At 40.0% G+C, this 71,640-nt stretch overlaps 4 protein-coding genes and 3 pseudogenes across 7 annotated transcripts; 2 read left to right on the top strand and 5 right to left on the bottom strand.

Annotated features, from left to right (window-relative positions):
- Positions 1-3,257: 3,257 nt before the first annotated feature.
- Positions 3,258-4,531, bottom strand: LOC149108935 (5-hydroxytryptamine receptor 1B-like; annotated as a pseudogene).
- A 9,588-nt stretch (positions 4,532-14,119) lies between these two features.
- Positions 14,120-15,406, bottom strand: LOC149108934 (trace amine-associated receptor 5-like; annotated as a pseudogene).
- Positions 15,407-21,411: 6,005 nt separating this feature from the next.
- LOC149108933 (uncharacterized) lies at positions 21,412-22,703 on the top strand (annotated as a pseudogene).
- Positions 22,704-23,426: 723 nt separating this feature from the next.
- Positions 23,427-25,315, bottom strand: LOC110059455 (uncharacterized). The gene has a single exon (XM_020766147.2). The coding sequence runs from the start codon at positions 25,208-25,210 to the stop codon at positions 24,083-24,085; it is 1,128 nt and encodes a 375-aa protein (XP_020621806.2). The 5' UTR covers positions 25,211-25,315; the 3' UTR covers positions 23,427-24,082.
- A 4,243-nt stretch (positions 25,316-29,558) lies between these two features.
- On the top strand, positions 29,559-31,651 carry LOC149108932 (uncharacterized). The gene has a single exon (XM_089293246.1). It carries the CDS (start codon positions 29,623-29,625, stop codon positions 31,252-31,254), a length of 1,632 nt encoding a protein of 543 aa, XP_089149372.1. The 5' UTR covers positions 29,559-29,622; the 3' UTR covers positions 31,255-31,651.
- A 236-nt stretch (positions 31,652-31,887) lies between these two features.
- LOC110059450 (uncharacterized) lies at positions 31,888-44,355 on the bottom strand. Of its 2 annotated transcripts, XM_089293244.1 has the most exons (15): positions 44,209-44,355; positions 43,397-43,488; positions 42,870-42,903; positions 41,020-41,082; positions 40,578-40,686; positions 40,103-40,189; positions 38,183-38,224; positions 37,482-37,550; positions 36,581-36,636; positions 35,547-35,667; positions 34,971-35,063; positions 34,517-34,572; positions 34,299-34,408; positions 33,480-33,909; positions 31,888-33,004 (listed from the first exon to the last, which is right to left on the bottom strand). In XM_089293244.1, the coding sequence occupies exons 1-15, from the start codon at positions 44,268-44,270 to the stop codon at positions 32,758-32,760; spliced, it is 1,671 nt and encodes a 556-aa protein (XP_089149370.1). In that variant the 5' UTR covers positions 44,271-44,355; the 3' UTR covers positions 31,888-32,757. The 2 variants fall into 2 exon arrangements, with proteins under 2 accessions (XP_089149370.1, XP_089149371.1); XM_089293245.1 differs by lacking the exons at positions 42,870-42,903; positions 43,397-43,488; positions 44,209-44,355 and adding an exon at positions 38,787-38,859 and having other exon boundaries at positions 38,183-38,253; positions 40,059-40,189; positions 41,020-41,053.
- Positions 44,356-45,152: 797 nt separating this feature from the next.
- LOC110059434 (uncharacterized) lies at positions 45,153-68,595 on the bottom strand. 3 transcript variants are annotated; one of them, XM_020766127.2, is made up of 13 exons: positions 68,387-68,595; positions 58,832-61,993; positions 52,601-52,774; positions 52,169-52,342; positions 51,678-51,857; positions 51,327-51,431; positions 50,614-50,709; positions 49,947-50,108; positions 49,672-49,797; positions 48,583-48,667; positions 47,957-48,115; positions 47,394-47,471; positions 45,153-46,834 (listed from the first exon to the last, which is right to left on the bottom strand). In XM_020766127.2, exons 2-13 carry the CDS (start codon positions 61,919-61,921, stop codon positions 46,614-46,616), a joined length of 4,650 nt encoding a protein of 1,549 aa, XP_020621786.2. In that variant the 5' UTR covers positions 61,922-61,993; positions 68,387-68,595; the 3' UTR covers positions 45,153-46,613. The 3 variants fall into 3 exon arrangements, with proteins under 3 accessions (XP_020621786.2, XP_089149369.1, XP_020621787.2); XM_089293243.1 differs by lacking the exon at positions 68,387-68,595 and adding an exon at positions 62,732-63,250; XM_020766128.2 differs by lacking the exon at positions 68,387-68,595 and adding an exon at positions 62,107-62,572.
- Between the last annotated feature and the right edge of the window lie 3,045 nt (positions 68,596-71,640).

Here is a 71,640-nt window from a genome sequence, read left to right as displayed (position 1 = left end):
TTGTTACCGTTAGGATTGTCAAACCTAGCTTCACTTTCTACGATTACACTAGCTTCACTAGCTTCACTTCACTTCTACGATTACGTATTCCGAGGTAAACATTTCGATGAAAGAATGCAACAAGAAATAGGCAAATTGAGAACCGAAAAAACACAAATACACGGCTGGGTGGCAAGATGTGACACTGTTACCTTACTGTTACCTTTGATTTCTACGATTTTAATTCCCCGTATTCTCCTTAGTTTTAGTTTCGATTGAGTAGATATATCAAACACTCAAGACAGTGTTTGATCACATTTCCAAACACCTCGAAGTTCGTCAAAAATACTTCGTTAGGCGTCGTATTTGCAACTCTCTTCTCAGTGTTTGGAAATGTGGTCAAACACTGTCTTTCCTGTTTAGCATATTACGTAAAGGCAACTCTGAAATGGCTTATTAAATGCTGGCTGAACCCTACAAGTAATAGCAACTACTTACATCGTCAACAGTTGTTGCCGCTTTCAGCCACGGGTAAATGAAAAGTAGTGAAGCTCTTAGAAAGGGAAGATTCTATTCCCGGAAGCCATTCCGAAGTCCCATTTTCCTGGCATCTGAGCTTTTATTCAGCTAGACGACAACTTTGACAGACACAAATTAAACAAAAAGATGCAATATCTTAACAGTTATATGAAATCGTTCGTAAGGATGCAACACGTGCACTAATTTTCATCATTTCTCCAAAGATCCGTGGCACGGTGTAATTAATTGGCGCGAGACAACAATAGGTTGTAACTAGTTTATTTACACTTTCAGCTCTGTTTAAGATTAGGCAATTTGTAACACCTTTTCAAAAGCTTTTGTTATACCTGTAAATTCTTTAATTAACTCCATTTAATAAATTGCGGTCTTAATATTAATAGTTCAAGCGAACAAACAGCTGCGGACTACAGCGAATTGATATTGCATTGTCTTTTCTGAAATGAATAAATTTTCCACGTCTTTGCTTGTTGGAAAAGCATTGTCATTTGACATGGTAATTAATTAATTTTCGACCAAGAGAGAACCCAAAATCCAGAAGGATAATTTATCTTTCTAATTAAGAAAAATGAGTTGCTAAGTGACCAGATGTGACATTTTCATCTTTCTTACGATTTAGGGTGTTAATATTTTATTACTTAGAGCGATAATAGAAGAGCTCAAGCAATGACGATGAAGGCCCCGAGGACAACGGCTAGTGAAAAATGACTTTATATTTTACCTTCGAAACGCGCAATTGTCTAGCTCTGTTCTGTGCACCTATTGCGGGCCTCAGAACTTGTTCAAGCTAAATATGTAACGCTAGAGTTTATTTCCGAATGAAAATACGAAAAATTAGCCAACGTGGCTTGCGTTCTCAAAATTACGCGGAACTTAGTCATTTCGCGTTGTTGCTGTGTAGAGGACGGCAAAATATGTACAAAGATTTATAACGCACGTGCAGAGCTATTGTTCTTCTCAGTAAACTTTTTGTTTGGTGGAGTTCTCTTTGCCGTTGAAATAGTGGTTTGCTTAAGCTATCTAATATTTTTTTAAGTGCTCTGGCTTTTTACCAGGAACCCTTCTGACCCAATTCTGTTATTCCTTTAACACAATTAACATTTTGCAAAGAGAAAATTGGAACATTAAATTATTAATTTTGCTTACCTCAGATTCATAAAAATTAAGTAATCGTCCCTATTCTTGAAAGAAATTGTCAATTAAGCCCGAAAAAATAACGTGGAAGTAGCCATCACCAAAAAATGAATCTTTTGCATAGTTAGTGAAAGACAACATTTATACCTGAATTATTTGATATGGAAATTAGGGCAAATAAATGGGTTAAAAGATTCAAGTAGTCCATTATTGTTTGCAATTGAAGGGTCGCTGAATCCTTCAAGTAATGTCAACTACCTATAGCCGGTCTACAATAGATGGCAACAAGTGTGTAAATGGAGAGCAGTAAAGCTGTTTGTAAATAAAGATCCTCCGACATATCTTGCAAATTGTCTGCTTCTGTAAAAGGTTCTTGGCGAAAAATTTACAGTCCAAACCATTTTTCTTGAAACTGGTTAATTGTGTATATCTTATATAGAGACCAAAGTAATTGCCTGATTACTTTCGACACTTATTTAACAAAAAAAAACCCGCTGTAAATACTATTTAGAACTAAAAGAATAAATAACATTCTTAACTTTATTGCTATATGTGCAAATCAGGCATAGCGGCGCGTATTTTTAATTGAGAGGGTGGGGGGGGGGGGGCGGAAGGGGCTTACAAGCGAGCGACAGAGGCGCTAGCTTGTAGGGGGGTCTGGAGATACAGACATACAATGCTGGATCAATGATTAATCTCACGCAATGGACGGAATTTTTCCGTACACAACGCATACAAAAGAGCCTTCGGAAAAGTGAATCTCATAGTTTTGCAAGGAAATTCTAAAGTTGTTTTCATTATATCCGTTAGCCATTCTATTTCAAACCCATCTACCCAAATCACAGTCGTGACAAACGCCGAGAGACAATTCTTTAGCTTAGGTTTCGCACGGGGTTTAACTGATAGCTGAGAAGTGATTAAAGTTTTAACTTTCAGCCGAGAGATGATTGGTTTTCAACTGATAGCTGAGATGTGAGATCAGTAGGATTGTTGATAGCTACGAAATGGGCTGCAATCTGAACTGATAGCAGAAATCGCCAAAAAAATAAACTAATACCTGAGATTTCTGCACCGCAGGCTAGACCTTGTTACTTTTTAAAATACAACCCTTATATAATATATGTGTACTACCTGATTATTAATAAGTAGTACAGGCTCCTTTTCAAGACATTGGGTAATGCTATAGTATTGGAAGGACCCTTACAATTTTTGCCCCGTTAATGATCAAGCTTTGCATTTTTCTTCCTTTACCTAGACGGAGTTAAGCTATTTCTTACTGCAACCTGAGTGCGGGAATTTGTCCAAATCATTCAGGTGCGAAATTCGTTTCTCACCCGACTATTTACGAGGTCAGTAAATAATTGCTCACAGTCTGTACATGTTTAAGAATCCGAAGAAATGTTTGTTCTGCCGTCTAGCCCGATGTTACTTGCAGTTCTCAAAATCCTCTCTCAAGTCATGCTTCATATGGGGCCGTGATATTCGATGTGATCGTTTCTGGTCTTCGAAGCATTTCATGCTACTTGGTGGTTGGCAATTTTTTTCACGGAGACTTCTCGGAATCCCAGGATTTCGATATTAATTTCAGCGTTTAATTTCAGGGCTGGTTACATCTCCGTTACCTTCACGATTGTCTTACCTCGCTTCACACTTTCACCATGGATTATTGCCCTTGTTTCAGCGATGAATGAAGGCTGCTGCAGATCTAACCATCTAGGGAGCTGCTGCATGTATCAAGCGTGGGAGCAGACAAAGCCTTTTTTAACATAACCACACTGGGTGTTCCATGATAAAAATGAAACACATTAGTTGAATTGCAAGATACTGATCTTGTCAAGCGTTGGGTATGTTTTCCTACTATGTGCTGCTCTGGCGACCTAAATGTGTCCTTTTGCCTGATAAACTGAACGGCACCAACTGCTGACTGTACTGCTCGACGTTTTTTCATCCCTAACAGCTCGCGAAAAGCGTTCCTAAAACGGTTGTCTCTATAACAGTAAAGCAGTGGATTAAATAAAGAGTTCAACTGCAAAACCAACTGTGTAAGCCGGATAGAGACATTTGTACGAAAGAGTGGCACTACATTTCCTAATATAGCAAAAACAAATATTGGGATAAACGAGGATATTATCGCAGCGGTTAGCAAACCAGTTGTCTTGGCAACTTTAGACTCCAGTTTTGCTTTCATTAGAACGTCAATTTGAGAGATTTCATTTAGTTTACGATTTCGCATTACAAGGTAAACCTTACGATAAAAGAATGCAATAAGAAAAAGACAAACAGCTTCTACAGCTACCCAACCGGCGAAAACGCTGTTCAAAATTGTACTATCCCCAGAGACCACTGTTACAGAAACGTATTGAGCCGTTGGGAATAGCGAGGATAGCCAGGTAGCTATCGCAATCTTTTTCAGGCGGCCGTTTGTGATGATAAGCTTGTAGTCCATCCATTTTTGTACCGCCACGTACCTCTCCCAGGCAATGATAGTCAAGTGATGCAAAGTAGTTGAGAAGAGTAAAGGGAAGAAGATGTTATTCGCCGCAAATAACACACAGGTATACTCAGACAAAACTTGACGTAATGTAAAGAAATAAATAGTGGCAGTGAGCGGCATAACTATTGCGCCAACTAGAAGATCTGTAACGGCGAGGCTTGATAACATAATGCTTGAGGGTTTTTGCAGCTCTCTTCTTTGCTTTATAGCTAGGATTATGAATGCGTTCAATAGAACGGTGGGGAGTGAAAGCATGACCGTAATGATGCCTAAAATCAAGTCGAAACCAGAGCCACACGTTTCGAATGATACGCCGTGGGGTGCAAACAGGCAATTAAACGTTGAGCTGGAAGAATTGATGTTTCTTTCGTTGTTGCTCATATTCATGCTGAACTTTCATGAAGAATCTCTCTCGTTGGGATGTATACAGCGCCGTGAAATAACCAGTCACCTTTGTCACTCACACGTGGTCTTCAGCTTTAGCTCTTATGCCTGTCGATCTACAATGGTGTCAAAAACTCCAATTAATGACGTAAGATTTAAACAGGAACTAGGGTATCTAAAATATAGTATTGCGGCGGCACATTCTGTTGATAGTGACATAATATACGAAGTGATTCATCTACTTGCGCGTTCCGAAACTTACATTAACCATTATCTCTTAAGGTAGTGTCAAGTCGTGGGAAATCTGTCCTTGTATGCATCAACTTCATACATGATAATGCATCGATGGCGAGGTGTGACAAGGGATGGTGACAAAAAAGCACATAGTGATCTGAACTATGTTTGGACATGAAACGATGCACATCAACCTCCTCTTTACCAGATCGCGAAAATCGGAAGATGTGGAAATTGTAGGAATAGAAATCTAACTTAATATAAATTCTGTGCTGGTAGGTATTATATGTCTCTGTCTTAATGTTTACGGGCTGTGTCGAGGACGCGTCCATCGCGATGTGTGAAAATACTACTGCTTTAGCTTAAATTCAGGTTTGGATGAAAAGGAATAGATCACAGCATATATGAAACTGGCGTGTTCTACGGTTTTCGTTTGTTTTAATTATTCTACAAGCTTTAGTAACGACGAGACTGCTCGAAAATGATATACTAAGTTTAAAATTAAGATGTCACAATTAAAAAACTTTCATATACTACTCCTGTACTGCATTAAGAACAAAAGCTAGAGTTGTGAAAGTCAAGCACGATCTCCTTCACATCGGTTTACGGGTAAATCAGAGTAAAACGTAACCATTAAACCTTTCTCATTGGAATCCATGAGCAAGGACGGTGTGACATCCTTGAGTTGTTCGTGGCGCAATGCACTCTGGTAAAAAGTGGTGCAGTGCACTTTGGTTAAATGCAGTGCATTCTGGTAAAAAGTGATAAATTCGAGAATTCGTACCCCTTTCTATAAAGTCTTCTTAGATCCTGATTATGTTGCTTCTCGGTCGCTACGCTCGCTCCGCAGTAATAATTACCTCTAAAATAAGCTTATGTTTCCTGACTCCTGTTCAATCTCATTAACCTGTATTTCGTACTTGAAAGCAAACCATATTCCAAAGGTACTAATGACCAATTTTCGATAAATCGACTCAAGAGAAAAGTAAACAAAAGTACAGATGCTGCGTTTTTTGACACCGGTTTTCTTAGGAACCGAAAAGAAAACAGGCAGTATGTCTGATATAAGGATATTTAATGACACTCGCAAGCAGGGCGCGTAAAATTTTGTTGCGGCTAGCTAGGGCTGACTGCTTGCAGTAGTTTTTTTTTGTTGTTGTTGTTGTTGTTGTTGTTCGGTTTCTTTAAATAAAGGTATGATAAGCATTGGCCCTTCAAAAAGGAGATTGTCTTCCTGGATTCCATTGCCATTGCAGTTTTGTGTTAGTTAAGTTTATACTCAAATGTATTGTTCGGGAAAGCAGCTCACCATTCTCTTTTGAACCAGACACAAGAGAACGGAAGAAATCGAGCGTGTATGCAAAAGAACACTTCACTCACTGAAATTTTCGTTTCGAGATACGGAGGGAATATACTTTGGGGAGTTTTTTCCGGTGTAATGAGATAATACGCAAAACCACCGCTCGTGCGCTCAGGTTAGTAAGAAAATAATTTTCGCTTCTGTTTCTTCCCTTCGATTTTTCAAACGCCTTAGCCACGGGATATACCGCTTCGAACGGCGAAAGCGCCAAGGAAGTAATATTTAGAGAATGTCAAACGTCTTCCTGGTCCAATGTAAGCAACTCGAAGCAGGAACCTTCTTCGCTTAGCAACGCATCAGCCCAATTCTCATCGAATGTTTTTGAAACGTTTTCCACCGACGTTTTCCTCTGTGGTTCTTTCTTCGCACTTGCAAATGGACACGAACTTTTGCATTTCTTCAACGAAATATTTAAGCTTAAATCAACAATCTACAAACGGAGAACACCCAGACCAGCTCGTCTACCATACCAAACATCATTCATATGAGGCAATCTGTCACGCAATTAACTTTTAATGCAAGTTTGCTTCTCGTGACAATCCGTCGACCGCTATCAATATAGACAGAATTTTATAACACTTTGATTAGCGTTCATGCAAAGCGTCTTCTACAACCCACAAATATGAAATCATGAACCTAAAAAACAATGACTTTACTATCTCTGGGGAAAATATCAAAGGATTTGGCGCACTATAGCTAGCGGTCAGCTTTTTGACCTGTTACATTGGGGTTATTTTAGACTTTTCGTTCTAAAGGAAAACGTGTATCTAATTATTCCGGCCCAAATTGGTTCATGATGAACTGCAGATTAAAATGAAAACATATATTGACTGAGGAAGGACCACTGTATGCCGAGTCGTCGAGATAATTAGGAAAAACTACACGTTTCTTATTTAGTCACTTAATTAACAATAAAATGTGTACTTTGCTAAATCATTTTAACATGAAAACTCCGAAATTCCAAGAAGTCCATTATTTGAAGGGTCGCTGTGTGCTTCAATTAAAACTTTATAGAACCTAGTCATATCGTTTTGAACTAAGTGCACACGCAATAAAACAACAACAGAAAACATTTTGCTTCACATGGTTCACTCAATATCGTTTTAATAACAACTGACAAGAAATTTTATATAAATGGTATAAATGACAATCTTTATTTATCTTTATGTTTTGTTCAGACAATCAAATAACGACTATAAAAAAATAAAATTGTCGCCGTTAATTATGATTAAAATGGGAGAAAAGCAACCAAGCGTATGAAAATACAAGAGTTAAAATACAGGCATTGAAATAATATCTGCCCTTCAAAATTGCACTTACCGGTACCTCAGATTCGCGAAATCAAGATAAAACGATTGGCCTCTTATAATTGTCCGCTATCTTGTTAGGGCTCAATGATTTCGCCAGAAATTCACATTTGTTCTTATATAGTCATACAACAAGACCATTTGTCGCTGTATCATTTGACGTGGAAATTAGTAAAAGTAAAAATACTCGAATATTCCAAGCTGTGCATTACTGGAAGCTTAGCTGAATCCTGCTATTAACACATCAGACAGGCCAAAAAGTGCCGCTTTCAATTAAGTAGAGAATTGGAAAGTACTAAAGGCTTTGAGTAGGAACGTCGTCAAGACAAATGACAAAAACGACTTCTGTTTGTTGGAAATGGACTTTGGCCGCTAATATATGGTTTGAACTTTTGGCCTCCTTAAATTGAGAAATTTAGCGGCTTTCGTAAACAGTCTGCAACTATAAATAAATAAAATATGTATTTTTTAAGATTGTACTCGCATTACGCGCTCGAACAGTTTCGTGAGCCGTTTAAAGATTTACTCATGAGACATTTATTACAAATATGATTAATTGTTGTCAAAATCATGCGATTACCTATACAAATTACATTCGTGGCATATATAAGATTAAAGTGTTCAAGCAACCAATTACCAATCTAAGATCGGATGAACTCGAGAAGCGTTTGAGAAATAGAAAAAAATAAGCACGAACAACATGAATATATATATATATTAAAGAGAAGGGGTTTCCTTCACTAACTTATATGTGCAAATTTCGAAATTCTATGGTGGCATCGTCACATACATACAGCTTTTCCATCTTATTCTTACGATCGATTTTTCTTTTTCTGTTACGTGATTTACATTCAAAATTATTTTATTACGCATGTCCATCCTGATTCATTTAATCTCACTTCTTATTGAATAAACCTTTTCACATTTATAGTTCAGGCAACCAAACAGAGGCGACATGGAATCTTGAATGTAAAGGTAGATTATGTTTAAAATTTTCATAAACGGAATAGACTATGTTGTAAAAGGGTAAAAATAATGGTGGTGATGTTTGCAATAACAATTTAAAAGCGGTTTCACTCTGTACGGAAAAGAAGAGAAGGGAATTTTATCCTTGTATTCGTATACATTTGAACCTTCCTTCTTTCCGCCCAAAATGGCTGGTATAGGAGGTTGCTGACGGGAGGGGGTCACTTACGGGAGCTTAGACCATATTAGGTCAAAATTTTGCCCCATATGGTTACTGCAGTGACTTACCCCAAGTTTTAAATCTTTTATTCCTGTGAAAAGTCAATTTCGAGAAAAAAATGTGGTACTTCCCATTGAGAAATTTCCATCCCTTGTACTTACCAGGAATATAGTGCGTCAATATTACAACGCCTTACTATCCAATATCCGCGCTAAATATATAGCTATGCGACCACCTCTCGTACGCGACCGCAACCATTTTTATAGCTAAAAGTCTGAAATTTTCTTTTGTTTTTAACATCCTGTTAGCGACCATTTGACAGATAAGTATATGTGATAGGAATATACATGCTGTCCAATTTGGAACTAATTGGATGAGAAAAATCCCAAGGACTGCCAAATTGGACGAGGCCTACGGCCTCGTCCAATTTAATTATATACCTTTCAAAACAGATCAACATGGCGAACTTGCGGTCTCGTAGTATGCTGTAACTCTTTCCGTCATTCTTTAGATGGTATTCATCTCCGTTTTGCTTTCTTATCTCAGCATAAAATCGGCAAAGAATGTCGTCAAGCTAGTCTTCGGGAATCTCTTCAAGCTTTCTCACCTCCCTTCCCTCAGCAAGCCACAGGTCAAACACTTTAACCCAGGTTTTTGTGCTCCTTTGCGTGTTCATGTACTGATTATTCTCCCCCATCCTGAGTAAATCAGTAGCATCTATCTCTGGAAACCTAGCTGAAGACTCCATTTGAAAGTTTGAGACGTCAAAAAGGTGGAGAGAAAAGTCGGGAAAAATTCCGCCATTATCAAAACATAATAAAACTTAGCGAGCGGCAATCGCTCGCAGACGTTTGATGGCAGTGATAATAGCTGCAACCTAATTGGCCAACGCTCGGTTCTTTTATTTATCTTGACATTTGATTGCTTGATGGAAAGTATCCAGATTTTTTTCAAATTAGACAGTTTGTTCAAAGCTAAACTAAACGTTCGAGCAAAAACTATACAATTTATTTTAAATTTGGACAGTTCGCAAAAATTAATAAAAAATACATTTGCTGGCAATATTGGATTTTGATGCAAGAGGTTCCAAATACAGTGAATTGAATTGGAAACTGCTGGTATTTTGGAAAACTGGTCACAGAAGAGACGTGGTCGCTTACGAGAGGTGGTCGCAGCCGGAGTTTCGACTGCATTTAGAACAGTATTCTCAATGTTTACCAAATTAGCGTTATCGTAATTTTAGGGTCTGTACATCTAATATATCTATCCACTCTAAGGTATTCCGAAACTAATTATTTGCGCGTTGGTCACTTTTTCCCATCGCTGGTCTCTTTCATGCTGCTTCGTTTGTGTCGGCTGGGAGCTAGGAGGCGGGGAGAGGGAATAAAGGAACGCTTGAGCGTGTAATTGGGCAGTTTATTTTTACACATTGTCTCTGCAGACCGCAGGAAGGCCATGGAATCAGTGTAAGCATCCACTCGAGCATCATTAACGAGATATTTTGCAGCCTGAAGGATATTGACAAAAGCACGATCGAGCCTCTTTGACTACAACTGGAAGATGTCGCATCTCTGCCGTAAATTAACCATAAAATATGGATGTCCAATATCAAAGATGTAGCTACGGTAATGGTGCCACTGTTATTTTTCAAGGTATGGGCTTGGCGTACGGACGTACGGACGTACGAACGTGCGGACAGTCAGCATGTGGAAATCAGTGTATTTTTTAGATCGATTGGCTACAAAATTTTCTAAGGTGTGGAGCTCCGCTTCCGCGCCTTCGGTTGTAATGTAGAATTTATTGTTGCTTATGATTCAAATCTAAAATCTTTTATCGCATTTCTCTCCAGCCAGAAAACCCTCTGGATCCCTAAAAAGGACATATTTTGCTAAGGGCTTCGCTGAGCGTTCGGGAACTAAAAGTGCAGAAGACGTCGCTGAGACAGCGACGCTTTGGGGTTTTCCCCTTCCAATCACACCAAAAACCTGACATAATATAGCGCACAGCTTTCTTTGCACAGAAGTAAAACGTTTTTTGACGCTTTAGATTACCCTAAGAGAATCAGAAATAATAGCCTAAAGCCAAGCAAACCTGAAGTTTCCCGTCCAGGGACAGAGCAATATTATACAATCCCTTCAAGGAAGCTTTGCCAAAAACACCACCCCGAGAAAACAAAAAGAACTTTAATAAACCTTCCAATAAGTTTAATAACATATATGTATTGTGCAGTCTAGGCACGAACAGGCCCAACTGAGTACACCAACGTTCATTTAAATCTGCGCATTTCCAAATAAAGTGCCCTTCCTTTCTACGGTGAAAGCATTTGCCCTGTTTGCGAGGGTGGCGCCTCCCGCCATCAAAAATCCTGAGAGCTCGAAGAAAACGTCCCTAATGAAGCGGAGTTCGCGCGCGAGAACTTCCCGGACTAAGTATAAGGGCCTTAAAACGACGCCGGAATAAAACTGGATTTTAAGAGCTTATGGATTTGGGCAGCAAACTGTTCCTCTATTTTGAGTACTTGAGTACACTCCTTCTTGTTCTTTTTTTTATAAGAATATATTTTATAAGAATAGCGAAAGAAATAAGAAAAATAAGAATATTCAGTCTTGGCCGCAAAAACAATATTCTTATATAAAAAAAAGAGCACTGTTAAATAATAACATTTGCTCGTCTCGCTTCTCTAACTACGCTTTAGGAGCCTGCTTTTCTTGCTTGAGGATGCCTCAAATCTCTTGCACTCCGGATATTGATGGTTGGTGTCCCGGGATACATCCTCCAATTGCTCTATGGCAGCGAGTAGGGCATATGGGACAAGCAAAGAACCGACAAGACTCGCCAGCAGTTGACGGATCATATCGAGAACTGAGTAAGCTGTATTCTTTGTGACAACTGATTGCAAAGTCTCAATCTTCTTTCGCAAGGCTACAAAATCCTGAAAAATAAAGAAGATTGAAACGAAAGCCATAAATTAAACTTACAATCAAGTAGTGTCTGAAAAAGCTCAAAACAAACAACAACGGCAAAACAAATGATCAATGATCATAAACTGCTCGGTAAGACGACTCATTACGGGAGCTAAACTCCACACCGGATCTCTTGAAATAAATCTAGAGAAGCACCTTGCAAACTAACAGGAGCAGGAAACTTGCCAAAGACGAAACCACAATAACAATAAATGCAAAGGTAACAATATATCGAAAATACTTACGGAAACAAAAAAGGTAGACGGGATAAGTTATAACTTAAGCTACCAACAGCTGGATTCACGCGTTCAACATCCCTACGAAGGCCGAAACACACATATAGAAAAGAAAACGCAATACGGCGGGAGAACCCGCCGGCATGATTATACGGTCCGTATAACGACAAATTTATCGAGAGGGTCAAACTGGTTCTCACAACTTAAAGATCCGGCGAGAGAGATACAAAATAGTAAAATACAAATTGCGCAAGTTAAATTACAGGACAGAATGGCTTAGTAATCGAGTGAGACTAACTCACAAAAAGACGAAAGCAACTCACAGCGAGACAAAACCCGTAATCTACGAAAGCAGTATGACTCAAAAAAAAAAAAAAAAAAAAAAAGAGTAGGCACGAACGGCCTCCTCAGAACTATATCTTTCCTATGGCCAATTTACACGGTACAACTTTATCGCATGCGACAAACTTACGGCAGGTCTCTAGCTAAGTACGACATGAATTGTTTCGTGTAAATCAAACTTACAACTCGCTTACGACTGTTGTGCACGTCAAAAAAGTGTATTAGGATTTTAAAACATGTTTTAATACGCTGCGAGAATTGTAGCCGAACTGGCGATAGAAAATGACTTCTTTGGGACAAATTTCTACTGAGTAGGGGACGAAGTAGGTGAAGTTTTCTTGAGTCAAAATGGCGGACGAAATTATTATTTTACGATTCACATGAAGTCGTCTCGAGAAGTATGGATTAAAGCGAAAAACATCCTTTAAAAAGTTTCTTTTTTTAAAGCGCAGGACAGCTTAAATATTTGTTTACCGTTTTTTTAGAACTTTCGCTTCGAAAATCCCGGTGCAAACATTAGAATATTAATTTTGTAAGTGAAAATGACGTGTGCATGTAAATGTTCCAAAGTCATGTTTTAGGCCTGTCCTTTACCATGTAAATCGACCCTAAGAAAGATTGCGCTGCTGAGTGACAAGATATGTTACTTTCTATTATTATATGGCTAGTGTGTGTAGCTGATATAACGAGCGCCATCATTGGCTAGGTGTAAGGCATTAACATCCCGTAATGCCCATTGACCGATTAGAGGCCTACAAGGCCATAGCAAAAAGCCATAAAATAGATAACTTATTAACCTCAACTTGCTAATCTCCCAGTTGTCGTTAAGACCTTACATTGCTTACAGCGTCCCTATCTTTTAACGCAGGCGATGGCAAAATCGAACGAACCGAGCGTGAGTGCGAAAGCAAGATGGAGTGCATGGGGACACTGAAGCGAGCAAAGGGAGCCCAACGAAGAATAGAGACTATAGACATATTTGGATCGGAAAAAAAGTAGACTTATTATGCTCCTCCCCCTGTTAACACCTTCTTGCTGACAGCTTCGCCCCTTGACCAATTACTTAAATCGGAACAATAAAATTTGAGCGGTAAATTGCTTGTCTAATTGATTGCAAACAGCAACATGTGCGCGTGTTCGGTATTGAGGATGTCGTCGCAGACGACGACTTCTTGAACTCCAAGAATACTTGTCAAAAGATGGAAAAAGCCGATATCAAGCAGTCCTTTTCCATTTTGGCAGGATATTCGCTTGTTCCTTTGCTAATCGTTTGAGAAAATTTTCGGAAGACGTCTTCATATATCCAGGGGAAATTTATTTGTCGAGCCTAAACCCGAAGGTGTTACGTGGAGAAATTGGCGGACAATGAGCGTGACACAATTGAGCAGCGGAGAATATTTGTTCTTTAACATGTTTTGGAATTTTGCATCCATCATCCGCTGCACCGAAAACAAGCATGTATTTCGCTTCTCCTGTCGGCAACTACTTATAGCGTCAACAATACTTGCCACTTTCAAGTTTGTTAATGGAAAGTAGCCAAAAACGTTTGTGTAAACTTGAGAAATCGCTTGTTCGTGTGAAAGGTCTTTGGCATTTTTACCGAGAGCCCAAATGTCAATATTCTTCTGTAATAGACGTATATATGCCATAGTATTAAAGTGCCACTAACCCCAAAAATTGATTTTCACTAATATATTCCTGTTCTCCCCTGGGAAAAAAAAACATTGTACCATTCGCCCATGGAAATAAAGGTCCGGAAAATTCACACCGAAATTTGTGGTCGAATGGAAAGCGCCCCCTGTCTCAAGTCGAGTATGCTTCATATAGGGCGGTCATATTGGATGTCACCGTTTGAGGCCTACAAACAATTTCATGATACTTGGCGATTGGCAATTTTTTTTTACGGAGATTAGTTGGAATCACATGATTTCCATCTTGATATATTTATTTGAGCGTTTCTCCGTTACTGTCAGGATTGTCTTAACTCACCTCACACGCGCGCCACTTTCGCCATGGATCATTGCCCCTTGTTTCCGTGATGTATGTATAGGCTGCTGTGGATCTAAGCTATCTTAAGAGCTGCTGCATGCATCAAGCGTGGGAGCAGACAATGACCTTTTCAACATAGCCACACTGAGTTTGTCATGAATAGAATCAAAAGCATCAGTTACATTGCAAGATACTGATCTTGTCAAGCGTTGGGTATGTTTTCCTACTATGTGCAGCTCTGACGACTTAAATGTGTCCTTTTGCCTGATAAATTGAGCGGCACCAACTGCTGACTGTATTGCGTGAGATTTTTTTATCCCTAACAGCTCGCGAAAAGCATTCCTAAAACGGCGGTCTCTATAACAGTAAAGCAGTGGATTAAATGAAGAGTTCAACTGCGTAGCCAGTTGTGTAAACCGGATAGCAGCATTTGTGCGAAGGAGTGACACTACATTTCCTAATATAGCAAAAACAAATATTGGGATAAACGAGGATATTATCGCAGCGGTTAGCAAGCCAGTTGTCTTGGCAACTTTAGACTCCAGTTTTGCTTTCATTAGAACGTCGATTTGATAGGTTTCGTTTAGTTTACAATTGCTTATTCCAAGGTAAACCTTTCGATAAAAGAAGGCAACAAGAAATAAACAAACAGTTTCTACAGCAGCCCACCCGGTTAAAACGTTTCGCAATAGTGTAGGATCCCCAGAGACAGCTGCCATAGCAAAGTATGCAGCCGCTGGGAAGAACGCACAGAGCCAGGTACCTATCGCAATCTTTTTCAGGCGGCCTTTGTGATGATACGCTTGTAGTCCTTCCATTTTTGTACCGCCACGTACCTCTCCCAAGAGATGATAGTCAAGTGATGCAAAGTAGCTGTGAAGAGTAATGGGGTGAAGAAGATATTCGCTCCATATAACATACAGGAATGCTCAAACGAAACTTGACTTAATGTGAAGAAATCAATAGTGGCGGTTGCCGGCATAACTATAATCCCAACTAGAAGATCTGTAACAGCTAGGCTTGACAGCATCACGTTTGAGGGTTTTTGTAGCTCTCTTCTTTGCTTGATCGCTAGGATTATGAATGCGTTTAAAACAATGGTCGGGAATGAAGCCATGACTGTCGTGAGACCTGTAATCAAGTGAACAGCTGAGCCTCTGACTTCCCATGATACTTGCGGTGCGTACCGGCAATAAAACGCTGAGCTGGATGAAACGATGCTTGTTTCGTTGTTGTTCATATCCATGGTGAAATTTCATAAAGAGAAGAATGTCTCTAGTTTGAATGCAGGAGCCGCTAAATAACCAACCACCCTTGTCAATCACACGTGGTCTTCCGCATTAGCTCTTACGACTGTCTGCAATGGTATCAATGAGTCCAGTTAATTCTGTGATATTTAAACAGGAATAAATATCTCTAAAATAAACTTATATTTCTTGACTCCTCTTCAATCCCACTAGCCTGTCTTTCCCACTGGAAAACAAACCAAATTTCAAAGGGACTGATGACCAATTTTCGATGAAGGGACCCAAGAGAAAAGTAAACACAAGTACTACACATGCTGCATTTTGTAATACCGATTTTCTTGGGAACCGAATAGAAAATAGTCAATATGTCTGATGAGTATAGGATATTTAATTGCAATTGAAAGCAGCGTAAAGTTTTGTTTCGCGTAGCGTGGACTGTTTGCCTAAAGCTTTTGATCGTTCAGTTTCTTTTAATAAAGGTATAGTAAGCGTTGGTTCACGCCTAGTACCTCCCAGGCCCTCGGGGTCAATTGATTTCGGTGACGTATCCCAGACGAACAGCCCGGAGTCATTCTCGTCCCGAGGCCGCACCCCTTTTGGTCAGCACCAAGAATCGCGACCTCTGGCCGGGTCCGATTTTCTGAACATGCGCAGAGAATTCGTTTCGTACTCTCAGCCAGTCAGATTTGTCAAACTTGACTCTGAGCATGCGTAGAGTGACGGGAAGTCCGTGAATCGCGGACTTCCGGTGTTGAACCTTCCCAGAGGTTGCGATTTTGGTGCTAACCAAAAGGAAAGCGGCCTCTGGGGACGAAAATGGGCCCGGAGTAGGCTAGAAAATAACAGAATGCGCATGTGTTTAGATCAGCAGTAAAATGCTTGTTGTTGATGTTGATTATGCTGAGGGATTTCAATTCATGCTCTTTCGTAAATATTTACGTACAGTAGAAAACCGAAGGGGCTCATTTACTCGATTGACTTTGCTACCCGGACACCTTCAATCACTCTCACCAAACAACCCAGTCGGAGAAGATGCTGATTGCTGCAACTCCTAGGAAACTGTATCTTCACTCTTTCAGCACGTTTTAATTTCTACAGTTTGGTACAGAAGAGGCACTTCCCTAGAACTTACGTTTTAAACTTTTATGATGCTCGTCACACAATTTTTTTTTTCTTTATTTGACATGCATGAAGCCTAAGCGACGAATTGTATCAAGATTCGAATGCTAGCAGGTTGTGATTTATTAACTCTGTTCAACTTCGGAGTGTTTTAGTTCCGACTATTTAATGTTAACCCGACAACTGGAGAGAGATTTCGCTTCGTTACGAATATGTCATAACAAATTTTTAAATCTCTGTATAATGAAGAGAATTGTAGAAAAGATTGTATAGTCTCTGTTTGGTAAATAAGCCTGTGATTATTCGTTATGTGGTTCGTACAGAAATGTAGGTATTTAAATTGCATACAAGTTTAAGTTTAATTTCGCAAGGTAATTACGTAGCATAAAAATTGTCGGTTACAAGACAGCACTGTCAGCGAATTTTTGCTTACACAGCAGTCAAACCATAGTTAATTAATTAACTTACAAAATACTCTTGAACCGAAATTTAACAAAGTTTGTAATATTTTCTGTACTGTGATCGAGCGCGACGGTTACGTTTAAAAGAACCCTTCAAAGGTATAAGTATTTTTAGTGTAATCAGTATTTGCCTGTGGTTTGAAAGCGCGGATGCTTCTGACAAGATTATGTCCGTTTGGATCCAAATGAGCCGTTGAACTTGACCAGTTAACATTTAACCGAAAGGGAGGAGGTTAAATTGCTTTTCTCTAGCGGTCACTCCACAGGCAAACCACTCTATGTGTTTAAACGAACAAAATCTATGAGAGTTCTGAATAAAGCTCTGAAAATTTCATATCTAAATTACATGTAGGTCTGAATATCCCAATAAAGTTAAAGGAAACTTTAATAGACTCATGTGTGGTGTTGTTTCGCTTTCCTGGGCCGTCTGAAGCGTCTTTTTACGAAATTACTTTTGTCTTACCGGTCTCCGGCCAGAAAATGACATGTATTGTGATTCAATTCTACCCTGATTACAATTTATTTGCTTTTTTTTTTTCTGGTGTATGGAAATAAATCATAATGGATACGAAAGAGAGGAAAATACTAGATTGTACCAAGGGTAATATTGAACCACGAATTGTGTATTCGGGGCATGAGAAAAAAGACCTGTTGTTATGTAGTCACACAACTAGAAAGGTTTTCCGCCTTATTATATTGAGGTAAAAGGCTCGAAAACTCCAAGTAGTCGATTATTTTAGTCGTCGAGATGAATATATAGGAAACACTAATTGTTTGTGAAAAGGGATTTTAGCGGCTACCATAGGTAACATAACAGAGTTTTTAATTTGGGAAAGGAAATTTAGAAATTCTGGTAGCAGTCGACATCTATGAATGTTCACAGTCACAATTAGTCACTTTTTGAAATTCTAGTGGCAGTCGACATCTATAAATATAGTATTTCTAAGTATCACGTATTCTTAATAATTTACTCATTCGTTCCATGTTACATAAAATTCAGTTGAAGTTAGCATATGAATCAACAATGGAAAGATGAACATAGCTGGTTTGGGTGGCCGTATGAACGGGATAAAACTCTAAAGAATTGTATAGGTTGGGATTTCAGACTATATGGTCGCTGGCCGTATTAACGGGGTGGCCACATCAACGGGGTTTTCCTATAGGAAAATGTACGGGCGTTTCGCCGGGACAAAAAAAGTAATAACGAGGTGACTGTATTGACGAGGTGTCCGTAAGGCGGGATTCCACTGCAGATTTCATGTTGCCATGTCTCTATTCAGTAAATTAATTAGATCCCAAAAGACGTCAAAATCTGGTAAGAATATCAATGACCCAGTCGGCTATCACCTCGTGTGCCACATTTTTGTTCTTTCCACCAAAGTTATATATTCTTAGATACTTTAGTTTAATATTTATAACAAATTGTTCATACATTTTTACTTCGTTATTTTGGTTTCTTGGCGCACCTGTAAACTAGCTCAGCGTGCGTCCTATAGACTGCTTGCCCGGCAAGTCTATGGGACGCACCGTTACCATAGCAAAGTGTGTTGTCCAAGAAAAATAAACTATGTCTATATGTCTATGTCTATTTGTATTTGAAAAGACTCCGGCCCGCATTAGCCTCAACTGCAAGCTAGTACCAAAACAGAACCGAGAATACAAACATGGTGCAGTATTGCTTTTACCTTCGATTCTGTAAGTTAAAGTACATTAATTGCGCCAAAGAATCGTTCACTTCCCTGAACGGAATTGTCGATTCAGCCAGAAATTCATATTCTGCGCAAAAAATCCGAGAGAACTAAAACGTTTCTTATTTAGTCACTTAACAATAAGATGTGTACTTTCCTGAATCAGTTTATCACAAAAACTTCGGAATTACAAGAAGTCCATTATTTGAAGGGTAGCTGTGTCCTTCAATTAAAACTTTACGGTCACAACGTTTTGAACTAAGTACACACGCAATAAAACAACAACAGCAAAAATTTGATTCACATCGTTCAGTCAATATCGTTTTAATAAAGCTAGACGTGCAACTTTAAACGGTAAATTAGAATTGTCATATTTTCTTGCTCAAGCAATCAAATAACGACTGATGAAAATGGAAATTGTTGGCGTTAATCATGATTTAAACCTAAGAAACGCAACCAAGTGCATGAGAATAGAAGAGCGAAAATAAAAAGGGAACTGATTCCGAAATTTAATTGCAAGGAAAGTAAAGCTTTCAAGCATTAAAATATGTGCTATTCAAAATTTGTACTTACCTAAGTTTCGCGAAAGCAGGATACAACGGTTTGCCTCATCAAATAATTGTCCGCTATCTTCTTGGAGGTTAATGGTATCGCCAGAAATTCACGTCTGTTCTTATGTAATCATGCAACAAAACCATTTGTCGCTGTATCACTTGACACGGAAATTAGTGACAGTAAAACTACGGGATATTCCAAGCAATCCATTATTTGAAGGTACGCTGAATCCTTCCATTACGACATCGGACAGGTCAAAAAGCGCCACTTCGAATTAAGTGCACAGTTGGAACGTACCAAAGGCTTTGAATGTGACAGTCGAAATGAATTACACAAACGGCTTCTGTTTGTTGGAAATGGACTTTGGCCGCTTAAATATGGTTTGAACTTTTGGCTTGTATAAATTAAGAAATTTGGCGGCTTTCGTAAACAGTTTACAACTATAAATAGATGCAGTATTTTTTCTACAAATTGCACTCGCATTAATTATTGGCTCGTGTAATTTTGTGAGCCTTTTGAAATTCAGTTTACTCGTGAGACATTTATTGCAAATTGTTGTCAAAACCATGCGATTACCGTTACATTAAATTACATTCACAGTCAAGCAACCAATGACTAATCTAAAAGCGGATTAACTCGAGAGGGGTTTGATAGAGAGTGAAAGATAAGCACGAACAAGGTTTTTTTTTTGAACAGCTTCTTCATTTCTTCATTTGACATTAAAGGGAAGTAGGGTTTTCTTCACTGTCTTTTATGTGCAAAGGTGGCATCGCCACATACAAACAACTTTTTCATCTTATTCTTGCGGTCTTCGTTGCATGAATTGCATTCAAAAGTATCTTATGACACCTGTCCATTACTCATTTAATTTCAAAGGCTATTGAATGGAACTTTTAATATTTATAGTTTAGACAACCAAACAGTGGAGATATGGAATCTCGAATGTAATAGTGGATTATGTTTAAAATTTTCATAAACGGAATATGTTGTAAAAGTGTAAAAATAATGGTGCTGATGTTTGCAACAACAATTTAATAGCGATGTCACTTGCTATGGAAGAGAAGAGAAAGGAATTTATCCTGGTACATGTATTTTAGCACCATATTTTCAATGTTTACCAACTGGTGTTATCGTAATTTTGGTGTCTGTATATCTAATATATCTAGCTACTCTAAGGTGGATCGAAACTATTTATTTGTGCGTTCGTTACTTTTCCCGACCGCTGGTCTCATTTATGCCGCTTTGTCCGTGTAAGCTGTGAGCTCGGAGGCGGGGAGAGGAAATACAGGAAGGCTTGAGCGTGTCATTGCGCAGTTTATTTTTCCACCTTGTCTTTGCAGACTGCAGGGATGCCATCGAGCAAGCATCCACTCCAGGATTAGTAACGAGAGATTTTCCAGCCTTAGGACATTGACAAAAGCACCATCGAGCCTTTTAGACTACAATTAAAAGATGTCGCATCTCTGTAGTCCAATAATCGCGGGTCTTGAAACGTGGACTAACAGGGACGTTAATTATTCCACCCCAGGCAAAATCTGCATAAAGCATCGCTAAAAACTTTCAAAAGTCGAACATGGTACTACTCCGGCAGCGATGGGAGACGACCTTCCTATGAATCAAGAAAATGCCGGGATTCGATGTCCTTTCTTATATCATCTGAAACCTTAAGTAACCGGGGCGATTTAATAAAACCGGATTAGGCGCGATAAATCTCTTTGGCAAAGAGCCGGACTGCAGGAAATGCAGAGCAGTAGGATGAAATTTTGCCCGCTATTCGTTGAAGTGTCTTGACTGATACTGCCCAGTGGGATAAGATGTGCTCATGCATGCAATAATGAAAACTTTTCTTTCTTGTCCACCCGTAAAATGAAAACACATTGTTTGGAGTTTACCGAAAAACTAAGAAATCTTACGATGCCGGAAGGATGACTCAGAAAGGTCCAGAACGTATCCCAGGGTGGTGGTTGTGGGGGGGGGGGGGGGGGAGCGGTGGGTGGGAGTACTCCCAGGCAATTTGTGTGAGGGTGTGCGTCCCGCTTCCCTATTTATGACCGACATGGAATTATGGTCTGATTCAATGACCCCGAGATAAAGAATGCAAAACACAAACAGGTCGGAGCTGTTGTCCAGAAACAAGATATTTTAAAGCCAAGTACCTTCTCAAGCCGGCAACGACTGCTCAGAATTGCCTACTGCATGCGTTTCCTGTCTAATGCAAAGAAAAAAGCAAGAAACCAGGTTTTCAGTAAAGAAGTACGCGAGGGACCACTTGTTCCAGAAGAGATGGAGCAAGCAGAGTGCTACTGGATAATGTCGGCACAGAGGGATCCGGAAGATTGGCAAAATCGCTTTAGCGATTTGGCACCATTTGTTTTAGAGGGCGTGGTGAGAGTAGGAGGAAGGCTAAGACATGCACCCCTTACCTATGAAGAGATCCACCCCATACTTCTGCCAACAAGCCATCCCATGTCCAAGCTGACCGTGCGAGAAGTACACACTCAAGCTGTACATTGTGAACCTGAAAGAATCCTGTCAGAAAGTCGCCAAAAGTTCTGGATAACTCATGGGCGAAACCTTGCAAAGGGCGTGGTCAAAGATTGTACAATATGTTGGAAGCTTCGCCAACCAGCACACAGTACCCTGATAGCCGATTTGCCGCCCGAGAGGTTGAAATCATTTTCTCCTCCCTTCTCTGTGATTGGTGTTGATCTTTTTGGCCCCTTCAAATTGAAAAGTGGACGAAACAGAACTAAAAGAGCCTGGGGAGCACTATTCACCGGCGCAACTGTTCGCGCCATTCATCTGGAGATTGTAGAAGATCTGTCCACTCAATCATTCATGCATGCCCTGCGGCGTCACGCAGCACACCATGGATGGCCACACACTATAATCTCGGACAATGGCAAGTCAATTGTTGGAACTGAGAAGGAGTTGAAGACGCTAGCACAAGAGGGAAGAAATCAAATTGAAGAGTTTTCTGTTCTCCACAGAATTCGCTGGATTTTTCCGCACCCCTCAGTCCACACCAAGGTGGAATTTATGACAGTCTTTTCAAGCAAACGAAGCGCGCCTTGAAAGCAATCGTCGTTTCTCAGTCTCTTTCCTGGAACGAAATGTCTACAATTTTCGCAGAAGTTGAATACCTCATCAATAGTAGACCATTAGGATACCCTTGGTCTCCAAACCACATTATCCTTGGTCGAGCAACAGCAACAGCACCCCAAGGCCCGTACCAAGAAACAAGAAACGTGATCTAGCTATGAACATGAACAAGAACAGCCCGTGATTTACGAAGAATGCGTGACTTTGAACAATGCAGGATTATCGAAATATGCGTGATTATTTTTCCATGTTTCTCTGTGGTCTTAAATAGTTTAGCGATTGCGGTTTCTAGTATATGGCAGCTCATGAATAGTTCGTTTTCCTACATTTGACAGCTCATGATGAATAGTTCGTTTTAGGACCAGAATTTTAGGTTTGGATTTCCGTTGCGATCAGCGTAAGTATTGAAAACATTCAATCGTATTTAAGCTTCATCATATTAGTTCTTCCATGCCACAGAGATCCACTCAATCAGAATCTACTAAATCAACTACAATTAAAATTAAAGAAATCTCTGGTGGTTTGACACGTTTTTTACCCTCTGCACCACCGACAAACCATTTTCTCTTTCGAAATTTGCCCGCCATTTTGACATCAATTTTCCTGCGTTTTCGCCCACTTCGTGCCTTGTAATTTAGTGACCCGAGTGATAGCGGAACCCTACCTTTGAATTTTTTCTCGTAAACCTGGGCCTGCTTTAATCCCCTTCCTAAGTTAACCCTGAAACTAAGATTGCCCTTTTTCCTTGTAGTTAGGACCTAAGGCAAGTGGGCCTATACATGGACAGAGAGCTCACAACATAAAATGAATTACCTCTAGTTAGGTAATCATGCCACGTTACAGATTTAGACTTGAAGTGCTATTGCTATCCTACTAGTTCGATTTACATATAAATAATTGATTAATTGTTAATTAGCTACTTATTAATTAAGTAATTAATTAATTGAGTTGTACATAGAATTTTTTAATTAATTTAATTTTTTAATGGTTCCTATCTTGAGGAAAAGAATCTTGGAGAATTGAGAGTAATAACGCATTTTATAATTTGCGTTACGAAAAGTACAACAGGTTCAATTGTATAAAATTACACGAACGATTCGAGGAAAAAATTCAGATCTGATGCCCCTTTAATTCAATGAAGCCATCAACTTTAAATCTTAGAGAAAACTATAAAAAGAAATGAACGGGTCGGAACATAAACTAGGCAAAACTGAAGAGCTATAATAATTCTTAAACTTGGCAAACGTCCTTATCCCGAAAAATGAATTAACAAAACGATAACAACTTGCCTTGGCACATATCCTGTCGTAATCAGACGAACCTTTGATTTGACAATATTTTCCCTTCAAAATATAATTTGCTGTTGCATGATAACTGAAACGGCACCCAAAAATTAAATTTCTTAAAAATGGCAAATAACTATGACAGAAAATGAAAGTAAAACATTTTAAAATGTTTTTAGATACAATGTTTATTGAGTCACTAACGTCGCTATCTGCGTCTCCAAGCTTCTCCAGAATCAAAAGTTCACCGTTGTTTCATCATTAAAAAATATTAATCCACGAAACTGATTTTCATTTAATGTCACAAGCGATTGACTCAATATTTTATATCTACCTGTCATTTATGCCTCGTAAATTAAGATACCATCTTGTATCAGTTCAGAGGTTAATTCTTTGTTGACTGTATCTCTGGCGGGTGAACAACTACAGCTCAGTTTTTAGCTGCTTCATTGCAGCTAGTAACCAGAAAACAAAGGTTAAGTCTACAGTTCTTCAAAGTTCCTCTTGCCAATTGGTGGGGGATCAAAAACTGTACACGAAGCTGGCAAACCACATTGGAGTAGGACTTCAGCTGACGCCTTGGCAAAGTTTTTGCACACAGCGTTTCCTAAGTACTTGTCTCGGTTCTCTTCAGTTGTCAGATCTACAATTTGGCAACTCTGAGGTAATTTATCCACTTCAAACTGGCAAATTCTCAAGCCAGTCAGACCTTTCTCCTTTCCCTTTTCCATGTAATATTTGGCCACGTCCAAGGAAGCTGATGTTGATATAAACTGGGAAGCATACTGCAGACGACTGCCGCAGTTAATGTGGGAAAGAACAGTTTTTTGGGCAGCGGGATTTTTTGCGACAATTCCCTCTGGACTCTCGTCTGGTCGTAATATTCGATAAATGTTTTCTGGCAGTGTCACAGGCTCTGCCAATAATTCATCCGCCTCAAGGGAAAACCTCGACAACTGGCACCCAATGGCATCAAACTGGGACTGGCAAGGAGGAACACATCCGTATCCGTCACAACAGCCCATGGTATTGTTGTTGCAGCACGTTTCAGTGGCATTCTTCTTGCAGCAAGAACTTTCACCGGTGCAACAATTCTCCCCACAACAAGCAGCTTCGTCCTGGCAACAGTTTTCTTCGTTGCAACAAAATAAACCCGCCTCACAACAATTTTCTCCACAACATATCTCTTCAGCCTCGCAGCACTGCTCCCCGCAACAATCGCCTTCATCCAAACAGCAGTTCTCTTCATTACAGCAAAAGCTACTAGCCGTGCAACAATACTCTCCACACAATTTTGGATATCCCACAGGGCAGCAAAATTCTGGGGCTTCTTCGGGTAAGCATAGTGAGTGATCTGCAGGGCAACACTTACTCTCCGGATTCCCTGGTGAGCAGCATATTTCATCTCCTGGGCAGTAGTATTTCACGCCTTTAACTTCAAAGCAGACCTCGAAGTCTACCTTTGATTTATGCAGATCACTTTTCTGAGGACTCGCAGCTTTTCTCAAGGCTTTCTTGCAGCCGTTCTCTCGAGGTACTTTATGACCTGATACAAACAGGCTTGTCGCAAGGACAACGAGAATAATGCCTCTTAACCTCCAAGCAAACATTGTTGCAACTGCCGTTATATTGTTCGGAGCAACTGAGAAATGAAGCAACCGCGCTCTAGGAAAAATACTTCCTTGTGGCGACACCGAACTCTCAGCCGGGACTGACATGATAGTACGTCACGAGCCCAGGATGGCATATGCATGTTTCCTGAAATAGTGTCTAGGAAGTCTTGTCAGCACACGTCCTCATGATATGAGGTAATTTGTTTTCCTGTCTTAGGATTTCGAAAGGTCAAGGCATAATGCGGTGATTTCATGTGTTTTCAAAACACGCAAGGCAACGAAAGCAAACAAGAGGGTGGTAAATAGATCACGTTTCACGGAAAATAAAGCAGCCCTTTCACAATTCAAGAAAAATACAACATTGGCATTTCACGCTTCACGGAAAATAAAAGAGAACGTTTTGGAAAATCACGGTTCACGGCGAGAATGGCAATTACGATTCACGAGGAAAAAAAATGGCTATTTCACAATTCACAGGAAATAAAAAGGGCCGATCACGGGTCACGAAAATACCCTTTACCACCCTCAAACAAGTGTCCACTGTAAATCGCTCACTTCTTGAGCGATGGAGAATACGGCGAATGAGAGCATTAGTAACTAGTTCCCTCTCATGAAATCTTCTAATGAAATGGTTCTTAATTATCTTCTTCTTCTGTCTATATTACTCATAAGATAAATGATGCATACCTTATGTTACAAATAAAATAAGAAATATAACAATAATAATACAATATAAATACAGAGATAAATATTAGTTTAGCCCAGTGCATTTTATATTCAAATATGACATATTTGTTTGTACATTTATTCATTCATTTATTATTATTATTATTATTATTATTATTATTATTATTATTATTATTATTATTATACTTAACCGAGGTCCAAGACATTAAAGTGGCTTAGTGCCGTGTGACTTGTAGCCAGTCAAAACAGTGTCTCTTGGAGTCGTCACGAAACTTGTGGAAAGGAGCTTTATGCAATGCTTCAAAAACAATTTCTCAATATAAGGACGTATCTGTGATGCCAGTTTTTATCACTGTTCGATTGAGCAGCAACAAATTCACTCCTAATATTAAGCCGTTATGCGTGTACGTGTTCAGGAACTAATTCCAAAAGCAACAAAACAACTTGGCCAATTTTTTTCTTGTTTGGAAACCTATTGAGACACTCGCCCTCATCATTGAAAGGTTAAGAAATGGTACAAAATAGCAAGCAAGTCTTGACTAGTCTCATACTACTTCATCATTTATTCATCATTTGTTTGTTTGTTTATTTAAAATTTGCGCCTGTTACTTAAGATTTTATTGAGGAAAACCTCAGCTTATAAAGACAAGACAGTCCATTCGTCAAGTTAAATAAATCGATGCAGTGGCGAAATTTGTACTTTTGCAGGCACGTATCCTAAGTGTTATGTTTTGGATCAATGTCACCAACAGGAGTGTTTTGCTGTGACATTAAATAGCAGAAAAATTAAGAAACAAGACAGGCGCGGTGCTGACGATGACAAAGATGAACCCACAAGTCTGGCTGGTCTCTCTCCTATGGGCGATAGTTCTCATTTCATGCCATTTTTGGCTGCTCTATTGAGGAGGGGATGGGGGGGGGGGGGGGGGGGAGAGAGGGGAATTTCGAGGGAGAGGGAAAACTACAAATCCCATTTCCCAGCCCAGCTCCCAGCTCGCCCAAGATTCCATTCCCAGCTGCAACAGAATTTAATGATCCAATTCCAATTGGCGTACAATGCGAATCTTATTTCGCATTTTACGCCATTCTCGGAGACCCAGGGGCAGCTAGTAGGCGGAAGTTTGCCCGACGCCCACGAAAATCCTTTCCACCCGACTTACTGCCCAGGGACGTCTCCGAGGATGATCTTATCCCTTCAGGACCCTCCATTTATCATAAGCAGATAATCATTTCCGTATTTTTAGACGAAAGACTACATGGTTGCTCAGATATTTCTCTCCCATTATTTTTCTATCTATTTCCGCAGGAGCAAAACCCTTAAATGATCTTTTACATGAAAGTTACCTTTAGCCCTTTAGTTGTCTGTCTCTTTTCGCACTTTACCTGCAAGAAGGACAGTGTAAATTTGGCGTCTGGAATATCTAACCGACCCTTTTAAAAGTTACCTTCCTAATTTTAAGCCCGCAGATGAGATGACGTTTCTTAAAATTTGCTCGATGGTTTCGAACACTCGATGGGTCTTATAATTCACATTAGCGCATTAGTCCAGCTATATAGCTAATAATGGTGCATTTATTCCCTGTTAATAATATTTTTTGCTTTGTTGTTGTTGTTTTTTGGAACGGCGGGGGGGGGGGGGGGAGGGGGGGCTTTGGAGGGGCTTCTATGTGTAGGATTCCACGTGCGAATTTTTATCTTGGCTTGCCATTTATATATGCAAATTAGGGCTGTTTAAACGCTACGATTTCCTAGCGCGTCAATCTTTTCAACGTTTTCTCTAGCTTCAAGTAAATATTGTTGCGGAATCTATACTCTACCTAACTTCACCGTCATTGCTACAGTCAGGAAACATTTGTAAGTCTTTGTATTCTGTCCTGTATTTTTATTATCGCTCGGCTCTTCTTCATATGTATTTTTATTTATTTTTCTAGTCGAACCTCGCTCGATCACTCAATACTCAACGGGCTCCTAGAGTCTCGTAAACAGTGCGTGAGTGCGAAATCTCTAGACGTAGCGTCATCAAGAACTGTAAGCTACGCTATGCACATCGAGATGCCGTCCAAGATTGTTTCAGTTCACTGCTTTTTAAAAATAGTGAGGCAGATTCCACGTCAATTTAAATCTCTGTTTTGTTTAACTCGTAAACAATTATTTACAGACCATGTATGAATGCTATCAAAATAACGGAAGGAACTAAACCTCTCCTCTTTTCCTATCCTTAGATTAAAACTTTGAAGTTTTAAGGAAGAGAGTTTGTAGGAAATACAGACATCAAGTTTGGAATTCAGCTTGTTTTTTTTGTTTTGTTTTTTTTTTTTTTAATATAACAGAGATAATTTTCAACCAAAAGTCAACTTCCAAATGCTTAGAAAGTGTCAAATTCAAAAACATGAAACTCTTTAGAGCTCGGGTCTTTTGCCTCTGAATCCATCCTTACATCCCCACTTTAAAACTTTAGCAACTCCCCAAACCAATCTCTCTTCGCCCTTATATTATTTGCTGAACAAAAAAACGTAACGCTGTCTTCAACTTACAATTGAACCAAGACTTTGGGCACACCTCCTCCATACCTTCTCGATAGTCAGTGCAATAGCCATTCCTTTTGTAGAATGAGCATAATCCAATTTCTCTATCTGCGCAGATAGTTGATTAATTCAGGGGGCGGAAAAGCGGTCGTAGACTCGAATGAATACAAATGAAGACACCGTGATATATTTACCAACGCCCCGCAAATGAAGCATTGTGACAACGTGTCACAATGACATAACACTCGAGGGATGAGGCTACAAAGCCCATGATGAATACGTTTACGATTTACGCGCTTGCGTTCAAATCTGGGAACGTGAAGACCGTACCAAATCGCCTAACGTATCGCTTAAGAGAAGAATACAGTGAACAAAAGCGTAGATATCTGTGTAAGAAATTGGAAGACGCAAGGGATGAACAAAAGAAGCGAAATACCAGCCCGTGGATGAGATTGCCGCGAAAATTGTTACTGCTCAGCTCAGGAGTTGACACATTCTAATTGGCTTATCACAGTTAGGGGAGCGTTGACTTGTTTTTAAAAAATCACGTTTTTGGGGTTAACTCGTTCGCGTTTTAAATTTTTTAAATAATTTTTTGAAGAAAATTTAAATTAAGAAGTAGTCTTGAATTTGGCGTAAAATGCATATATATTTTGGACAAAATCGCTTTAAGGCCGGTTTTCGCGCTCTAGGGATAAGACTGTATTTAGTTTCCGAACAAAAAGAATGTATAACGTTTAAAGCCATAAGCTAATTGCGAATTGTTGTGTGCAGTTCCACTAATAACAAAGCGTCTCCATCAGAAATGAGCCTAAGTTTTTAAAAGGGTGTGAAAATTGGAAAATAATTAAAACATCCTCTATTTGTCCAGCTTACAATTTTGTGACTCAAATTACCTATTGGGTCTATGGCAGTTGTTTCTACATCAATAAGTATCAGTAAACGTATAATTGGGAGTGCACGCTAAGGATTTACACCACGAGTGATATTTGAAAATTGAAAACAGTCAACTTGATATAAACGATTCTTGAATGCTGCAAGGTCCATCAGGTTCAGCAGGTCAAATTCCCTAAAGCCCCTAATGGTAGTCATTGTGATCGAATATCCAAATCGAGAAACCATGGAAACAAATTAAAAGAGGTTGGGACAAATTAAAGAATATTTGCAAATACAAGAAAGAGAATCAAGGTTCAGCATATGAGTGTGATTAAAATTCACTTTGCATATGTTAAAGCCCCTAACATGTTGGCAATCGATTATATTTTCTGCTTCGTTTCTCACTTCAGTCCCTACTATATAGTTGGTATCACTGCCACTTTTTTGGCGGCCGTTATTCTATTTCTAGACCAGTGTTGGTCCCGTTCTAGCGTGTCCCTCGAGAATACAGAAATCCAGTCCAGTGGCGATGGAAGACTTCGTCGTCCAGTTGGACCTCTGGAAAAAGGACTTATCAATGGCTTTGATAAACGACACATTCCAATGATCGTGGTCCTTCTGCGTCTTAAATCGAAAGTACACCTGGATCCCGAAAAGGTTAGGCAGGCATTGGTACTGCTCGCTAAACGATACCCACTTTTGAGGATGAAAATATCGAATGAGTCGCACAATGAAGAGCCGGTCGCCGAATACTTCACTGAAGTGGAAGATCCTAGTGAAATCAATTTTAAGGTAGTCAACGACTTCAATGTCGATGAGCTTGAATCTGCTTTCGAGCGGGAATTCGAGACACCGTTTGACCTTAACTTTGGTCCCCTTTGGCGTGCCGTTCTTTTGGATGAAATACAAGTTGACGGAGCGAAGGACGCCTACAAAAACGCGATTATTTTTAGCTTTCTGCATGTCATCACAGACGGTCGTTCAATCCTCCTATCGTTGGAAGAATTTTTTCGGTACCTGACCATGGTGTGCGAAGGACGAGAAGCTCAAGTCACAAGCATGCCATTCCGTCCTTCCACTGGAGTTCTGATGCAACACCACTGCAGACCGTCTCTGTTGGAAAGAGTGTTTTTTAAGGCGTCCTCATGGTTGTCAAATATCAAAACTGTCTTGAAGGTTCGGAAAAGTCCGGAAAATCTATACCTGGCCAGCTACCCACCATTGTCCATCCGTGACCAGGCCGCACCAGATAAGACGTCGGTTGTGTATCGGGAGTATTCCTTCGAAGAAACACAGGGATTGATCAAGGCATGCAAAATGGTCAAGTGCTCGGTTCACGGGGCCATCACTGCAGCTTTACATATGGCTATGGCAAAGATCCTTCACAAAGGAAAAGCAGAAACGTCAACAGATCCACTGTACCTCAATTCAAGCTGCAACGTTGATATTAGGAAGGAATGTCGTCCCGTGATTGAGAGCAGCGAGTTCGTGTTGTGTGTGAGCAGTTTTCGTACTGAAATCGAGGTATCACCCTGGAACAAAGATTTCTGGAAGTTCGCTCAACATTGCGCTCGGCAAATGCAGTGGTCGTTCTTCACTGGACAGCACCACAAATTCCTGAGGCAGTGCCACCTTAAATTAACCGCAGGCGAACAGCAAAGGACGGCACCACGTAACCAGCAAGATCCGAGAGTGTTCAACTTGTCAAATCTTGGGCGACACGAGTGGAAAGCCGCAGAAAATGGTCCTTACCGCTTTGATGGTATTGCAGGCGCTGTATCTTTACGTCCTTCAGGGCTGGTCTTTGGGTTCATGTGTGGCACCATCAACGGAAAACTACGTTTCACAAATAGCTACAATAAGCGGGTCGTGAGTAAAGAGCAGGCTGTTGAGTTTCTCGAGCTCAGCCTGAACATTCTCAAAAAAGCATGTGATGAGGTTTCTTGCTCGTAAACTTGATAACTTAATTCATAGACAATTCAATTTTGATCCTCAGACGTACAAGGCGTCTTTCAGGAATGGGTTTTGGGTTCATGTGTGCCACCAAGAAAAACTCTGTTGCACAAATAGCTGCAATACGCGGGTCATGAGCAGCAAGCTGGCTGTCGAGTTTCTCGAGCTCACTCTAGACATTCTGCTCCTAAACGTAGTGTACTTATCAAATAATTTTAAGGCCTTTAATTCACGGAATGTCCCCTAAGATAGCTTTTCAAATTTGCTATGGAGGTTAAAGCACATGTCATAATCAATAAAGTGTTGACTAAAACTACGTAACTTTGCTCATCCAAAATGCTGTATTGGTAACCATGGTACAGGTATTCTCGCACATCAAGCTTTCTACCACTTAACTTTCCGGGGACATTCGATAAGTTGATTACCTGTAAGAATGCTATCGGGAGACAAATTTCACATTAAGTCTAGAATGAAAATTTTTGTGGAAATTCAATTTTTTCCCCACCGCACGCGGATTTATTTTTCTCGTGCACTTCCAGGATAAATACACCTATCATTTATTTTTATTTTTTTTTTTTTGTTAAAACCACGGGTCTCGCAAACTTTTCGTCGAATTCCACAGGTCTCGAAATCTTGTTTTTTTTTTTTTTAGCCGTTATGTGTGTCTCGCGATCTCTATTTCTTCACAAAGCTTTCTGGCACACTTCTCGACTTTTTGCAAGGCTAAGAAAGTCTCGAAATGCCGATTTTTATTATTACTATTCTTTTTTAGTAAGTGACGTCTGAACGTCTTAGAACCTGGACGTCTCGAGCTCGCATTTAAAACACTTTAACAGCCTCAATGTCTTGGGCTCGCAAAGAGAAAACGCTAATCTCGCCTTCTCGTAGTCTCTCACTTATCATTCACCACGCCTATATAACAAGTATAACCGTATAGATTACACTCTTTTATCTATGTAAGAATATATTTTACAAGATCAGAATATCGAGGCTGAAATGTGCAAATTATAAGAATAAACCCAAGGCCGCGATTTTGGAAACAATATAATTTGGGTGTTGAAATTTTGTCAACACTATGCAATTATGTTTTTAACTGAGGGCCTTTTCATATGAGCCCGGTCAACCGGGATCTCGCCTCGCCACTCTTTCCTTCGTGAAAATTTCGATGTGTTCACATGAGAAGCCGGGCTGGCCCGGTTGTCCATAAGAACTTTATCAAAAGCCCTTCGTAAATTATGTTTAGGGCAACTGTGCCAGCCCCAGCGGTCATAAATAGGGCATCGAATTATTGGCCAGGTCATAAATAGGGTAGGAAAATTACAGATTTCGGTCATAAATGGGTAACGGTTTTGGGAGGCGGGCCGCGCACAATCCCACCCATTTTTTTTCTGGAAGTACCCCCACCTCCCACTGAGCTAAACGCGCTTTTCTCATCTATGATCTCCTCGACAGATAGAGTAACTGATTGAAGTTTTCTCTGGTTTAATTATCTACACTGGATCATCAGTGTTCCTGGCTGTCACTCTCTGAACTGCTAGTGTCACTTTCACTTGTGTTGCGTCGCTTCTTCTTCTTCTTGCGTTCGCTGCGGTGTTTGTGTTTCTTTTTGGGTTTCCGTTGATGTTTGGGTTTGTCCGAGGAGTGGTGCTTTCGCTTCCGGTTTTGTGGCTTCTCGGATGACGTCAGGAGACGCTCGCCCTCTTCGCTGTCAATCACTGCGTCGTTGTCTTTGCTAGCGTCTGGAGATAGTCTGGAAGAAAATGATAAGCACTACTAATAAACAAATGTTCCTTCAATTTCCGCCCCCTCCTCCGCCCTCCCCCCCCCCCCCCCCGAGCTTCAATTCAATGCTCTGAGAAACTGGAAGTACACTAAGATGATAACTTATACATGTGGCTGACAATTCACGGTTCCTATAGTTCTCATTATTAGATTATTTATCAAGCGGTAACAAAAAAAATAGAGGCCTAGGGAAAGTGAAAGGGAGCGAATTAATTTGTTTTCATTTCTGATACAATAACAATATTGCGAAGGAATCTGTTTCTTATCTCCTCGGACATCTACCTTTCAGACAAAATTAATCCAGCAATGACTTGAAAATAGAGGGAAAGAGAAAGGGTGCGAATCTCTTTTATTTTACATTCCTGGTGCAATAACAGTATTGGCGAGAGAATTTGTTTTTAATCTCATTGCTTTTTATTTCTTCTGTCTCGGACATCTTTTACCTGTCAGACAAATGCTTGTGTTCTGTTTCTCTTTCGCTCCCCTCGTCGCTACTATAACTTCTTCTCCTATTCCTTTGTTCTCTGTTCTCGTGTCTTTCCGAAGTCCCGCCACGTTCTCTCTCCTCACTTCGTCTACGATGCCTTCTTCGATAATCATCTCTGTCTCTGCCCCAGTCCCTCAAGCGTCGCTTTCTATAGCTGTCTTGTTCCCAGTCTCTGTCCCGCGATTGATCTCGGTCCGGATCCCTTCGTCGGCTCCACTGATCTCGTCTCCAGCCTCTCTCGGATCTCTCGGAAGTCCGGCCGCCGTCGAATGGCGTGCGGTTTGGTGAACGGTCGTCTCTGTGGCTGAACTCATTCCCTGGATTTCGGTACACGTGCAGGAAGTTGCAGTTCTTGCCTCGTGGACAGCGGTTTCGCTCAAAGAGACCTACAAACAAACACAACACAACAACAACTGAAAGTCATCTTAATAGTGCTTTCTCATGCCAAAAGTCTTCGTGTCTCGTGTGAGTGACATGCAATTCACAAGACTTTCTCCCACTTGTCACTCTTGACAGTACACCAGCACGAACTTCAAATATTGCGCCCCCAAGCTCCCTCTTCTCACGATCTGTTTCTGGTAGAAATAGGGATTGGAAACCTTTTACTACACGTCTTCTGATTTTACGCTTTCCTATGAAGCTGAACAAGTAACACGACAACAAGTTTTAGGAGGTAAGGTTGGGCTGGGAAGGGAGAGTAAAGAGAGAAGTAGATGGGATGTGGATGGGAAGGAGAAGAGCAGAACGGAGGGTACCAAACATTTTGAAAACATACCACATATTGCTGACTTCCATTTGGTTACGGGAGAAAATTCACAGGAGAGCTGCTTCGAAGCATACCATCGAGCATTAAATAATGCAAAGGCTTTGGCACATTCCTCTTCACTGCAAATCAAATGGAACGAATTTTACAGTAACAAAGTATGAAGAAGATAGAAATTCAATAGCAGCTGAGAGATAAAACGAGTCAATTAACAGACGGATGATGCACACCTGGTAAACTGCACGTACACATTGCCTCTCAAATGTGGTTCATGGTTGCAGCAAACCTGAAAATAAACCCGAGTTATGCTACTAAAACCGTGATATTGTTTATTATATGGCTAGCTCCGTGAGCGGACAAGATGAACCGAATCCTGCGCTGTGATTGGCTACCCGAGCGGGCAAGATGGCACTGTTTTGCCTTATCGCTGCTACCCACTGTGAGTTCGTTTTGTTCTTGAATAGTGTTGAATTTTGCTGGACTTGTCCCAACATAACCAAGACAAAAGATGCTCACAGACTACAAGCATTATACCGCGCAGAGCGCTTGTAAGCGACTGAGAGTCCTCTCAGTTTTACATCAATTACAGCGAAGCGCAAATGAATTTCCACATATCTTGCTGCATTTTATATACATTACTGTATTTTTTCCAAAACACTGACGTGTAAACAAGACAACTGTTACCTTGAACTGGACAACAGTGCCAGCTTTCCTGAACTCCGGCAAGGTGTCTTCATAAAACTGCTTGAAATTTTCGTACGCCTCCTTCTCATCGTACTGGTAGAAACGTAAAAGAAAAAAAATGCTACTAGCACGTTTAGAGCAATTTTCACGTGAGTGTCCGCAAAGTAATTCGCGTTTGCTTCTGTCTGGCAATATTACTGCGCTAAGTGACTGGTTTAAAAAAAGAAAAGAACAGAAAAAAAAAAAAAAAAAACACTCGGGCCACTTTGTTAGCCAACAAGAAATAAAACCAAAACAAAACGTGATTCGCTCCTGCACGTTTTCCCGCTTTTCGCATCAACTTGTATTTGCTTCCATTTATGATTGGTTCATTCGATTGCTCGTGTCCTTTGTGAACAGCCAGGGTGATTAACCAAAGGCTGGAAACCGCTCTATACCAGCTACGGATAGCTACACCTCAATATGATTACTATGTTACTAATGCGGCGTTCGTACTCTCTCTTACTTTTTTCCTAGGACTCTACCGGACCTTTTCACGATCTCCATAGATTTACCGCTACATAAGTCAGAACTCACCTCGAGACTGGTATCTTGATCAGCTTCATCAAGCATAGACTGTGACAGCCGGATGTCATTATACATGGCTGGAATCATCAGCGTCACACTCGAGCTGGGTCGAGGATGCTGTCTTGAACACCTACGGATACAACCAGCAAAGAAATTTGGTTTTAGGCCTAAGTTATCTCTAGACGCTTTAGCGGACAGCAGTGTCTACCAACACTGAACAGAGGAATTAGATCGTTGCTGTCCTGTAGCAAAACGGCCACAGGTCCTCGCGGTCTACACTATATCGGCCCTACGGATAACTTCATACAAGGTTCAAAAACGCGAAGCGGAACCATGGGCACTGTGAGTGTTTTCACCACAGAGTTTTCAACAAGAATACAACACAGTGATCTGGTCAGCGCTCGCAGCGTACCTGATCCAAAGTCCACCATGCTAACCATTAGGCTACCGCGCCTCGCTCGCTAATTAACAAATGGACTTCAGTTTTTCATGCGTCTGTCCTGTTATTGATCATGAATTTCGTCATAACATTGTCAAAGTAATATATTCCCCAGCTAAAACTAGGGAATATCCCTGTGATATTCCATAAATTTCAAAACTGCGCATGTTGCGAAAAATATTTGAAGGATAATGAACACAACAGCCTCCATTCATCTTGGCGCCAAAATATGTTCAGCTATTTGTCCTTGGACATTATCTGTTCCTCAAAGCTCAAACTGTTCGCTTCTCAGAACAGATAATGTCCGCAGACAAATATCCGAGCATATTTTCCCGCCAAATGGTGGCTATTGTGTATACAAATGTATTCGTATTTTCGGTAGTAGACTGGAACTAGCTCGCAACTGAGACTAATGCCATTAAATAGAAATGACATTAATCTACATTTTAAATGACATCCCCCTCTCCCCCTCCCCCCCCCCCCCCCCGCAATGAGCCTCCATTGCGAGTTAGTTCCAGTGCAAGAATGACCCATTATCAAACAGTAGTTCCAGTCGCTCTTCGCTTGCATTTCATTGGGTTAATAGCTTGGCTGTCTCACTCACCTATCGCCAAATCTACAGGCTCCTGTCTTCAGGTAAAACGAGCAATTCACTGTGTCCTGAAATTTATCAACATGATACCGTTCTGACAACATTCACAAAATTTTCGATCTACAATATATGGTTTGTTACTCATTGTTAAAAGGTGTAAAACTAAAGAGTGGAACAAACGTTTTGCAGGAGCTGAATTTTGCGGACTAGCAAGTCAGTGTCTTGCAGCATCGAATTTTTGCAATCGCCAAATAAGACTTATTTTGTGTGCGAGAAATAGATGTTTGCGATCATCAGCAAAATGCGTACAATTCTGAATTACAGTTCACGTTTGAATAACAATTTACAGTAAGTTACCGTTGTAAAAATACAAAAATCGGTGTTTAATTATTAGGCTATTACAATGACATCTTATTTGGCTACTGTGGTTAGTTTTTCTGGTGATGAAGTACCTCCACTTTATTAATTTTTTAACTGTCAGTTCTCCATGGATAGATCAAAAAAGAGGTAAATTGTAAGAAACACTTGATGGCAGAAAGTCTACACATGTACCGCAACGTTTGTGCTGGAATTCTGATACCCATACATGACAAAGTTGTCTCGTTATTGATCTCTTAATTTAGGTAAAGTAAAGTCGGCATACGAGCCAAGTGGCGCATCAGGCCGGAGCTTATCCCGGTGTCTGTAGCATGAAGCGACTAGGAGTATTGCTACTCCCCCCTGGATGGGATGCTAGTCCATCGCAGGGTTATCCCCAGCACTGTGAGAGTAAAGTGTCTTGCCGAAAAACACAACGTAGTGTCTCTGGCCAGGGCTTGAACCCGCAACCGCTTGATCCGGAGACGACCGCGCCTCCGCAATCTCTTAATTTGATGCGGTTATATACATTTCAACACAACAAAACGTTTTTCACCTGTTCTGTGCCGTACGATTTCTTGTCATCTGAAGGTGGTGCAAGCGGGTTATGCCATGTTCCATTATTCTATAACACACAAAAGAAACATACTAATCTCTTACTAACCGAATACGAGGGCCGGGCCCTACTGGGGAATATTGCCCCGAGGTCTTGGCAGCACGAACCTCGCTACGCTCGGTCCGTATCAAAAAGACCGAGGGCCAATATTCCCCAGTGCGGGTCGAGCAAGCTAGGTTAGCAAGTAGTTTGTTATATGGCTCTTGTTTTGAATTCAATTCATCAGCCTCGCTGGTATTTTAACAAGTCCTCCCGGCGTTTCGATAGATTTATTACATTTACTCCATACTTAGTTTACTACATGCATTCACTCGAGGTTTTAAACTAGATAAAGGGTGATAAACAACAAAAGAAAACGCGAAAATCATAAAATAACAATGCACAACAAGGAAAGTCCTTTTTCCTTCTGGCGCTTTTGTCAGATCACCCAGGTTCCAGGTTCACCCTGGAGAGAGAGCAGGCACTGCGAAAGTAAAGAGGCTTGCCTAAGAACACAATACAGCGACCTTGCCAAGCAGGCTGCAAACCTAACTACTTGATCCAGAGTCTGTCATAGTAACCAGCAAAACAACCTACCTCGCCTCCTGTTACAATTTATAATGAATCCATGTAATTTGGTAAAGATAATGATATCGTCATACCTCTGAAACTGTGGGTTTGTTTAACTCCCTGAACAAGGCGTCCTGTTGGAATGAAGATGCCAAACAAGGTGCTTGAGGCAATGTTAAGAGTTTTGTCACCTAAGAAATACCTAACTGTGAACTACACAGTATTGTACAATAAGCAATTGCTAAAACACTGTTTTTAAAATCCAAAATATTATCCGTCAAGCAATACCACGAAAGTCCTAAACTGGTCTACAAATAAAGCCTATCCCAATACCTGTAACATAAATATCATATGACTTAGAGGGGAAACAAAATCCAGGTTTTACCTCTGGGGTGACATAAAACAGACATCACTAATATTTAAAAACAAGGTACAAATATTTACAGATGATAAAAGCATTGGAAATTGCAACTTTGGATTTTGAAACTCCCATAGAATACAATAACAAGTATATGAAATATAGACATTGGTTCATTACTTCTTATTTCTGATTGAAAGTATCACTGGCAGAGAAGCAAACCTCTTCAAAGGCACTAAATCGATTCAACAACCAGTACCATAGAGATCTAACTGCCAGCTACACTAATCTTATCTACACCATAGTTTATCTGAAATATACCATCTTATAAAAGATACAAATATGTCTTTGACGCAATGGACCCAATGTCTCGAGGACCAGAACTTGTGCAAGAACTTGGCTGTGTTGTTCCCAGTTTGTTAAGGATTATCAGTTCTAAGCTCTTCAATTCTTATATTTATTATAAATTACTTCAAGAATAATGTAACAAATGTATATATTTAATGTCTCAAAAAGGTTTATAACCATACTAAGGAAACTTTATAATGACGCCACATGTGAATCATGCACAGAGCACAGAGTATTTTAAGAAACAAAACCTACAAACAGAATGCAAGATTTATACTCAAAAAAAGGGCAGAAGTCATTAATTTTTGGTGTTACTTAACAAAATGGCTAGCAAATGACAAAGGGAAATATAGTACACAAGAATCATTTAATAAATTCAAGTTAAACATTATTTTACTATTAAAAATTCACTGAATGTTGATCAGGAACATTGGATACTCATAATTTTATGCAATGACAATGAGTTAAAAATTATCGTACTTATCCCAGGTTGTTCGAAGGCTGGATAATGCTATCAACCCAATAAATCACCATCCAATGGATAAACAAACCACACTATCTGCTGGATAGTAATTTACCCAATGGATAGTGCTATCCACCTTGTGAACAACCCGGTCTGGTAATGTTTCTGCCATGCTAATTTCCTGGCATTCTAATGACATGGAACCGGCAATGATTTGTGCTGCAAACTTTTATGGATCGCTATTTGCTGTACACACATGTACGTAGCTAACCATGCAGTGCTCAGTGAGCTACAAGCCAACTGGGAGCTAGTCGTGTTAGTTCATATGGTAATTTGCCTACACATGTTAAAGATACGCAAGTGAATACTTGAAGCGAACCCATCTAATATATTTTCAAGAGCTATGGGAGAAATGTTTTAGTGACATGACTGAACATAACTTAGGCAGTGCAATAAGTAACGCCTGATCTTTTTCCAGGTTTTGTTTTTCCAAATGTAACTAATCAATGATAAATGACATCAATGAGTAATCAAACTATCAATCAATTACTCATTGATCATCCGCAATAATCAATGACTACTCAGCTGATTACCCATCAATTACCCATTGATTACTCATTGATTTTGCTGACGTTATTGATGTCATCAATTGGTTACATCTGGGTTTCTACAACTGCTTAGGTTGTGTACAAAACAGCCATGATATGTAACATGCTTATTGATAATAACAGAATTTATTTATTAAGCGATTCACATTCATTCATTATAATCTGATTAACATGTAAAATAAGTCGGATACTGCCATTTTCAGTGAATACCCATTCCCATCAACAGTGATATCACCTCTTTCTCTTTGATTGCCCTTTGTTTTCTTTCTTCTCTTTCTTTCTCTCTCCTCTGTTCCTCTTCCCATTCTTTCTTAATTCGTTCCTACAACATAATGTACATTTTAATGATATAAAAGTTAACTAAAGGTAAGTTTAAAGTGTTTGCACTGTTTCAGTTCTAAACCGATCAGTGAAAAAAGCAAAACAAAACAAGAAATATACCATTAATTAAACGCCATTATTTGTGACTAGTTTTGACAAATTCTGGCTTGGCCTTTGTCTTAAAGTCAGAATGGGAACCACTCAACAAGGCCTTGGATGTTGTTGTGCAGTAATATCTACACATACAGTACATTTTGTCATTAAGAACTCTTTTATAAATATGTACAATGCAGTCCACACTGCTTCTGCCTCATTACACAAATTATAACTGCCAACACTACTAATAGCACTTTTTTTCTATGCTACATGTATTACACATAATCAATCACCTCTTGTTCTAGCTTTTCCCTTAATTTTCTTTCTTCATCTTCCTTCTTCTTTCGAAACCTCTCCTGGGCAATAGCTTCCCTTTCCAGCCACAAGCGATGTTGGACTTTCCTGAGAAGAAGAATATCAATCAGTATACTTACTACATAACTCCTTTTAGTCCAAAGTTGACAAAAATGTTGATTCTCCCCAATGACTGCTACACATCTCTTTGAAATGTTAGTTTTGTGAGTCTGATGACCAATGATTACAGCATGGCTAAAAAGTAAGTTACCAACCTCTCGCAAGTGAAGACACTGCTTGAACTTCTTACAAGTGAGATATTAATAGCCGATTGTAAAGCAAACATGCAGCAACAATGCAGCAAAACATTGCGCACTGATGTAAATCTAAAAAAAATCCAGAATCATCCCAGAATCTTCAAAAGAAGTTCAATTTCCTCACCTCTCTTCCTCCTCTTTCAGCAATAGCTTCTTTTCTGCTCTTTCCCTTGCTTCTAACTTGGCTCTATACAAAAAGAACACACTTGACCCTTTCAACAACAGCCACTCTAGAGACCAGAATCAAGTAGCTATTGGAGAAGAGCAGCTTTTGAAGGGAGGTTTTGAAAAGAGCAAAAGAAGTTTTCTTCATAGAATAATTTACAAGGGTCTATAAAGTATCTTGATGTAGAAAGAAAAGAATCAAAAAGGACTCCTTCATCAAAATTTTGAGCTGCCATTGCTTCAAACTGGTTCTACTGTAGATGAGCCGACCTACTGCACACCCAACTCTGGCTGTGACTTCCAATACTAAATGCAGGACCTATACTCGCTTTGTTGAAGTCGTTTTTCTTGAGAATTTATTTTAAAATGTCTGGCAATTCATAGGTAGACTTGTCTAAATGGTTTTCAAGTACAGATTCAGAGCAATGCTCTGGATACTTAGATGACAGCTTTTAGTCAGAAAATGAAGACTTTCCATCTTACAATGACAGTAAATCATATCACAATAAATTAAGACACTATAACAACTGTTACAGTAGCTCAAAAATTGCTAGAAATAAATTAAAAAAACCCTGTCTTCCTAGGTAAGGACAGCAAAATGATTTGGACTATACAATACATAAACAGTAAACAAAACACAGTGAGGATTAAAGCTGCAAGCTTGTGGGACCATGTGGAAAATCAAATTTACAAGTATAAGTAAAAGCCATGGACAGGTTAGTGAGAACCATGTTATATGTACAAGTATACAGATTAAGAAAATGTAAGATATGGAAATACTGTACATGTATGAAAACTTTGATTGCACTGGCACTTCGAAGACATGGCTTTTAGCAGAGGATCATTTATAACTTAATTTAGTATAAACCGCACAAAAGAACAGTGCTTCACATGCGCTCTGATTGGTTAAATCGGAGGTGATTAGCAAGTACTATTCACCTCCGAGCAGCTGGCATTAGAGATTTTAAAATTTCTGACCGCTTGTCACACATAAAATAATGTTTTGGTCTGCTAATTATTCAGCTTGTGTGGTATATACTAAAACAATTATTCACCTCAGTGTCTGTGAAAGTGATGGATATTTACCTCCACTTTGGTGAATAATTGTTAACTATCATTAATTTGTCAGTTTAACCGGGCTAACACCAGCAACATCAGTGAGAAAATCTAGCCTGCATACATCTGCCCCCTCCCCACAGAAAAACTTGGGTCCAAGACATATTTTTAATGGGAGGGGGCAGATGTACACAGGCTAAGCAAATCTAGCAGCAGTGCTGGAGGTTCACTTGGTCACAACCTCAGAATGCATGGCAACTAAGATCCCAAGATGACATTAGCCTGGGCTCCAGAAGAAAAGAGAAGACATGGCAGACCGAGAGAGATCTGGCACAGAACCACAGAGAAAGGACAGTCTTGGGTGTTACATTGCAGAGCAAGGCAGCAGTTGTTGCATGTGACCAGGTGGCATGGCCAAGAAAGATTTCTGGCTCATTACCCCCAGGCACTATGGGCAAAAGTGAAAGTAAAGTATCATTTGTCTGTCTATGAAAGAGCAATGGATGACAGGAGACTTCTAAGAATAACCAACTCCAGAAAGATGTCAGTTTCTTACATGAGCAGATAATTTATACTCTAAAATTCCCTGTTCAGTGATTCTTGTGGGAAATAAGACTCATCACTGCACAAAAACAGATGAGTCATGTTTCACTAGTTCAACAAGACCAGAGACTGGGAAAGGTACTAGTCCGTAGTTTGTTTCTGGTGGTTTTCACAGTACATGTAACTATGCAGCTCAGATTTTACACTCACCTCAATATTGGGTCATTTTCTATTCTCCACTTTTCTGTAAGAGTAAAACCAATGATGGAACAATTATAATAATTATTTCAAAATTTGTTAATATAAATTTAATATACAATGTACAGTGTTTTGGTTTGAGATTCTTCACACATTTGATATTTATTTTATTTTCTCATATCAAATTCATTGTCATAATCTAACTCAGAGGTATAACAAATGAACCTGTAGGTTTCAATGAGATCGATATTTAAAAATATATAAACAATCAAACAAAGGATGGACAACTTACTGATTTATTTCAAGGCTAAGAAAACATTGGCTAAAACAGTACATATTATTTGTTATGGACTGCACATAATAGTCTGTAAATTGGTGTGGCCTTTATTAATTAAATTTTATAGATGTAGTGTTTTTTGTTTTGTTTTTGTTTTGTTTTTTTGTTTTTTTATTAATATCACATTATTACATGTACATTCATTTGGCTTCCAATTGACACCACAGCACATAATTTTTATATACCAGTATGTTGTCTTTACCTTCAAGCTCTTTCTGCTCTCTCTTTTTAGCTGCTTCCTGTCTCTTTTGGCGTCGCCTTTCCTTCTTCAGAAGCCTTCTAAATTGCTTGTGGCTGAAATATTTAAAAGATCACTTAACTCAAATCCAGCTGAATTTTCCCAGATATTTTATCAATGGACAGCTTCTCTGCAAGAAAGGCTACTCAAAAGCTTGAAAATTTCCAGTTCAAAGAAAAATCCCTTACCCTTAGGATTCCAAAAAGCCGCCAGTGATATAGATATGGATATTTTCTGGAATCACGCATTTGAACTACAGTACTAGTGAAATAAACGTGGCTAAATTTTCGCCAATGCAGAATTTCCTCGCCTTAGGACTTAGCAAGAACACTTGAAATTGAAATTTGGTTCACCGAAAGATTGCACAATCCAGCACAATTTCTCACACCATCAACGTTTTTCCACGCACAATTTGGCTCCAAAATCCCGCACAATTTTCCTCGCACCCTGTCAGACGCCAGAATATAAATTCTGTTATGAAGCGATGGTGAAAAAGCCATACCATAAGCTACACATGTACATTTTACTACTTAAAATACTTTGAGTAGTGTAAGCAATGTATCATGTTTCTCCAAACATTGTTTGCGACCGAAATTAACAGTTAGATGAATAAACTTGAATCATCATCACTGGTTATGAATGGTGAGCGTCACTTCGCAAAATGAATTCACTAATATTAAATGAAGCTACAAACTTTCAGGAAATGAAACCAACAGGAGCCTAAGGATGAACTTCAGGATAGCTTGTAGTATCTTAAAAAGCTAAAACTACCATACCTGAGCTTTACAGGTTGTTGTTGTTTAGATCTTCCATCTTCTTCTTTCTCCTCTGCCGCCATATTGCTTAGTCTGCTTGCCTCGTTTTGGTGTTACTCGGTTTCAGTCAGCACTCCGTCAGCACCAGAAGCGAGCAGCGGCCCCGAGCAGCGCAGTTCGAGGAAAACTAAAAACGTGCTTAAAACATGTTAAAAACATGCTCGATACATCAGCTTACAGTTAGCATAATTCACCCAACGACTGTAAAATTCAGGTTTTAAGCACTGTATAACGGGTTTTGGGTGAGCTTCGAGTAACAGATAATGTCCAAGGGACTGTCCAAGGGGGGACAAATATTCGAGCATAATTTCGCGCCAAATGGAGGCCATTTTGTTTGCAATCCTTCAAATGTATTTTTTTGATTTTGTGTTTTTGGCCTTTTCCTTTGCTAGCTTGTTCCAGGCTCTCGGTAGCTGGAGACGAGCGAAAAAAAAAAAAAAAAAAGAGGGCGACCAAGAAAAAAAAAAAAAAAAAACGAGGGGGATTACAAACATTTGCCGACGGATTCACCTTCATCTCCCGATTCTTCACCTAAGACTGGAGAATATTACTATATCGATGGTGATACCGGCACGAAATACAAAATATAAACTAAAATAATACAAAGTTCAATGATTAACAATCAATATTGGGAGAAAATCGCTGCGTCAATACCCGAAACAGTCCACTGCATGTTGAGTATTGCCTGAGTGGCGGGTAGACTGGAATATCTGACTCTTGAGGTCATGACGTAATTATAGTGACGTGGCTTACGTCAACCCATCTGGGCCGACGCACGTTAGTACGCTCGTGATATCGATGATTAGTCTGCTGAGACTTATCATCAAAGTTTTTTTTTTTCTCTTATTAATACTTGGAACTGATCATAGGAAAAAGAAAGATTAAAAGTATTGAATCACACAGACGACCTTTGATATAAATTTAATACGTCCTTAATAAACACATCCTGTACAAACCCGTTCAGAATGAACAGTACACCATTTAAAATATCTTCAAAATGTCTCTCTAATTTTAAACACGAACTCATTTCTTTACGCATTTTCTCGCAAAGAACATTCATATTCCTTTATAATTAGGCATCACAATTTTCTTTAGTAACAACTGAACCGTCAACTGTATCTCAAATCTATTTCAGTTACGGCATTTAAATTCTAAAACGTGTTGCACGACTTCATTTTCAGTCTCTAGAACCTCGTCCTATTCTTTCAAGAACGAGAGGGTGGTTACATTCGGCTGCGTTATATCAAAAGAGCCTTCGTTCATCAATTCGCCATAAAATATAAAAATTTCAAGCTAACATCAATGTCACTACAATATTAAAGCGAAAAATATCCTAATACGAGGAGCAAATAATGATAAACCCTAGAACAGACACAAGTCTCACTCTTGTTTATGTGACGCGATGAAAACCAGTTTCACCATTACGTCATTTTATAAGTCTAATTTTGTTTCAAGTCAGGTCTCGCTATAAACTAATTCTGTTGATTACAGAATGAAATGATAAATTATTGTTGCAGACGAAGAGTATATCTATTTTCAAATAAAGAATGTCACTGGTTTCTCGGTGAAACATTTACAGGAAAACTAACAAAAGCAACGAAAAATAACGAGCACCTACCGACTTGTCTATATTTTGTCCGGCTAACTTGTAGCCGTGAATCTTGGCATATAAGGAAAAAAATATTTTTCTTTTCGAACGAGTTAAATAGTATTTCCATTTTGAGCCGCTAGCACAAGTTACAATATGATTTTTTTTCTGTTACATTCTAGTGCTGTAATGTAAACTCAAACTTACTTTAGTGTATAAAACTGCTATTAAAAAGAATTTCAACTGTTTGAATTTTATATAGTGGAGGTCATTTGTTAGAAATCCCCTCTGAGTTCTTGGGTTTAATGTTTGAGTGTGTTAATCTTCTGAATCGCATCACGAAGCAGGTTGTGGTTCCCGAACGTTTACTGACGAGAAAATGGGTGTCCCAAAAGTTCCTCTTTGGCGAGTTGAATCAAGCGGAGTAAGATGGGTGTCACGGAAACAAGCTGAGTTTCTGGCTCTGATCTTCCCCTTAAACCCTCTTCATAAATACGCGAGTCGACGCATTTTGTCAAAGCCTTGCTGAGTCACGTCATAACTTAGCCCAGGCAAGACGCAAATTGTAATAACAATCACTTGTCGCCACCAGTTGACGGCTTGTTGCTTAGCAACATCGCGCGCTCTGATCATGACTGGAAAAGCTGATTGCAGTCTCGCCTCCAAGCCTTTTCGGACTGGGTTGGGTTTGAACTTATGTCGTGGTGATGTTTTCCCCAGGCTATCTCAGAAATATCGAAGGAGAAACGTCTGGGACGAGACCGAGGATCCATCTCTGTTAAAAGACCGAGCTGATGCGTTTTTCTTTACTGCCCTTTTTTGAGCCTCGTAAACCAAAGCTTCTTCTAATGACAGACGATCTTCCGAACTCTTTGTCTTCATCATCTTGTTCCCTAAGGTCCGCACTTGATACTGGCTCTGGCAGCTGTAATGTGGGAGAAGGAGGTGCCTTGATTTCTGTGGTAGACTGAGTTTTCTGGAATGGCCTCTCTTTCTTTCCTGATAAAAAGGAAAAAAAAATAACTCAAGGAGCCATAGAGTGCGAGTAAATGTAAAGGCAAAGTCTGCAAGCCAAGTGGCCCATCAGGCCGGCGCTTATCGCCAGTTTCAGTAGCAGGAAGCGACTGGAACTATTTATACTCCCTTCTGGATGGGATGCTTAAGTCCATCGCACCAATATTTATACACCTGGGTGGGAGGGGTGGCGAGGGCGGAGGGGGTGGGGGAAGAGGCACTGTACGAGTTAAATGTCTTGCCCAAGAACACACCACAATGTTCCTGGCCAGGGTTCAAACCCGGACCGCTCAATCCGGAGAGCGGAGGCCAATTAAATTGAAGTAGTCGGAAAGTTCCCGATTTTTAATCTGCAATCATAACACAACACGACCGCTGACGAGTATGGCGAAAAAAAATGCATACTCCAGGTTGCTTAGCAATCTCCATGACGAAGATCGATCGTGGGCGCAGTGAAATCTCAAAGACGAGATTTCGTCGCAACGGGTACTTGTTCGAATATTAATGTAGTGAATAGCAACAGAACAAATTTTAACTGACTCACCATTGACTTTCTTGTGTTTGACGGATGCTTTTGCTGCTCGCATGGCGGCTTTTCTTGTGTTTTGTGATATAATGAGACCTGAAACACAGATACGATTTATTCTCAAGTATAAATTACGTTAAACTTGAACTTAGAGTTAGCATAGCCATTTTTGCGGCTCTACTTTTCCTCCAAACAATGTAAACACAGTTTGCGACTTCACAATGCCGTGACATACACCTCCGTAGGGGATGAAAAAAAATCCTATTTTTTCAATGCTATAAGAAATGAAATTTATACACGTATCTTCACGGCCGGCGAACATGGGTGATCTTTACAATATTTGATTTCTAACCCTAACCCTAAAACTAACCCTAACCTAACCCAATTCTCTGCCTAACCCTAAGTTAACGTTAAGGTACTAAGCTAGGCCTGAAACATTGCTTAGCCCTAAATACTAAATCTCCACTGCAATCCCCTGAATTAGTCTTTCCGTCGCTATAACGTTCGAGTAGAATTGTCACGCAACATATCAGGTTCCAGTCTCCTTTGTCACATCCTCGAGAGACTTTTTTTGTTTTTACCTGTTTTTGCATCTTCTTTGACTCTCCGCCTCTCGTCTTTAAACGCCTTCATCCACCTTTCTTTGTGAGCCGCTTTCTTGGTGAAGAATATGTACCACTTCTCTTTCTTGAAGTTGTAGATTTTCCACGCGTTGTTAAGAGGTGATCTATCGAGGGTTTCTTCAATAGAAACACAAAACGTCTTATTAGCAAAGCTTCCTTTGGAATCAGATGCAATCTCGTTTCCATGGTCCGCGCATTTTCGGTCTGTAGTGACCGAACGCTCGACGCTTAGGAAGAAACAATAAACCGGAACCCGAAGATCCCGGTCTGTTTATTGTGCGCATGCGTTCAAAGTCAATAACGGTTTCTCAACATGCGTAGAGAGAGTAACCGCTGTGCCTAGTGTTGGTTCAAATTCCCATTTCCCCCAGAGGTCTCAATTTCTTGGTGCTGACCAAAGGGATCGCGGCCTTTGGGAAAAAGATTTTTCGACTTGCGGTCATCATGTGTCTTACGCTCTAACGCAGAAGCTCTTTGAGCCTGTCACAAACTCTGTTGAAGGTTCAATTGCGTGACAAGCACAAAGCAGGTCTCCATGACGCTAATGTAAAGTAGGATTAGAAAACTTTTTAACCTAAACTTACCTTCTCCGTCTCTAAGCCAAATCACTGTGCAATCATCCATGTCTATTCTACCTTTGTATGTCAGGCCGTTCTTCTTTAAGATGTCCTAAATCCAAGAACAAAAAAAGCCCTTAGAGCAACTTTAAATTGCGAGCCTGCCGTAATCAAAACTAAATCATTTTTCAATGTCTAATCGCAACAAAGGTAAAAACACGTTAACATTCTTTTGAGATGGACGAAAGCAGAGGTTTTTTTGTTTTGCTTTTGATTGGTCTTGTGCATGTGTGTCTCGAATATATTTTTTCTTTTATCAATCACAAAGTGTAGCAAAGCAAAACAAAACCATTCCAGAAACCAATGTAATTACAAGAGCCAATCACAGCAAGCATTAGCAACACAACGGACCAATAGGAACTCGAAACAAATACACACACCGGGTAAGAATCGCGGGAAATCGTCAGTGATAGCGTTAACGTACGATTCGGTTTTTCATCATTGATTAAACAGGTGGCGTGAGTTTGTAAAACGATTTCTCAGCGAAGCAAAGTAAAAGTAATTGGAAGCAATCAATATTACTGAGTTATAGAGCGATTTTTATTTGGGTACAGTAAAGTAAATGGTTTTGCATCAACAACGCTACACATCTGGCATTAAAAACTCGCGCTACTCTGTCATCCAATCAGAAGTAAAACCACAACCAAACGTCACTCGTTCGCACACGTTTTCCCGCGCTTTGCGTCAGCTAGATGTATTTACTTCGAGTTTGATTGGTTCACTGTATTCTCTGTGTCCTTTGTGATTGGTCTGAGGGCCTACTTTGGTTTTGGCTTTGAGCCACTTAATTGAAAACCGCTTTATCGCGTAGGTGAGAACCATTTGGGGTTAGCTAGAGGAAGCAAACGTCTTGGCAAAGAAAGTCGTAGATGTCCGCTTGCAAGCTCAGGGTCTAATTGTCTACTTGTACTTTCAAGCAAACAAATTCCTACACGGTGTGCTTCGATCTCAATCTTCTCTTTAACGTTAACCATCGTTGTTTTTTTTCCCGTTTATCTTTCAACTCTTGGACATATTTTTCGAATTACTTACACTGTTATTTTAAAGCTCCCTTACCTTTTTACAATACACAAGTTGATGATCGAACAAAAACATGACGCGATCTTGCGAGCTTCCATTTGACGTCTTGATCACATCTCCTGAGTGAATCAGCTCCGAGCTTCTCTCTAACACGTCCTCTCCCTTCATGGAGGAAAAGAGAAAAGGTTACAAATATAACAGAATTCAAAAAAATAGCAATCTTCAGTGGTGTTAACTCAACTCCCCTCCCTTAACAAGTTCTGTTTCCCTCCGTCCCACCCCACTCTTCATAATGAGTAATTTCAACTCACCTCCCACCCCTCGATCGTACTTTGCCACTTGGCGATCTTGTTGATGCTTTCAACTTTTCGTTTGCGTTCGTTAATTAACGAAGCCACGTCTTTCATGGTTTCTAGTGCTTGCTTGACCGTCTGGAAATCTTTGTGAGCAGGGCTCGTGTGCTTCTTCAGCTCCTGGACGGAAGAAAGGGGAAAAATGAACTTTCGATCTCACAACATCCATGTTGAAAATGTAAAGTCCTTGAACCACACAAAAGGTAACAATGCCAAGGCAACAATAATACTGATTTAGTTTTATTCCCAAGTCCAGGAGCAGTTAATAGAGTCGGTGACAACTCCAGTTTTAGCCCTCTCCTAGATGGTACCCAAATCCATCAGAGGTTGTCCCATGCCCCTTCGCATCTCAAGCATTCTGTCGGGTTGTCCCGGCGGTTATCCGGTGTCCATCATTCTACAGCGTAAATAGCAGTATTGAAGAGCAGTTTAAAGTGTCTTGCCCAAGACACAACGGAATAACCTTGAATCCAGGGCTTGAATTCTGGGGATTCGACGCGCTACCAATTAGGCTGCAAACCCTGCAGAAACGACTTTATGCCACGTTTTATAAGGCAAAATCTAAATGTGCAAAAGAAAGCAAAGCCTTGAGAATAACGAACACACAAACAGTGACGAGACTTACCGCTAACTGCAAGGGATATTTACAGATCTTCTGCACCGGTGTCAGCAAGAATCCATCCAACGATATGCTTATCATGTCTCGAAGAAGACGGCACGCCTATGAAAATAACAAAAAATATTAAGCTCACATACGTCATTGATACTCATCCAAACATACCTTAAACTTATATTCTAAACTACAGTCGAACCTCTCCATAACGGCCACTTCGCGTACAGAGGAAAGTGGCCGTGGAAGACTGAGAGGTGGCCGTTATGGGGAAGTAGCGGTGAACCTGCAACATTTTTATTTTAATACAATGCTTATTCAACACGTAAATACGTAACACAGTCAAAATATATCGATAACACAGAAACTAAACAGAAGCAGAGACCAACGAAGCGCGGTATAGATCAATTTTCGTCACCTTTTATAATACAAGATGTAGTTTTGTATGCACTGTTAGTCAATCGTTGATTAACTGGCCGTTTTTAAGAGGTTGTTTAGGCAGTTGGAACGAGTTTTTGTGGCCGCTGCTGTTGTAGAGGGGTTAAAATTAGAGTGAATGTATGGACCGTCCGCCGGGACATTAAGAAGAGGTTGTTGTAAAGAGGTGGCCGGAAGTGGAGGTTTGACTGTATTGTTTATGTCTTTTGTATGAGCCAAGGCGAGACGCACGAGGCCTTTACGACAAGACAATTACGGTTCACTATTCTAAAGACAAAAGAGTGCCATACCTCAAAAAACTGCTTGTACTTGTTACTTGCACACAGGGTTTTAAGCTCAGCCATTGCATGCGGATGGTTGTTACAATACTCAGAGTAAATGTCGAAGCCTTGTTTCTGTAACGCGTAACAGACGAGACCAATTAGCTTCAAAAACTACTAGCTGCTGGTATAGTGGAGCAATGAGAAGGGATTGGAGCGGGAGGGGTGGGCAAAATACTTCGTAATGGTGTGAATTTTCTGCCCCCACCCCCCTTTGAAAAATTCCTATTCTAGCCTCTCTTTCGCCGCCTCCCGTAGACTTCTCGCACCCTTGACTTCCGGGTTTCCCTCTCCTAATATCATGATCGCAATAAAACTTACGTTATTAAGAAACACAGCGCCAATTTCAGATGCGTATGGGTCATCCTCCACAAAACACTCCTCGAGCTGCCTCAAGATTTCCTGGTGAAACAGATAAATCTGCTCGATGTTAGAGAATATCTTCGCAATCTGCTCCTCGGAAAACATGTCTGTTCTTTTGCGCGCTTGTTTCAGATAACCCTGTCAGAAGAATAGGAAAAACTTCACAATTAGGTCGAGATGGCCTAAACAATTACTCGTTTCCCTTCGTGTGCTGAATTCTTCGTCCCCTCTGTTTCGAGATACGTCTAAGAATTGTTAATCGCGGGTTCTCCCTTGACTAATTAACAAATAAGGATCTCGGTCACGCTTTTTTGACTCTAAAAAGTTGTTTCTCCAGTCATTTACCCACACTCGCTCCACAAACAGCTGATCGATTACATGTATGTAAGCTTTGCCGGCTTATGATAGTGGGAGGTCACTACATAATTGAAGCACTCTTTCCAGCTCACCTCGACCACATCTTCCAGGTTCTTGACGTAATCTCTCTCGGTACTGAGGATCTCTAGCACAACACGTGATCTGATGACGTCGTCAGACAGGAATCCCTCATTAGTTCCTTTTCTTGTCCGCACAGGAGGAGCAAGTTTCGTTTCGTCAGCGGCCAACGTCTGTGACACACGAACCTAAAGAATAGAAAAACGAAAGATTCGAACTACAATCGATTGAAGATTCTGGTGAAGGTGGGAGTACGTCACGAATCAATTATCCCAGCCATGTTAAGTTGGCGTGACACGACGACTTTCGTCACGCAATTCGAGAACTCGAATTACTTGAACATTTACATGGCTTGCAGAGTGGAGTGTTCTTCTCTAACTGTGACAAATTGGCGTGACGACGTTCGTCGCACCACTCCAGGAAAATCATCCTGTCTATCTACTCACCCGAACAAACGGCGCAGGAAACCAGCCGACCTGATCCCCGACTTGACCGAACCACCAATCACATGACGTCATGGTCAGCACAGTGATGATGTCACCCGCTTGGAAACTCAGCTCCTCCGGGTCCATGGTCACGTGGTCCCACAGCGCTTCTGCAAAGGCTTCTGGTACATCCATCTGCCACGTAAAACGGAAGTAAGAAAAGAGATTTTGAAGTGGGCACGTGCGCGTAAAAGAAGCGACTTGAAGTTGTCGGCTGATATTGGTCTGCAAGAAACTGGGCCTGATATTGCGTTGGTGGTGTGCGTGTGTGTTTGGCATTTCTGCATCGACTAAACTTTATTTCAGTATTTGCGCAAACTGTGACGCGAGCGAGTTTTTTTCCGTGAAATGCTCTTAAACGGTCGCCGAGATATAGATAACGCGCCACCCACAAATATTTCCACATAATAAATGTTCCTAGAAAATGCGTGTTTATGTTTACGTGCGCGCCTCTACGATTCGCACACAGGTTGTATCTTTATTTCAATTCTCGCCCCACAGAGTGAAAACCACTAATTAACAGGCTGGCTATTTGGAAGTATATTTTTAACATGTTATATTGGAAAGATTCCTCGCAAGGCAGAGTAATTAAAGGCCAACTTGAAGCCATTAAAATGAAACGACACCCCAGTAAACAACAAGGAAACTCCAGTGGCATATCAACGAACGATTGACAACTAAAGTCAAACCGCGACGCCTTTACCTCGTTGAATCACTTTGAAAAGAAAAATCTAAAAAACGTCTCTTGTCTCTCTAAACCTTGTCTATTGATTTAGATTAGAAAGGGTAAGTCCAGTGACTGTTTTGATCAAGCCTGGCCCTTTTACTAAATTCATCCAAGTTTTATAAAAGCGCCTATCAGTATGCGATGCATGTACAGTATCGTTAAGAACTAAACTTCACGAAAGGAAGAAACATCGACAAATATCCCGTTTCTGTTTGCACGGTTTACCGCGAAAATGTCCGAAAACAAAACGATAGAAACAAACATGCCTTTGTAGTACATTCGTTGGATTTTTGACAAACAGAAAGGCACGCTTTCGGAGAGGCAGCTTAAAGTAGTCTTGTTTTCTCAAGAATGAACTCAGTATAGATCGCCAGATATATAAGTAGAGCGAATGAGAAAGTAGAATCACCGTGTTCTTAGCAATACCTGGACGCTCAGCACTGCTCTAGTTTCAAAATTGAAATTCTTCTTACAGATTTCAGTACATTTCCAGTAGTTTAGTTGGGAGAATTTACATTAACGACTGCTTTTCCTTTGTGATCTATATCTTATTATTCTCGCGAACTCTAAAACCCGACTTCGAAAAGATTCTTTTGGAAAATTTACATGCTAATTGCATCGCTCAAATGATAACATTTTAATTAACAGTTATTATAATCATATTAATGCAGCAAAGACCATTTACCGACAAAACACCCCACAATGAAACGTAATCCCGAAGACACAGTAACATTCTACGATGTTTGCAAACACAGGGCATAAATTTAAATTCAAACAAAAGGCGTACATAAACAAAGAACACAAACACATTTCTGTGGTTCGGCACTTTCAAAAAATAACTTTCCCACGGATATTAAATAAAAGTTAATGGATAATGAATTAAATACTCAAAGTGCTCTAATGACAAATAATGACGTTCTCAAAATCACCGCGCGAATCTCAACGATATGAACGTTTTACCGAAAACAGAAAACTTTTCGGCTGGTTAAACGCGAATACAAGGAGAATTTGATCGGTTTAGCTTTGTGCTATTTTAAAATGTCTATTTATATTTCCACCAAGTCTATATTAAGTTGTTTTGTTTACACACCAATTTGGACGCCGGTAAGCATTTAGCACCCAAAAATAAATGTGTTTTTACTGTATCGATATTTGAAAGCTAATAGCCGGAGTCTGGCGAGACCGAATCTGGTACAATTTAAGTGTAGATTTAGAAAACGAGGGTACAAGCCGAAAATGAACCCGAGCGCGCGACGTGTTCATCGTTCAGTCGCTCACATTTCTGAGCGCATGAGATTTTGCGGTTTAAATCCACGATGAAATGATTAGAACCACGACCTCAATTAAAACTTGGACTTTTATAAATGACGATGTTGTACAGCAAGGAAGAGAGCAATTTAATTTTATATGACTGACGAGCTGTGATGAATTCAGACATCCACGAATACTTCTGAAGTTTAATATGATCTCTGTTTCTATAACTGACATCCTTTTGAATTTTTTGAGTGCGTCATTTTCACCGTGAAATATAAGACAAGACAACACCATCAAGGTGGTAGCAAAAGCGTTCGCAAACATCTGTAGTTTACATCAGTGAAAGCACGAAACTTGCTAATGAACTGTTTATAGTTTCATTATCGACTGCATTGAAATAATAAACAAAGAAAGATTCTTGCATGTATCGGTAGTCATGATTCATAGGATAACCATATCTCGACCTGGAAGGTAATATTTTCTAGTTATCGACTGATAAGCACTAAGCGTGCAAATAGGGGTACGTAAATGATCAATGTCAGACCTGGATTAGCTCAAAGACCAATACATTAAAAATAACTGCGATTGGACGGATGATACGAGAATTATCTTACCTCGTAAGCTTATTGTGCAATCTAGTAACAGCAACGAATTCAGATACTACAGATATAATCAGATATCAGAGCGGCCATGTTCTGCTTCCAACCTGTGTGATTTCTTGTGGGAGGGCGATGGAGCGAGTTACGTTTTTAGACAACAGTTCAACACAATCCGTAAACACTGGTACTAATGACTTTTTAAATTGTGAAATTGACTAGAACAGCAGCTTCATTCGCTATCGATTCCATGAATCTAAATTAATTCCAAACTGCTCAAAAAACTGGCTGCATGGTTCTGGGAGTTCAGCACTGAAACTCGATCTATCCATAGCCCAGTTTGTTTGCTTGGTCTGACGAAATCCCTGACAGCACGTCAAGCATGCTAATTTAGCTGTAGCATTTTCCATGCCTCGGGCTGTCAAAAATCTGCCGGTGCAATGTCAGAAAGCAGCACATCTTCGGGTATCTAAAGTTGATAGAAAGACCTAAAGTCGCATGTTAAAAAAGTTTACCTTATAGATTTTGCTCTTGCTTTTCACGTTCTCGATCTGCAATGGTCATTCAGGCTTATTAATTAAAATTTTATTTGACCTTTTTCTATACCTCTGTGAACGCAAATCCAAATGAAAACACTACTTTGCTATTATTTTACGCGACTTAATTCCTGCATTCCGGAGCAACAATCGATAACTCTGCGAAGTAGATTACTAAACAAAGCTAAATAACCCTCTTGAGGATTAGAAGATCAAGTAAATTTTTCATTCAAATAAAAAGTGGATTATCACGTTAAATTCTTAAAGTTGGTCGGTCAACGTCAAAAGAGGCGAAAATGCAATTATTTGCAAGTATGTTAAAGGGGCTACGTCACGGTTTACGTATCTTGAAAAGTTTAGCCTAAAGTTTTGAAGTTCGTCGTTTGTAATCCGTGTCAATCTTCTCAATCCTTTGTGTTTTACCATTATCTCTTTGGTGTTTTTTTTTCTTTTTTTTATCTTAGTAAACTCCTATTTTCAGGTTTCCTTCAATTTGAAGGGAATTTTGTACTCGCCAAAAAAGCTCACTCAAAATGCCGTGACTGAGCCCCTTTGACTATAAAGACTGATCACACATTTTATTTCTGATAACATCTACATTTGCAACATCAGTATGCTGCAAATATTTCTTTTTCTTTTTTTTCTAAAAACAAATATCATTTCTGGCCACATGCGTTTGATTTTAATATCTTGCAATTTTTATTCATTGATATTTACTGAGTCAAAAATGATGGGGGGTGCAGGAAAGGGTGGTAGGGGTAGGGTGAGACTATGAAGTAGTGTGGATGTGGCAAAGGAAGGTGGATAAAGAAAGGAAATCACAGATGTTATTAGAAGTATACTGCTGATTTATTTTAACAAATACATGTAACTTGGAACTACAATCCTGATCAAAAGTCTTGGGACACTTTGCACTTTTGCCAACATATGGTCGTTCTGTCTACCTCTACCTCCCCACCCCCAATGCAATGTTGATGTTGTTTCATCCAAAGTAGACCCACAAGTCCACCATTGCTTTGGGGGGATGGGGGTTCCCAAAATTGAATAATGACTTCCCACTGAAAAATAATGTGTCATCAGGTTGGCATTTTGTCCCAAGGACTTTTGGCCAGGATTGTAGCTAGTAATGGAAGTTCATGTGGGGTGGCCTGTGAATCTGTTAACACTCAGCAGCACTGTGAAGACTGTGAACAGTGACAGGTAGCTGCGTTTTTTCTCCTTTAGAGCATCATAACAATAAAACACCCAGCTGCATGACATTCTCAAATTAAATCTTTCCCTGTGTTAATCTAAATATGTAAGCCTACATGTACAGTAGCCAGACATAAATTCTTATGGACACAGTCTCAGAAAAGGGAAAACTATTTCTTTCATACTTGACTATTACTTTTCGAATATCATGTTCATTATTATTATTATTATTTTTAATGTAGCTGTTACAGGGTCTTAAATAAAGAAATAACTTCATTATGTGTTTTTGTTTTTTTGTGTGTGTGTTACTGAAGCAAGTGCCTTGGTTGGCCTGTTAGTGGCTACAGTCTGTGAGGCCCTGTTGTTTGCAAGTTGTTAAAGAATGGTAAAAACATTTTTAAGGCAATGGAAAGGGGCAAAAGCTTGCAATCTGACCAACGCCCACATACACACTACTAGAAACAGATTTTATAGAGCTTGAATGACTAACAGAATTTATAGTTATCCACCCCACCCCCATTCCCCGCCAAAGGATTCTAGTGTAACATTAAGGTCACATAACCCTCACCTTCCCCGCACCCCATTTTGTTTTTGTTGGGCTCCCTTAGAAGATTCTGTCACCGATTTGAACTCCTTGATGGAGAGAGCTCGACATGCATGAACTATGTCACAGAAAACAGATGACGACAAATAGTTTTAATGACCAATGGATTCCATGGAACACTGTAAATCTGGTTGTAAACCATCAGTATGGCAACACTTCCACAGCCTTGTAATAACCAAAAATGATTGAAATCCAATTTCTCCTTTTAAAAGAAAATACACTGACAAGTAGAAAGCTAATGACAATATAAGAAAATTATCAACCAGGAGATATTGCCTTAGACAGTACCATCACATTCAGAGCTAACATTGAAAGAAATGTGTGCCAATAACCGAGGTGAATTGAACATTTTATTTAACTGTAAGTCACTCTAGATCTCGTTTAGTTGGGAAAACCCTTCTCTCAGTCATCAAATCAAACATGTTTATCTAAACTTGTTATTGTAATAATTTCGCACACTTTTCTTTATAATATTTTTTTTCTCTTCTTCCTGCTATCGTACTCTTCAATTAACATTTTCCAGTATTTATATTATATACATGTACGCCCTTAATGCACATATTGTACATAACACACTAATAAAGGCAGATATTTTTGCTGAAATTTCTGCTGAAATTTCCGCTGAATTCCTTTGAAATTAATTGTTATCTTCCTTCTGTCCGAACCTTTCGGAAACTTCAAGACTTTTCATTATAGACAAACAGGTGAAGCAGCATTTGAAGAGTCTCTCAAGACATTTGCTAGATTCTAAAGACGTTAAATTTGTCTTGAAAAGCCCTAGAAAATCGAGATCTAGCTGTTTCGTATGGGCAGCTACCTGCACATGTCTAAGCCCGAAATATAAATTTCACTGGCAATTTGGTGAAACATTTAATAAAATACGTATGTACATGTACTAAATAAGTTTATGATATATGGCATAATAAAAATAAATGTCATAAATATAAATAGATTTTGAGACAATATCACTAAGCTGATGAATCTGGCTATTCTCATCATCTGTCTGGTCCAGAAAGCATTCATGTTGCAAAGGGGAAATAGATTCTGAAAGAAGTTAGAAATTTTGTCTTGCTTCCCGTTTTCATTGAAAAGACATTTGGAAATATGTATGTAGGGAAGTCTGTATTTTAGCCCAGTGGCCAATCATCATGTATGCAGGCAATAAAATTATCATTTATTTTATTTTGAGGGATAATTACCCTAATTTGAAGATACTATTCTCATTTACCTTCATTTAGGTTCCACTTGAGCCATTAATAGAATAAATAAAATTAATGTTCCTACCTCACCGTCCACATCATCGTCATCATCGTCATCACTGTTCTCTGCTGATTTGCTAGGCCACTCCATTTCTGAGACTGAAGCACGTTCTTCTGGGATGGGTGAGGCCTGGCGGATATCAGCGATACCGAAAAGCCCAGGCACACTGCGTGAACGGCCCAAGCTCTTATCCAAGACACCAGGGATGGAAAGTTCTGACATGATAGAGAAAGTGCTTCCAAGCTCATTTTCTGTGAATGATGACGAGGAGTTGAGAGATTGCAGTGAACTGTTGCAACTGTCTAACTGGCTTTCGGCACTGTGGGATCTATGCAATAGATGTGGAAGCTCAAGGAAAGTTCTGTCACTATAACCACCATATGAATGACGCTTGCTCTTGTCAATCATACCATTAAACTCATTGTCGACAAAAGATAGAGAAGCAGTATGCTTCATTCTAGTTTTCCTAATTATGCTTTTCTTCTTTCTGAGGATGACCGCTGCTGTGCATGGCGGCAGCTCCTCAAGACTCTGAATGCGTGGTCTGACATAAGGTGGGCTGGTGCATGTTGAACTGTCATCGCCATCCTTATCCAATTGTGAGCAAGATGCAGAACGGTTCTCTGTCTGTAATACCCGATGTAATGGTGACTTAGATGGTATTATTGCACTACATGAACGCTGCCTTTCCTCGGGAGATGCTGGACTCAAGTTAGACTTAACGATACCTCCATGTTTGGAACAATTTGAAAGGCCATTGGAAAGCATTGGATTGTTTATCTTTCCACCTCTGTCAATACTTGCATTGTTTTCAAAGCTGTGTTCCACATGTAAACTACTGGATGAAAAACTATCACTGCTTTCTGAGAGTTTTGGTGACAAATGTTGAGAATGCAATTTTCTAATGTCTGGGAAACTGCTATGCATTGTTTCAACAGGCAATGCACTTTCTCTGGGCGAGCAAGGTAAACTATTCACTTTGAGGTTTCTAGCCAATCCCTGACCGCTATTGCAAATCTCGCCTAAGCCGCAGGTGATTAACTGCGCTGAGATATGATCACGCAACTTTTGTTCGCTCAATACACCGGGATTTACTTCTCGTGACGACGGATCAGGAAATACGGGCGAACATCGCCTCAACTCAGTATCTGTCAACTTGTTTCTTGTTTCCTTACAAGATAAACAATCTCCTTGTTTCGATGAGTCGTTGTGCCCTGTTTGTCCAAAGGTCGAAGAACAACACTTTTCTTCGCAAACTTTTTCTTCTTTGTTTACATTTTCATTCGGTAAACGTTCTGTGTTTTCACAAGTACATTTTCCTTCGTTAGATCGGTTTTCTTTGCTTTGATTTCCACTACTGTTCCAGTCAGCTGTTGATTTAAGATCGGAAAAATTTTGCGTATAATTATTTCCTTGAAGGGCATCAATCATATGTTCACTAATTCCAAGCGCTTCACTTCCCTCGTACAATGAATTAGAGTTGTCTTTTGTAAGCTCATTAACCGGGCTGACGTCTTTGGCGAGATAATTTAATCGCCCATTTTCAAGTTCTCGTTCAAAACTTTCCAGATAGTCTGTCTGCTCAATGATCGGGTCCTCTTCGCCATCATACGACTTGACGTGGAGAGTTTTACCATTTCTCTTGATCGATCGAAGGATGACTGATTTGAACTTAACATCTTTCGAATTGAATTTTCGCGGGTTTTGCGTTCCATAGGACAGGTTGTTCCCCATATCTGATTTTAAAATGTCAGTGCATTCGACGGTTTCTGAAGACGAATTTCCCTTCTCTGAAAAGTTGAACTGATCCTCATCGCTGTTACCTTCCAATTGACTCCTGCTCTCAACTTTTACAATATCCGTTTTCAATTCATGGAATATTGGCGATCCAATATTTGATGAGCTTTTATCAGTAGAAAATGACAAAATAGGTGGAGCCGACCGTCTCTTCCATGCGTCAGAACTCTTTTCGGCAACGTCGGTGATATTTGGCGTTGTTGCGGGTTCAACACCATTTTTTCGAGCACCACTTGAACGCGTGTACGAGTCAAGCACTTGTGCTGTGCGTGAAGCCGAACATCCTGTCAATTTTTGATAATATTCGGGTCCCGTATCGATTGTTACCGAGCCAGAGGACCCTGGATTAAATTCTACCGTAAGTGACCTCTCGAAACACCCGCGATTTTCGCGGTATTCTTCTACCCGGATGCTCGGTGGAATCGCTGCCAGTGTTCTAGATTTTTCCATCAGAGAGTCGTTGCAAGGATCCAGTGAATTGTCCAAGGAAAACGATCTCGCGAGGTAATTTTTCGGAAAAATCAAGGATTTTTTTGACCGTTTCAAGGAGTAATACTTGCTACCACTGAAGCGAGAATCGTTATCACCAAACGAATCAATCGACGAGGAGCTGACAACAGTATCTGTTACCAAACCATCAAAATCAGCACTGTTAGTAGCTGTTGAAAAATCTTTCGCATCCGCAAATGACGAATTTTTCCCACGGTTATTTTTGTCCTTTGAATTGCTGGAACGCTTGAATAAATTCGTCAGTATACTCAAGCTCTTAGACTTCGAGAGTGATGTCCTTTCCGTGTTTGTGTTAGCTCTGTGTCGTTTAGATTTGTGTGATTTTTTCTGCCGGGCTGATCCAACTTGACTGTAAACTGCCAACTCACTGACGTGTGCAGGCCTCGAAGTCGACTCCGCGGCATTTTTTTCGCTCTGATTGTTATTGCCGTTTGTTTTGCTTTGCTCAGATTTCCGCTTATCAAAACCATAGCTGTCAAGTGATGTTTTTCCATTCACGTAATGCGAGTGTGAAGTTGTTTTCTTGCCATTTAGCTGTTTGGTTGGCGCGCCGTTGTGTTTTTCTCTCCTCACGTGCTTGTCGGATCGATTCGCAAGATTTTCGTGATCGTTTTCGAGAACACCACAATGCTCTCCGTCAACACAGGAGGCTGATTGCGGTGAATTTCTCCTTTTTAACCGCACTGAACGCCTCAAAGAACTTTGAAACCTCTGGAGTCGCGATTTCCATCGTTTCGGGAGCTCGGGCAGCGCCATGTTTATATTTTCAGCGTCTGCTTGCGGCGATGACATTGCCTCGGTTTTCATCGAGAGTTTATCATTTATTCATCCAGTTCCTCTTCCTTCAGACTTCTCAAAGGCAGCACTTAACCACAGTTCCTGCGTAAACAAACGTCAAAGTTTACAATGATATCTGTAAATGTCGATGTAATGAAAGGTCGATCTGAAAGTAAACGCTGTCGGCTTTTACTCTCGGTTTGAAATCCGCTCACCAGCTTCCGCTGTAACAGTCTTGTCAATTTCATTTACTCCTGCATTATTTAAACGTAAACATATCATCGCCCGAGCAACAAGTAATTCTACGTTCACGCATTTTCTTTGCAGTGTATTTCCACATAAAGCCGGACGAATAATTATTATCGATTTTATGACTGACAACTTCAATCATGTCAAAATATACTTCGGTGAGGCCATCGCTGCAAGGCAAATTCACATCCGGTGTAGGTTACAGAAGTTTTTTGATGGCTTCCAGCTCCTTGGGTAAGTTCGACTCAACGACACTCGTTAGTTCTAGTCAAATCTTTATCGATCACAATTTTTGCAGAGGTGGATTAAGTAATTTTCAAACGCGGTGTGCTCGTCTTTTCTCGCGGATAATAAATCTTGTAACCTTTGCAAATTTGCATTCCATGGGCCACTGAAAACAAAAAGCAATTACCACAAAGAACATGCATCGCAATTGGTTCTACCGAGTTGTAAATAAAACAACGATTAGCAAGGGTCCTGTAGCATGGATGCCAATTGGAACACGAGATCGCTAAATAATGTAAAGTAAACAAACAGGCGGAAAGTGAAATCATCATCATTAAAATAATTGTATGTTTGTTAAGAGCTTACAGAAGCTTGTGATTTCGTCGCCAGTTTCCTTTCTCACTGGAAGTTCAAGTTTACGGCAGATCAGTTTCAGACAAAGATCACCTGAAGCAGTTTTCAGCGAACAAAGCGAGTTGTAAATGGATTGTTTTCGCGAACAAATTGAACACATGACATCAGAGGTCAATTGATCTCGCCTCCAATAAAGCACGCTGTGAGTCACACAGACGCCCTGGGGATATTTTGAATATGACCAATTGAGCGACCCACTGACAAATCATCCAATTTGCCTTGGTAACAGTTATTCGCGATGACAAACAAAAATCGTTCGATGAGAAACGTTATCAAGCGATCGCTAAACTCTAATTCTCACGCGTCGCCAGACGAGGAGTTCTTAGCACGAAAAAAAGAGAAAAAAAGAAAAAGAAAACGGGAAGAACTGAGCGGGAAAGCGCGAGGGAGAACATTACTCTCGTTTACAAAAATGAGCAATTTACTAGAAACTATAAAAAAAAAAAAAAAAAGCTGAGGAACATGAAAAGAAAAAAGGCATTTACAGAATCCTTTCTTTTAGCTCAACTAAACCGTTGCAGAGATCAGTCCGAATGTTTCAGATTGACTAGCCTGCAGAACAGGCGGATTAGCGTTTTTCGTCTCGCGCTTCGCGCTCGTGGTCGCGCTCCGCGTTCGTGCATCGCGTTTTGTTCTCTGTCCCACTAATCCGCCTGTTGTGCTGCAGGCTACAGATGTACTGAGTTCTTGCATGATTCCTTCGCATCATGTCAGTACGTGACGCATTTTGAGCCAACAATACAGACGTGACATAGGCGAAAAAGCACGCTCTTAGAACTGTTGTATATGCTCACTGGCCGTATCCCTCCATCGGATGTGAAGTCATAACGCAAGGAGTCGATAATGACCGAGAACTATAAGTTCGGCTTCATTTGTTTTTCATAGTTCAAGTATAGAGTGTAGCCTCCCACGTAGACGCTAGATGGTCACGTCACGCAATCTTCCTACCTCCCTTCCTCGAGACGACCCCAAAGAGCGTTTGCGTGGGAGGCTACCATAGAGTCTGAATTATCACTTTTTTGTCGCTTACATCTGCAGTACAAGCATAAGTAACTAAGAGCTAGCCGAAATCAGGGTTGATTTACTGAAAGGAGCTCGGCTCTCCCTTTTTGGCCACGTGACATCCTAATGGAGCAAGAACCGTTCGTCATACAGGGTCACCCTTTTTCCCCTATCAATCTCTATGGCATCCATTTACTTTTGCACCTCTGGATCCACCACTGTAGAGGAAATTTCTTACTTTTCAAACTCCAACGCAATAGTTCTGATTGTTACAGTTTGAAGTAAGATTTCCTTTACAATTCAAAAACAATTCAAAACTTGGACTGACTTATTACAGTAAAAACTTCGAAATTGCATTTTGTCCCAAAGTCAGATACGACAGAATTTTTCCTTCAGCAGGTTTATTCACTTGAAACCAGTTACACTGTTGCCAAGTTTTGATTGGTGCGATGGATCCTTTGCCGAAACTGACACGTGACAAAGTCGATCGTCAGTATTAAAAGCGCCAAAACAAAGTTGCCAATTTTTGAGACCACTTTCCATATAAATAGTCTATTTCCTAAAATTTTATGTATGAAATTTTCATCCTTCCACCTAAAAGCATCCATGTAAAAAGTCCAGTCACCGGTCCCAAATTTAGCAGCCTCATCTAATTCTCTAGCTCTTCACACTCCCTTTAGAGGTCTTTGGAAACCATTTCAAGCAATTATCTTTTATCGATGCAACCCAACAGCCCATACAAGCGAGCGGACGATTACCCGTTTTTAAAATTTTGAAAACTTGCCACAACAGCTTTAAACTTGGATAGCGTCCAAATTAACAAGTCATTTTGACAGTTCGCATTCAATATTAACAGGTGGCACAACTACTTCCAATTTGGAAATAAATGATTCACTTTAAAATTCCTCAGACGGACAATTTGGCACCTGGCAATCCTCGAGATTTGTCTATTCATGATTATCCATTTACTCCCAGATCTAACACAGCAGTAGTCCTTTTACTATAGATCGTTTGGCAGGCGACGGGGTAGTGTGTCCACAAACGTTTGTTTCTTGGTTATTTGTTGTTGTTGTTGTTGTTTGCTTTTTTCCTTCTGCAAGCGTTTATATTTATCCTTCCCCTTGGGTTTTGGCTCGTTCTTATCCCCCGGCTCCCGCGGTTAATATCTTGCTTGCGATCTGGACGAACGCTAGACAAAATAGAGGGTTTGTGGACAAACTAGCGATGGAGTAAAAACACAAGCCCCTACGTTATGTTCGCTCCGTAAAAGGTACTCCAAGAAACAGGACAACATAGTCTACTTTTAAAATCTCCTTACATAAAGTAATTCTACAACCACAAAAAGACAACTTAATCTGGATTCAAAGTGAGTATATCTCAGTCAACTGAGGCCATTTCAACGGCAGACGCCATATATATCAATGAAATATTGCTATGTCTAAGCCGTATGCATGCTAGACCAAGACACGCATGACTCGACAAAACTGGCCTGATATTCGCAGAGAATTGCCAGTGTAGTACAAAACATATACCGGCCTTATAGTGTATAATTACTTTCATATAAAAAAATCGATTTTAGGCCATGCATCCCAATTAATATATTAGCTATCACAATACAGAGAGGAAAGTGGGTCGTCCATATGTGAGGCTCCCTATCATTTCAAAAGGTGTTTACGCCTTTTAAGATGGCGACTGTAATGTCAGAGCTACTTAGGGTGTGTTTAGAAATGAAAAGTAATTGCAGGCAAATAATAAGCAAGTTTTTTCAGCTTTTTCTAATGTTGGGTCACTTCGGCGAGGACTATAGAGCCATTTTATTTGCATGGCAATAGGCTCAAACAGAAGTACCTTCTGAGATGAAAGAAAAATCGTATTGCTGAAAGTGAATTGACCATTGAGATTAGAAGAGTCGGTTTACGTCAACCACTTTGCAAACTTGTAGATGTGCGATGATGACGCAGGTATTTGAAAGTTATGTCAACCAAGGCTCAATTTGTTTGAAATCGAAATATGTTCTTTATAACAGGTCTCTCTCACGGACATGTCAGGTTTCTGAAAATGAACGCTGGCCGCATAAAATCTTTAAATGGTCAATCTTTTTCCGAAATATAACTTTGGTCGACTTTTGTCCACCGGTTCTTGAAGACACCGGGACTAGCGATCAGTAACGTGTCTGTCATTCAATGAGTCAATCACGGTAATTTGTCTCAGTAATACAGGCCCCACTGCGTAATGATCAAATTTAAAATGAGCTTGCTCGGTAACTTTAATATAGGATGCTTTAAGAAGGCCTCTCAGGGTTTTCCGGGAGTGCATTTTACTTCAAATTTTCTCTTTGAGAAAGGCAAAGCGTTTTGTCAGCAATCTAAGAACTGTTTCTTCTCTTCGCTTCCTTATCCTTGGTGATTTTGTCACCTTATAGCTAAAAACGTTATGTTTCCAGTGTTTCTTTAATAATCTTTAGACAGTAAAGCGTTTAGCGTGAAATAGAAGGAGTAACGTTATTCGACGTTTCGATGTATTCTTGATAATGATGTTGGATACATCGGAACGTCGAGTAACGTTACTCCTTATATTTCTTGTTAGATGCTTTAACAAGCAAATGACCATTCGATCTAAGAAAGCCTTTGACAAACAAAACAACAAGGTTTAACGTACCAACGATCAAATAAAACAATTTGTAAAAATAAGCATGAAAATTAACAAACGTCAGTTTGAATAAAAACGTCAAAGACAACACACTTGAAAAAGAGTTTTTCTTCTTAATAGGAAAACCTCAACAAAGACCTCATTGCAGTAATGTTGTAGTGTGGCCAAATAAATAAATAAATAACAACTGAATAAATAAAAAGAAATAAATCAAATGAAAAGGGCATAATAATGTTGAAACTCTGCGTATTAGCTAAGTGGAAGGGAACCCAATTAGGAATATCCAAGTACGACAACGAAACAAAAATTTATATCTCGATGTGTATACATGGCGAAATATCAATCTAACGGATGACAAGCTGATCTTGTCGATTCAGTTACTTTTTGTACAGACCGGTAGCTCGGCAGAGTTTCCTGCACAAAATCAAACTTCAAAGAGAAAATCTGACTCACGGACATTTGATGTAACTTCAGCGTTGACGTCGCGTGCTCACGTGTCTTAGCGTAACATCTTAAAATTAATTTTGTTTGACAGCCATTGTGTAGTTACCGATACTGACCATCGCTCTTGAATACCAACAGATCACTCTTCTCGAGATTTCAAGCATTATTATTCGCATTGCATGCCTTTTGTGAGTAAATTACACACCAAACAGCCAATATACTGTATATAGTGTTTGTATCGATACATTTGGTGTAAATTGAAAGTTTCCAGTTCAAGCCGGCGTGGCCGTAGCCGCCAACTACAAAAAACAAAACAAAACAAAACAACACAAAAAATCGTGGGCGCGGGAAGGCTATGATGTGATGTCCTAATCCCTAATCTCTTCTCTACCCTGCTGTGCACTCACGGATAATGATCTTAGACGAAAGATATCCTAACGTTCTCCGCAGGGATTCATTGGTTACACTGCTAGTCTACTTGTCCAGCTAGGTAGCATTAAACACAACCTTCGTCTGCTTTGAATCGCTTTGATCGGATTGACGATAACAGTTAATGGTTTTATGTACAATTAGAGAGCAATATGTTTAATAAGTGGTGGCGACCATCAACGACCAGCTAACATGTAAATAAGATAAAATCTTGCTTATCTATAACCTGAGTGGATAGTCGTCCGCCGGAACTTCATACAGGCGCCGCCCTGGTGACTGAAATCCCAGGGACGGTTGTACCCTGAGGCTATGGTCATGCCAGCCTACAAATGCCCCCTTTTCGTGGGTAATTGTTGAGGCACCAAACTGATAAATGGAATTAAAATATGCTGGAAAGCAAACTTCAGCATGACTTCCGAGTGCCCTTGCTGTTTTAATTTCTCCTTAACCAAAACCCGCTGTCGATTTCTTTTTTGCTCAAAGAATGCAACTCGTGAAATGTCTCCAAACTTCCGGATTTAAACCCTATTAGTTTTGCCAAAAATTTTACCACAAGATATCCGTTTGTCAAGATATCAACTTCGCCAAATTGTGTCCAAGAAACTGGATGAAAGATCAGGCTCTTTGTTTTCATAAGCTATGAATAGACGTGACGTAACTTGCACGCAAACTGCGGAAACAGTCATCTTCTTCATGTTACTATTTCACGATTTGTCTTCATAAGTGATCTTCTCGTCGTAGCACATAACAGATAATATCTAAATACCTATTATGGATCGAAAATATTACCCGCGACGATTATTAATCATGAAAATACAATAAAGTCTCAAGCCCGCACTCGGCTCGACGGTACAATGGCGGTGACCAGAATTTGATCTCAAAGGGCTATAGACTTCTCATCAATTTGATATAATTTATATTAATACCTGAAATCATTGAGTAATTGATATTATTACGTAACTAGAGAAACTCTCCCACATAAAGTACGAAATAAAGTAATTTTAGGCAAGGTGAAAGCGCTGTGAAATTTCAAAAAGAGAAACTAGATTTAAATGACCGATTCTATCATGCATAAGTTATTACCTTTTTCAGTGATCGTGACCTCTTAGTCGGCGCAACTTTCAAGGATTACAGATTCTTTCGAACAGGCCTTGACTGCCCAAACACAAATTAGTCCCTGTGTCTTTTGAATATTCGCTACACGCTTCACAAGCCATATCTAAAGGCGTATACCACTAACTCTTTCGATACGAAAGAATTTTCGGTGTAAGACCGGAATTCAAATCTTCTTAAGTTCAAGGGTTATGTATCAAGTTCCAAAACGCCTACCATTCACGCCATGAAACGCCAATCAAAAAGGCAAATGCTCTTGTTTGTGGTCAGTATTCTTCCTTTGTATGAATTAACCGCGTCTGAAATGGATTATCGAATCCGAACAATTCAAATAGGAAATCACGAACATGTACCGGAGGTCATGAATCTTTGTAATAGCTTATAATAGGACTTTTTGGAGCCGAAAGCCATATCTAAATCTGGGTCCTGTTAATGCATGTGCCATAAGTCTATTAGGAGAACTGTCTCCCAACTAAACAAGTTGCATGAAACATAACACTGTGTGTCATGTGATAAATAATAAAGAATAATGATGTAATCGCGGCTAAGTCAGACGCTTATGCTGTTGTAAATCGTTACCATGTGTTAGCCGCGGGGGGGGGGGGGGGGGGGGGGGGAAGGGTGGTATTCCAAGAAAGTATGCGGTCCACTTCGCAAAACCTTACCCTATTTATGACCAGAATCTGCGATATTTGTTACCCTATTTATGACCGTTAGGCGGCCGGCACAGTTGCCCAAACATAAGTTATGAAGGGCTTTTGTTGACGGTCTTATTGATAATTATGGAAAAGAAGCTTCTTCTATGAAACATACCCAATTCAAGACGAGAATGCTAAACTGACCATACCGTATTTAAGACCAAAATGGTCATAATCGATACCCTATTTATGACCAAAAAGGCTGAAAAACCATACCTCTTGGGGCTGCACATACCTTTATCCTTGTAATGGTGTACCCCACCCCCCGGGATTTTGACTCATATAAACTGTCCAGTAGGGCGAGCATTTCTAAGTGCGTGCGACAGCTTGTTTCGTAAGAGGTTCTCACTCCAACTAAAACTTTGTTAGAAGTAATCTGTCTGTCACAGGAGCCCAATGACTCCATTAATACGACGACAAGTCCTAACGCGCGCTTGCGTGCAACAGGCGCTAGCACTGACACACCGGCACCGCAACAATTTATCATGACTTATGACCGATCAAAGTAAAAATCGGGCCCTCCCTCAAACACAGTATTGATTTTTAAAAACTATCCAGTATAAAGCACGAATAGATGAGAAAACTGACTGAATGAATAAATAAGTTTACAATGGTGAAAGGACTGAATATAAAGTATGTTCTTATCCTAGATCAAGACTCTCTTAATCCTATAAAATTACTAAGCCAAGGGATTTTAGTCTTAGAAATTGCAGAGGCTTTAAAAGAGCTCTCCTTGTTATCTCACTATATAATCGACTTAAAGGCGGCATGGCCTGAGTGAACAGAAGATTGGGTTTGAAATCCGAACACAGCCATCTGGTCGTTCTTTAGTGTGCGTAGCAAGCGTTTCCGTGGGGTTCGGGAGCAAAGAATTACCACGTGAAAAAAAAACCCTCTTTCTTTTTGTGGTTCTCGCCCAATTTTCGCGTGGGCAAAACAACGAAAATCCCATTCCTCGGTCTTTCTTTGCTCCCCAACCCCACGGAAACGCTTGCTACGCAGGCTAGTCGCTCCTCGGCCTCAGCGAAGGCGCCGAGCACAATCAAATGGCCGAAGTCTTCCACCGCGACGGATTATGGCTAGGCTGACGACTTTTCAAGATAATGTTTTCATCAAATCCTTAATCAAAAATCTCCCAAGAGATACCGGAATTGGAAAATCCGACTATTTTCCTAAAGACGTCGACGACATAAGAGAAAAAAATAAAGCCGGTACTAAACGCGGCCAAGCGCAAGACTGAAGACTGCATCCAGTTCAACGTCAAAAAGCTCATCATGGACGGTGCTCTTATCCGTGGCGAAGGAACACTATGTATAATTTCCTAAAAGCTAGAATAAGCTCTAAACTCTAGTCTGCTTTATGTCCGCTTCCCAAAACCCTTACTCTATCTATGACCAAAGTCTGCGACTTTCCCTGACCCTATTTATGACCTGAAAAAGTAGCTTCTTCTAAAAAAACACACCCATTTCAAGACTAGATTGCAAAAACCATACCCTATAACACCCAAAATCGATACCCTGTTAATGACGAAAATGGTTGATGACCCTACCCTTTGGGGCCGCACATACCTATATAGCCCATATAAGGGAGTACCCCCGGATAAGCTGTTATTACTTAACGTAACTGAGCTAAACAGTTTGACAAATCGAAGACAAGCTTTTCAAGTCAAGCAGCAATCGGATATAATTTTCTTGCGGTCCAGCTACGGCTCTTCTCACCGTAGAAGAGTTAAGATTTTGTTCAAATCACGTCAGTCAGTTGATATTAACTTCGAAACAATTACTTCCGATAATTATGGCAGATGAATTTTACTGGCCGAAACTACTGATGAGGTCATTTTCTATTGATGGGACTAAAACAGTTTTGGCGAACATTTATGCGCCAAACGATGCAACCCAACAAGTTATATGCTTCAGAGACCTTTCAAAAGAATTTCTAAGTCCGTGCGCGAACGACAATCTATCTCGCGCTAGGAGATGATTTAAACTGTACAATTAGCACTTTAGAATTAAAAAAGAAAGTAGAGCGATTGACAGCAAAAAAGCTTCTCTTAATGAGCTTCAATCGTTGATCACCACGCAATTTACGGTCCAGGGAGTGGGGGGGGGGGGGGGGGGAGGGGGAGGGAGATACCAAGACCCTGTTTTGTAGGTGTGGCTTGAAATTTTTTCATCTCTAAGAGGTACCAATTCTGATACAATACAATTTCTCCTGTCATATGTTTTTCGGCTCAATACCCTAAAACGTACCGCAAAGCTCTCGCTGTGGACCTTTTGACCCATAAAGGTACATGTTACAAAACCCCTTTTTTTCGTCTAAAAGGTACGACGATTGGCACTGTTTGCAAGTACAGTATGTATGTTGTTGCTTCTTATCACGGATATCATATTTGTCCTCGTCCGGTTGGAGTTCTTCGGAGAAGTCGTAGCTTTACCTCGAGAAAGCTATACGTTTGTCTCGAGACATTCCTATGTTTCTTGCATAAAATTGACGAGCTTATGGCTCTTGTGCTCAGCATGTAGCCGA

This window comes from Orbicella faveolata, unplaced genomic scaffold (genome assembly GCF_042242905.1).
Source record: "Orbicella faveolata isolate gen_17 unplaced genomic scaffold, um_ofav_v1 contig_25, whole genome shotgun sequence".
In the NCBI taxonomy this organism is placed as follows: Eukaryota; Metazoa; Cnidaria; class Anthozoa; order Scleractinia; family Merulinidae; genus Orbicella; species Orbicella faveolata.
This window is presented reverse-complemented; position numbering and strand designations above follow the sequence as displayed.

Excerpts from the sequence above, each read along its gene's own strand:
- LOC110059434 (XM_020766127.2), bottom strand. The coding sequence starts at position 61,921 with ATGAAAACCGAGGCAATGTCATCGCCGCAAGCAGACGCTGAAAATATA. Across the intron at positions 51,858-52,168 it reads ACCTGGAAGATGTGGTCGAG|GGTTATCTGAAACAAGCGCG; the intron begins GTGAGCTGGAAA and ends TTCTTCTGACAG. Across the intron at positions 51,432-51,677 it reads GCGCTGTGTTTCTTAATAAC|AAACAAGGCTTCGACATTTA; the intron begins GTAAGTTTTATT and ends TACGCGTTACAG.
- LOC110059450 (XM_089293244.1), bottom strand. The coding sequence starts at position 44,270 with ATGGCGGCAGAGGAGAAAGAAGAAGATGGAAGATCTAAACAACAACAA. Across the intron at positions 40,190-40,577 it reads GGGAAAAGCTAGAACAAGAG|GAACGAATTAAGAAAGAATG; the intron begins GTGATTGATTAT and ends ATTATGTTGTAG. Across the intron at positions 35,064-35,546 it reads ATCAAGATACCAGTCTCGAG|TACGATGAGAAGGAGGCGTA; the intron begins GTGAGTTCTGAC and ends CGTTTCTACCAG.
- LOC149108932 (XM_089293246.1), top strand. The coding sequence starts at position 29,623 with ATGAGTGTGATTAAAATTCACTTTGCATATGTTAAAGCCCCTAACATG.
- LOC110059455 (XM_020766147.2), bottom strand. The coding sequence starts at position 25,210 with ATGTTTGCTTGGAGGTTAAGAGGCATTATTCTCGTTGTCCTTGCGACA.